This window comes from Protomyctophum parallelum (assembly GCF_964188405.1).
Source record: "Protomyctophum parallelum genome assembly, chromosome: 19".
Classification (NCBI taxonomy): Eukaryota; Metazoa; Chordata; class Actinopteri; order Myctophiformes; family Myctophidae; genus Protomyctophum; species Protomyctophum parallelum.
Window position 1 is genome coordinate 42,864,186 of NC_139717.1, and position 72,089 is coordinate 42,936,274.

A 72,089-nucleotide genomic window follows, 5' to 3' on the forward strand; every position below is an offset into this window, starting at 1 on the left:
TGTGTGTGTGTGTGTGTGTGTGTGTGTGTGTGTGCGTGTGCGCGCATGTGTGTGCGTGTTTCACAAAGCGCTGGGTTAAATGCAAATGCTCCGTCTTCACTTTTCTGCCCTCACTTTTATCTTCAATATGTAATTTGCTCAGCCAATCAAATCATCGCTATGGGGTGATCAGCCAATCACAAGCCAATGTTTGTGTTTACACAACCTGGAAAGCTGGGCATAGGAGGCACTAACGCCCCTCAAAAAGCTGATCTACAAGCTCACACAGTGCTTTCTGAGCTTGTAGACCGGCTATTTCCAAATAGAGCTCTCTCTCTCTCTCTCTCTCTCTCTCGCTCTCTCTCTTCCTCTCTTGGAACCCCCCCACCCCTTTCCCCCTATACTGTATGTTTCTTTTCCCTTTTTACTAGCCCTGGAACATGACTGCCATGATGATTATCATGACAGTCATGCAGAAACTTTGCCCTGTTTTTTGCGCTCGCTGCATTTACAAGATTTCCGTATATATAAACATTCAGATTTCAAATATAAAGTACTCCCAAAGTGTCCCACGGGTGTTAGTTAGTAGCAGCGCCAGCGATTAGAATTGCTGCGTCCCGCGTTGTTTAATAAAAAGCATTTTTGTCCGAGCTCCCCGGCTACTTTTTTCAAACGGGGTTCGTTTGGGAAATCCACAGTTGCACACCGGGAGCGCACTCGCCTATTAGTCTGTATTGGCAGGGCGGTCAGCGTACCTATATCGAACACACCGAGTGCCACCCTCCTCCCGACCGATAGGGGCGCGTAGTTGAAAGCCAATGGCAAAATAACACCTTGGATAAAAATGCTTTTTATTAAACAACGCGGGATGCAGAAATTCTAATCGCTGGAGCTGCTACTAAATAACACCCGTGGGACAAATTGTGAATACTTTATATTTTAAATCTGAATGTTTATATATACGGAAATCTTGTAAATGCAGCGAGTGCAAAAAACAGGGTGAAGTTTCTTCATGACTCTCGTATGAATACGAGAGTCATGAACCATGGCTACCTTTTTACCTCCTTTATGATGAATTCCTGTTCTTTTCTTTGACTATATAGCAGTGTCTATTTGTACGTCTCTAAATGTTTCGATGAATTGAACAAGGTGGACCCTCTTGTAAACAAGTGTAGGCCTAATGCTTTATTGGGTCGTCCACTCACAGTTAACAGTACAGTGCATTTTTATGAAACAAACACATTACAGATCGAAACTGGATAATTCAAGCTTTCCGCTTACAGCTGCAATGTTGTTGAGTTTGACGTTGTTTAATACAATAAGATAGGACTGTTCTGTTTGGATGAATGGGCTGTCTATGGGAAGTTGCACCCAAGGTTAATTAAAAGAGGTTAGGAAGCGAAGACCGTACGGTAGACTCCATGTTGCTCCCTGGAAGGACAGAAGACCGTACGGTGGACTCAATGTTGCTCCCTGGAAGGACAGAAGACCGTACGGTGGACTCCATGTTGCTCCTGGAAGGACAGAAGACCGTACGGTGGACTCCATGTTGCTCCCTGTAAGGACAGAAGACCGTACGGTCTTCATGTCTCTTTCCTTCCAGGGAGCAACATGGAGTCCACCGTACGGTCTTCATGTTTCTTTCCTTCCAGGGAGCAACATGGAGTCCACCGTACGGTCTTCGCTTCCTGTCCCCTTTTAATAGTCCTTGGTTGCACCTATAGATTGCACCTATAGTAGCACCTTGCTGGCAAGATGGCAGCCGTGATCAATGGGCTCCACTGTGGAGGACTGGGGAGGCCGCAGGGTCCTAGTACCTGACCGTGTGTGTGTGTGTGTGCACGTGTGTTTCACAAAGCGCTGGGTTAAATGCAAAATATTGTACTCGATCACCAAATGCTTTTTACCCAAAGTGACCCAAGCCTGAAGGGTCTATTGAGGTGAGGTGAGGTGAGGTGACCACCGCTCCGGTGGTGAGCTGACCACCGCTCCGGTGGTGAGGTGACCACCGCTCCGGTGGTGAGCTGACCACCGCTCCGGTGGTGAGCTGACCACCGCTCCGGTGGTGAGGTGACCACCGCTCCGGTGGTGAGGTGACCACCGCTCCGGTGGTGAGGTGACCACCGGAGCTGAAATAACGTTGAGCGTTGGTGAGTAAAAACAGAGAGAAGGGCGGGGAAGGTGGTTTGCTCTTCATCGCGGCTCGTGACGTCATGTTGTAGTTCGGTGGTCACCTCAGTGACGTCATGTTGTAGTTCGGTGGTCACCTCACCACCGAAAATCCATACTATGAATAAACGCTTTATTGTATTTGCCAGGTTTGTTCTTCTTTTTGATGGGCGCTAGCCCCTCCTATGCCCAGCCTCGTGTGGCTGATTATTGGCTGATCACTCCATAGCGATGATTTGATTGGCTGAGCAAGTACATATATAAATGTGAGGGCAGTAAAGCGATTGGCCGGAATTACATTTGTGACGATTTCATTGGCTGAGCACGGAATATGATGTATGATGAGAGCTGACACAAGTGTGATATTTCTTTTTCTTCCGCCAAAAATAGCAGTTCTGGCTTAACCGTGCAGTCAGTATTTACCTGGCAATATGGTAAAGGACTATGGCTGCCAATGCAATATGGTAGAGGACTATGGCTGCCAATGCTATATGGTAGAGGACTATGGCTGCCAATGCAATATGGTAGAGGAGGCTGCCAATGCAATATGGTAGAGGACTATGGCTGCCAATGCAATATGGTAGAGGACTATGGCTGCCAATGCTATATGGTAGAGGACTATGGCTGCCAATGCAATATGGTAGAGGAGGCTGCCAATGCAATATGGTAGAGGACTATGGCTGCCAATGCAATATGGTAGAGGACTATGGCTGCCAATGCAATATGGTAGAGGACTATGGCTGCCAATGCTAACTTTGAACTTTGAACAGGCATAGCTCACCGTTTGACCGTCGGCAATAAACGTTTTATACGCACATGTGACTCCTCAAGCCGAACAACTTTCATCTTCTGACTTTTTGCCTCTGGCCTTTAGATCTCTCACCAATTTGAATTATATGAAAAACATTTAAATCAAATCTACTCCCGGGTTTTTGGGGCATTTTGCTCAGAACTTTCTACACACAAACTTTGGACCAATATCTAAAACCCAGTAGGACTATAATTGAGCCTTTATGAGCCAATGAAAATTGCAGTTTTATGAAAATTCTTCTTCTGCCCTATGCATACATGCAGAGTCACATGTTTATGACATGTCATCGTATGGTATAGGGTAGTGGTGTCAAAAAATATCGATATGAATCGATAATCGATTTTAACATTAACGATGCGACTACATCGATGCACGTGTGTCTGGATCGGTCAAAATAGCGTCTGCATCGAACGTTGGTTCGATCCAAAAGCTGCGAATCGATATAATTCAACTAACTGCGGGAAAAACACAGATGTACAAGCCTAAAGCGCTGTGCATTGCGACGGGTAGATAACTTGTAGATCTGCTACTTCCAGCGCAGGACGGGCGCATGCTTATGATGACGCTCTATATGCATCAGCAGCCAGCGACAACAGACGAGCACTAGCAGCATAAACCACTCCTCGTCAGACGGAATACACACGCAGATACGAGTCACGACACAATTTTATTGCACATCTGTGCTTTGCCTTTCATCCACGCTTCTATAGCCTTTTAAATCTCATTTCCCATCCACGGGCACAAGCAAAGTGATAGCAGCTTCCACCCGATCTGGATGGTGGTGTTGTTTCTGACAAGGGTAGCAACTAGTTAGCATGGGAGCTAACATTAGTTTAACTCTGGTCCATATCGTTAGAAGGAGTTAGAAGGAGTCCTCCTTAATAACTCTATGGTCCATCCGTTCTAGCCTGGTTAATAAACCAGACTAATATCGCACGGACCGCGGGATATGGTCTCAAGCATTGAAAGTCACTGTACCAAAGCCCGCCCATATTGCATACCGTGTCCCGATTGGCCGCCCCATTTCTCTGGTGTAGGAAATGGGCGTACAATTGAGCCTCTCCAGACCGTAATCCGCCGGCAGGCAATTTATTTTTGCCAACGGCTGATTCGGTCTGGTTTATTAACCAGGCTACATCCGTTCCCCAACCCTCACACTCCATGCTGCGTTTACACGGGCAGACACAAAGACGAATGGGAATATCATTTGGAGCAGGCCGAGCAGCTACTGTACACGTCTGTTTGCATCAACATGTTGCTGGCTTCACATTGAATGATAGACTGTATCGTTGCGTCTGCCCGTGTTTAATGGTCAGGGTTTCACTGTCCACAGCAGGCAGACCTGTCAAAACAATGCACTTCCCAAAACTCAGAGATATGCCACCACCACCTATAATTTACAATTTAGGCATTTAGCAGACGCTCTTAATCCAGAGCGACTTACATTAAGCAAGAACAAAAGCATGGGAATACATCACATAAAAGCATTTATCATGTTTCATGATAAATGCTTTCATGATCAGGTCAAATAGGCCTATTGATATGCGATTGCATAATGTGATTAATTGAGATTAATTAATCACAAATCCTTTTTTTAATGAAGTCCCAACCCTATTCTTTATAGATCTAGCTTCAAATTAAAAATCTAAAAAAGGTTAAATGTGTCAGATCGCACCGTATCGTATCGAATCGCATCGAATCGAATTCGAATCGTTCTGTGTATAAATGTATCGTCTCTGAATCGCATCGTAGTCCATGCATATCGATACGTATCGAATCGTCTTGTAAAGGAGAGATGCACACCCCTAGTATAGGGTCATGTCAAATAGCGCTGAAACCAGTCTCACTCCAATTGGCCAATAGGATATTACTATCACATTGAGTCTCACTCCAATTCACCCTTTGTCAAGTCCCGCCCATGGCTGTGCCCCTCTTCGCACCCATTGGTTGCCGTTTCGTGGTTGGACATAAATCTTTCTCTCCGTCCACTGCATTGAAATAACATGTTTTTCAGTTGCTTCATATTGATATTCTGCGCACTCAATTCTTATTTTAGACTTGGCGTCAGTAAAAGGAACATCACGGTGGTGCAGCATGGTGACTGCCGGGCATATCATGTTTGTTTTTAGTTTTTTCCAAAAATGATGTTTTTACTAATGGGCTCTATGCAGCCAACACTTCTGCGTTCAGTTTGGGCCACCAGAACGCTTCCGTTCGGCAGCCACTCATTCACTGTGAACGTACGGTGGTGATTTTTTAGGAATAAAGTTCAGTACTTTATACAACACTATTTCATTTGATAATGTGATGGCATAGTTTTTCATAGTTTGTATTTGTGTTCCAGAACTGCGACGCCCTGACCCAGCTGTTGAATGAGATTACGCAACTAAAAAATGAGAAGGACAACCTGACGCAGGAGACCACCCGACTGACGGCTCATATTGACATCCTGATATGGGAGAAGGAGAGGACGCTTGACATCCTGATATGGGGGAAGGAGAGGACGCTGACACCATGCGAGACACCACCACCAGGTGAGAGATGTTGCAAAACATTTAGAATAAATATTCAATATTGTGTATTATTACTATTTCTATTTTATCTTTTATCAGGGATTTAGAGGTAGAAAATCATCATCAAGATCAGGGGTTTTCTACTGATTGTGAACCAGAGACCACCTCCCTGACTTAGAATCAACCTGGGGACCACTATTGTGTTGGGTGGGGATATGGGCTAAGATTAGTGCTTTTGTAAGTTAACACTTGCTATGCATCCCATGTGTATTAGTGTATACATCCCACTGTTTCTCAACCGTTGACTACTACTGGCAAAATGTCCTAATAATAATGACTCAACCAGACAATCTGGTGCACTTCCCCTTTCTTGAGATTCTAAAGGCCTATTCATAGTCTGGATTTTCGGTGGTAAGGTGACCACCGCTCCGGTGGTGAGCTGACCACCGGAGCTGAAATAACGTTGAGCGGTGGTGAGTAAAAACAGAGAGAAGGGCTGGAGCGGTGGCGGTGGTTTGCTCTTCACCGCGGCTCGTGACGTCATGTTGTAGTTCGGTGGTCACCCCACCACCGTAAAACCAGACTATGTATGAGCCTTAACTCCCTTTTTCTGTTGAATTTCTTGAACTCCAACTTGTCAGTAAATGACTACATGGATGGACTCATCATAGGTCACCAGGTCATTCAGTTCACGGTTTCTCAACTAGTGGAAAGAACATTTAAAACAAATCAACAAATCCTACATTACTAAATGCATGGTCAGGGACCACATGCAATACCTCCACAGACCACCAGTGGTCCACCCTGACAACCACTTCAATATAACATATAGGCCTATTTGGAAAAGGCTTTAGGCTAGGGGGTGTAATTCATGGAGTGAGTATTGTGAAACTTTTTCCAGTCATTTATGTCACATTTTTGTTTTATTGAAAAGATTACACAGTATATCAGTATCTATCCTGCAGTACAAAACAAACATAATTTTAGTTACTAAGAATTGTTACAATGATCGAATATTCTGCAGTAATCATTTCAAACAAAAATAATTGCCAGATTCAAAATGCATAAACCAAAACCCAAACCAATCCCACAGCCATCCTATAAAACCCAAACCAATCCCATAGCCATCCTATAAAACCCAAACCAATCCCACAGCCATCCTATAAAACCCAAACCAATCCCACAGCCATCCTATAAAACCCAAACCAATCCCACAGCCATCCTATAAAACCCAAACCAATCCCACAGCCATCCTATAAAACCCAAACCAATCCCACAGCCATCCTATAAAACCCAAACCAATCCCACAGCCATCCTATAAAACCCAAACCAATCCCACAGCCATCCTATAAAACCCAAACCAATCCCACAGCCATCCTATAAAACCCAAACCAATCCCACAGCCATCCTATGAAACCCAAACCAATCCCACAGCCATCCTATAGATCCACCTGGATCCATAATAGTTCTTATACACTTATAATAACTATTATAACTAATAACACTTCATAACCATTATTTAGATACTAGAGTTTACTAGAGCGCTGCCCGTTGGGCACTGGCCTACTTGGAACGATGCAAGTTAGAAAGGCATGCCCCACCCAGTTATTACTTGGAACGATGCAAGTTGGAAAGGCATGCCCCACCCAGTTATTACTTGGAACGATGCAAGTTAAAATATTAATCTATAATATATCTGTTTCGATTTGCCCATTTTGGGGGGGGTGGAACGTGTGTGCCGAATTTCAAGTCGGTGTGGCAAACGGTTCCCGAGTTACGTGGATTACAGTCATACGTACGCACACACAGAGACTTGGTGCATTCATTCATAGATAGATTATTATTACTTATTGTCTCCACCAGGCCGAAGGCATGTGGGGAGAGTATGTTTTGCACTCTGTCCGTCCGTGTGTCCGTGTGTCCGTCCGTCCGTCCGTCCGTCCGTGAGCAGCTAATCTCGGCCACCGTTAACCCGGTCGATGCCAAATTTTGCACACACACTCCCTGGATGCCAACGATGAACCTCTGCCCCAAACTTTCCAGAACGCCCTGTTATAGCGCCACCAGGAGGCCGCTTTGTGCAAAACAAGTTTTTGCACAGTACACCTACAGATTTTGTCCAAACATCACGGAAATTGGTACACAGTCTCTCTAGAGCCATTCAACGAAACCGGTCTTTCAGATTTCTCAGACTCCATCCTGATTGGTTAAGATTGGCTTCCAAAATTCACAGGAGTGCTCAGTTTCAACCAAAATGCTGCAAATCATGAACACATCGCGTGATTTCCGTGAAATTGTGCACCCACATTCCCACTAGGCCGAGGACGAAATGCCACATGAACAATTTCAACTCAGACTCAAGGTGGCGCTATAACTGGCCGAAAAGTGTTTTTACCTCTAACTGCACGGATCTGTGGATAACTTTGTATGCCAACTCCCTAGAGGCCAAGGAAAAACCTTTGCCTGGAATTTTTCACATCTGTTCTTTATAGCGCCACCAGGAGGCCGACATATGTAAAACACATTTTCTATTATTACTCCTTCAGATTTTATCCAAATTTCACGCAAATCGGTATACACTATCTCCATAGTCATGTGTTAATATTGTGGTTATTGTGTTATCACCAACACAGGGGCCCCCCAAGGCTGTGTCCTCAGTCCTTTCCTCTATACACTATACACAAATGACTGTACTAGCCCCTCACCCAGCAACATCACATATTTCAAATACTCTGATGATACTGCTATTCTCGGACTGCTCAATGACAATAACTCTATCACGGTCTATCAGAACACCATTTCTCATTTTACACAGTGGTGCACTGACAACTATTTAGTGTTGAATGTGGACAAAACAAAAGAACTGGTCATTGTAACAACCCACACTGGACTTAACCCACTTTTTATTAATGGTAAGACAATAGAACAGGTTGCCAGTTTCACATATCTTGGACTCACCCTGGACAATAGACTTAGGTTTGATCAACATATTACATCTATCCAGTCACGTTTTCAGCAAAGACTTCATGTAATCCGCAAGTTAAGATCATTATCTGTTGCTCCTCATCTTCTTTTATTATTGTACAAAAGCATTATCCAACCTATTCTGTTGTACTGTTCCGCATGTTTTTACAACATACTACCCATGCCTAACAGAAACAAACTTTTCAGTATTACCCGTATTGCTTCCAAGATTATCGGACTTCCCACACCAACACTTTCTGATATGAACAATAATGCCATCACACGGCTAGCACTCTCAATATCACGTGACACTGATCATCCCCTGTATCGCTTCTTTAACCTCATGCCATCAGGACAAAGATACAGAACCTTACCCTGGAAAAAGGTCCGTTTCAGTAGGAGTTTTGTCCCATCAGCCATCGCGGCATTAAACAAACTGCCCCGCCGATAGGAGGGTTTCTGTACACAGTGGGGAACTCATGTTTTTGTATTTTTGTCTTAGTGTAATGTTTTTCTGTACTATGTGCTGCTTTTGTTGTTGGTGTTTGAACAGACCTGTGAAGATGAATATCCTTCGGGACAATAAAGATTATTATTATTATTATTATGTTAAGTCTAGGCATGGATTTGGCGTGGTATAATAAATTCATTTTAATTGAAGGTTAGACAATCTTAAATTATGGTTAAGTTCAGGACTTCATTTTCTCTTATTTTACTTTTCTGATTTTCTTCTTTTCCCTTTTGTACATGTTGGTGATATTGTATTTTGGTGTTATTTGTTATGCTATGTTGATGAATTGAATACATACACAGGACCACAATGGAAACAAGTACCCAGGACCTTTTTGTGACAAATGTCTGACTGTACTGTACCTGGTGCTGTTTACATTCCTGTCTAAAGTATTCAGTCAATCAAAGCTGAAGCCCAATAATTGACGTTTGTCAATGTTTTTTTGTATTATCATCTCAACTCACCGATACTTTCTCTCCCCCCACTCTCTCTCTCTCTCTCTCTCTCTCTCTCTCTCTTCCACCTTCCAGGCACATTCGTGCGACGAGGTGACAACATGTGCGAGGTGATCTGCGAGGACACGTCCGACTGCGCCAACCCCATCATCCCCGACGGAGAGTGCTGCCCGATCTGCCCGGACGACGGTACGGACCTCACAGAGCTGTGACCTCATAGAGCTGTGACCTCATAGAGCTGTGACCTCATAGAGCTGTGCTTGGCTGCCACTACTCACTCGGTTTTGACCGGACAACTTTTCTGCTTTTCTGTTTTATTTTTTTTATCTATGACTGGTAAAGTCATAGAATAGATACATTAGCTAAAACTAGTTAGGTCAAAAACCACCATCCTTAATGGATCCAGACTATCGTAGGTGTATTTTTATCGAGTCTGACTTTTTACTTTCGATCAAATCGATAAAATACACCTAAGAAAGTCTCGATCCAAGGCTAGGTCAAAAACTGGTCTCTGGCTGATGTAATTTATTACAATTGTCTACGTGTTGGTCAATCTGCCGTGATCGCCATGACACCCAGCAGCTCCAGCTTCCCTCCTATCACAGCGCGACTGGCCAACCGTCCCTCTGGACCACGGGATCTAAACTCTACCTTCTACGACCACCTACGACCTTCTACGACCTTCTACGACCTTCTACGACCAGCCCCCGAGCGCCACCATTTCCCATCTTCCATCCTGATTGGCTAAGATTGGCTTCCAAAGCTCACACGATTCGTCCATTTAGAAAAAAGGCCACAAATCACAAACACAGTGTGCAATTTCAGTTAAATTATACACGCACATTTTCACTAGGCCGAGGACGACATGCCACAATTTTTTCCTCAAAATCAGCCTCACGGTGGCGCTATAACAGGCCAATTCCTGTTTTTAGCTATAACTGCATCGATCTGTATACAACTTATGTATGCACAAAAACATTGTACCTGCATCCCTCCAACACGAACCTCCGGCCCAAATCTTCCTCAACAGCCTGTTATAGCGCCACCATGAGGCCACAACCTGACCTGCCCTGGTGGAGACCTGTGCCGATTGGCACTTTGTCTAGTTTACTTTACTTCTGTGTGGGAAGTGAACGTGATATTGTTTATTTATTTATGTTGTTGGTGTCTTATAATCCTGTAAGGGATGGGTCTTAACGACAAGACACGAAAATAAAGATTCATTCATTCATTCATTCATTCATTCATTCATTCATACTTTATAAACATGCGTACATTCAGTGGTGGAAGAAGTACTCAGATGTTTTACTAAACCCATTTAGGACTGAGACCAGATTCTAATGTCTTCTAAATCAGAACAGTTTTCTGAAAAACCTGTTTCTATATCACTGGTTCTCAAAGTGTTTCATGTCAAGGACCCCCAGAAATGATATATAATTGGCCGCCGACCCCCGTCTGAAAATATGTTGTTCCAGGGACCCCCCAGAAACAGTTAAAGTTAAAAACGTTCGCTCTGAAAGAATATATAGGCCTATTCAATTATTTGCGCTCATAGCGCGGCACTCGGTGCCGCGTTATGAGCTTGTAGATCTGCTATTTTTTTTCAATAGCTAAAGTATAACATAATGCTTAAAACACCAAAAAGGGTTCCTGTCCTGAATGGGTTAAGTAAGAGTAACAATACCACAATATAAAAAGTTCTCTGTTACAATTAATTTAAACGCCTGTATTCAAAATGTTACTTGCACCAAAATACCAAAGTAAAAGTACTCAAACTTTCAAAGCATGTCAAACGTTTCAAAATAAATTAAGATCTACAAGCTCATCATGCTGGCTTGTAGATCTGATATATTCAAATAACATAATTTTAAAATAGGGCTTAATTGTTTAATACAAGTTTTGTATTAAGAGACAGAAGTAGCAAATATACATTATTGTACTTTGAGTAAACATGTGTTGTAGAAAACACCATTGATGTAATAGTCATAATTTTACCCTCCACTACATCTCTGAATACTATTATTTTATTACAACTATGTGTTAGAATTGATTATCAGTACAGTGAAAATCCATCAGTAAATCTTCTGTTTGATGTTTTTAGTCAAGTCGTGTCCAGATGGATGGAAGACGATGGTCGATGGAGACGGATGTTACTATAGAACTACTGAAGAGAAAACATGGCATGAAGGTAGAGAAGACTGTAAGAGTCACGGAGGTGACGGAGCTGATCTGGTGGTCATTGACAGTCCAGGAGAACAGGTTAGTGTGTGTGTGTGTGTGTGTGTGTGTGTGTGTGTGTGTGTGTGTGTGTGTGTGTGTGTGTGTGTGTGTGACTGTGAGTGTGTGTGTGACTGAGAGTGTGTGTGTGTGTGTGTGTGTGTGTGTGTGTGTGTGTGTGTGTGTGTGTGTGCGTGTGTGTGTGTGTGTGTGTGCGTGTGTCTACTTCCACTCCACCACATCTCAGAGGCAACATTTTTACTTTTACTCCACTACAATTATTTCTGAACTGTAGCTACTTTGTATGTTTTGATTATTATTACAAACATACAATTTACAATTTAGGCATTTATCAGACACTCTTACGCCAGAGGGTTTCTGAGCTGCCCTCAGCCCTCATATGAGACACAGACCCATCGATGATGTCACTGGTGGGTGGGTTTCTGAGCTGCCCTCAGCCCTCCTATGAGACACAGACATAGAAAAATAATTGTGCTATTTTTATCATGATTATTAGCGAGGTCCAATTATATGAAGATAGGTTGAAAAGTGGTGAAGTGGTCCTTTAACCTCAGCCATATACATAAGGACCATTTGAAAATAGCAGATCTACAAGCTCACAACACGCCCTGATGCGACGCATTGTGAGAATAGATCTACAAGCTCACAACGCGCCCTGATGCGACCCATTGTGAGAATAGATCTACAAGCTCACGTGTCGCGATGCGACGCATAGTGAGAATAGATCTACAAGCTCACAACACGTGTGATGCGACGCATTGTGAGAATAGATCTACAAGCTCACAACGCGTCCTGATGCGTCGCATTGTGAGAATAGATCTACAAGCTCACAATGCGTCTGATGCGACGCATTTTGAGAATAAATCTACAAGCCCACAACACGTCACAGAATAGATCTACAAGTTCACAACACGTCACAGAATAGATCTACAAGCTCACAACGCGCCCCGATGCGACGCGTTGTGAGAATAGATCTACAAGCATACACTGCAGTATTAGTGTGTGTGTGTGTGTGTGTGTGTCCGTGCATGCATCTTTGCGTGTGTGTGTGCATGTGTGCGTGTGTGCGTATGTGTGTGCGCGCGCGCGCACGTGTGTGTGTGCGTGCACATCCACATAGTTGTGATCTACTGTGATCTACTTCCATGATTAAAGTGAAGAAGTGAATGTATTGGATCAAATTAATGATGATTCAATCATGTACAAATGATCAGGAATTCATCAGAGGATTGAGTGAGGGTGACCTGGTTTGGATTGGTCTGGAAAGGATCCACGGCAAATGGACGTGGGTGGATGGAACACCACTGACACCACCGTGAGACATTTTACATGTTTTATATTGTAATTATATCAAAGTCACTGTAAGTAGTTCAATACATTGTGTTTATTGTGCAGGTACTGTATGTGAGTGACTGAGTGGATGTGGGTCAATACATTGTGTTTATTGTGCAGGGACCACTGGAGAAGTGGACTTCCATATAACGATGCATATACACAAGACTGGAACTGTGCATACTACGAACACGATACTGTCCCTGGAACATGGGCTCATGCCCAATGTTCAGACACTCAAACACTCACAAATGCACTCTGTGAAATCACTCTGTGAAATATGAGTGTGTTTTCAGTCCATTGATGAAACTGCAGCTCAGCGTTCCGCTGCCAGCGGTGGAAGAAGTACTCACATTTTATACTCAAGTAAAAAAAAAATACCACATTGTAAGAAAATAATCCAAAAAGTAAAGTCCGTGATTCAAAATGTTTTTGAACATAGTAGATCTACAAGCTCACAGCGCGTCCACGACACCATGCACTGTGAGCTTGTAGATCAGCTAGTGCAGAGGTTCTCTGTGTGTGTCTCTCTCTCTCTCTCTCTCTATCTCTCTATCTCTCTATCTCTCTCTCTCTCTCTCTCCCCCCTCCCCCTCTATCTCTCTCCCTCTCTCTCCCCCCCCTCTCTCTCTCTCTCCCCCCCCCTCTCTCCCCCCCTCTCTCTCTCTCTCTCTCTCTCTCTGTACTTGACATGAAAATGTTTGAGAACCACTGTTAGAGGATCTAGTATAGAACCCTGGGGGACCCCAGTCAACTATAAATGTGGTTCTCAACCTTTTCAGACCACGACCCCCCCCCCCCCCCCCTAAATAATCAGTATTAAACTGGGGACCCCCAAAATAATGGTATTGAACTGGGGACCCCCAAAGTAATGGTATTGAACTGGGGACCCCCAAAATAATGGTATTGAACTGGGGACCCCCAAAATAATGGTATTGAACTGGGGACCCCCAAAATAATGGTATTGAACTGGGGACCCCCAACATAATGGTATTGAACTGGGGACCCCCAACATAACCTGCCATCAAGGAGTGTTGTGCGGGAGGAGGAGGACGAAGGCTCTACATCCTCCCGGTGGGGGCTCCTCACTATTTTTGTTGATTTTGACAGCAAATTTTCATTTAGTTTTAATCATAGTCTTTTGAGTAAACGTGTATTAAGTTTGAGTCATATTTTGATCATCTGAAATGTTTTAGTCTTAGTCTAGTTTTAGTTGACTAAATAGTGTAAGATTTTAGTCGACTACAATGCATTTTGGCTTCGTAATGGCTGATTGTACACTTGGTTGCTGAAAACGCCTCACAGTGCGACACGTTGTGAAATTGTAGATCGGCAGAGCACAACCAAACATAAAATGCCTTGTCTTTTAGTTCTACTGGATCTCTTCTCCACATTTTCAATATATTTAGTCCTTGTTTTAGTCATGATAGCTTAGTTTTTATTTTGTTTGTATGTTATTTTTGTCAACGAACATTTTTCATCATATTTTTTGTCAACGAAATCACACACACACACACCCTCACACACACACACACACACACACACACACACACACACACACACACACACACACACACACACACACACACACACACACACACACACACACACACACACACACACACACACTTCATAAATGACTGTATTGTAATGATTCATTGATAACATACTGTATTGTAATGATTCATTCATAAATGACTGCATTGTAATGATTCATTCAAAATGACTGTATTGTAATGATTAATTGATAACGTACTGTATTGTAAGCCATATTTGTAATCACCTTAATGACCTTATACTGTATACTGAGCAGTGGAAGCATTTAATAAAACTTTAATTGGCAACAGTATTGTTCCAGTCTATTAATTAACAATTTTGCTGACCTGTGGGAAAATAATGTATGTGTACCAGATGATAACCTGATCATATTCTGATGATACTAATATTTAAGGTTTGGAGGAGGAGGCTGCAGTTAGCACTGGATTTGCTCACTATGATGTAAAGTTCTCCATTTATTGTCAATGGGAATTTAATGTTTGTGTAAGTCAAAAATCACACCTGTGTGAAGTGAGGGGCGCTAATATATTAAAGTCTAATTAACTGGTGTTGATTAGGTGATGTAATGGTGATGTAAAACAAAAGGTGCAAACACAAACATTAAACACCGTTAACAATAAAGAGACAATATGACGTAAATGACACATTATGGCGTAAATGTTCCCGTCATTGTCAATGCGTTTACAAAACAAACATTGAACTAAAGCCTAACATTGACAACAATTCCCTTAATGCTTTGGTGCACTGCTCCTCCTTGTAGATAGGGGGCAGGGCTGTCTTACTGAGACAACATGTAGTCCAGGAAGTAAGTGAGCCCAGTGTCCATGACATCATTGTCATTGTCATTAACATCAACGTTTTTGCAAAAAGGGTGAAGTGTCCCTTTAACTAGAATATAAGAGTGCTCAAAGCACTTTACAATGGTTCATTCATTCATACATTGGGAGGTGAAGGTTCATTCATTCATACATTGGGAGGTGAAGGTTCATTCATTCATACGTTGGGAGGTGAAGGTTCATTCATTCATACGTTGGGAGGTGAAGGTTCATTCATTCATACATCCATGCCCAAACGACCAGTACGTGTAAAGAGAGAGAGAGAGAGAGAGAGAGAGAAAGTCCCCGACTTGACGGCCCGATGACCCACTGCATGCACGTTACCCTAATTTTACGTGACGTGACGTCCTAACTATTACTCAGTATATTTTTTAACACCATATGGCTGGCATCTCCCTTAGAGATAGGGTGATAAGTTCAGTCACACCAGAGGAGTAGAGCCGCTGCTCCTTCGCCTGGAAAGGAGTCAGCTGAGGTGGTTCGGGCATCTGGTTAGGATGCCTCTCGGGCGCCTCCCTATATAGGGAGTTCCTCGATGCACGTCCCACTGGGAGGAGACCCCCGGGGGCAGACCAAGGAGCAGTTGGAGGAAATACATCGATTCACTGGCCTTGGAACGTCTCGGAATCCCCCAGGAGGAAGTCACTAATGTTGCTCTGGAGAGGGAAGTCTGGAGCACTCTGGTGGAGCTGTTGCCCCCGCGACCCGACAAAGTGGTTGAAGATGGATGGATGGATATATTTCACTGTGTAGTTCTTGAATTGAACGCATTGATAAAGGTCCCTGCTGCGTTTCCAATTGCTGTGGATAACAGCGTGCAGTGTGAAGGCAAACGCAGCAAATTTAAATGCAAAAATGATGCAACTTCTCCACCCATTCGCATCGACTCTATACCAAATTAGATTTGTGAATGCGACCTAAGACAGGATAACTGCCATGTGAAATAGTATAGAAAATAGTAAATAGTAAAAATGTACACAATCACATAGAACCAAACTCAATATACAAGAAGGCAGGGCCACTACAGGGCCTATAAGGTGCCTGGGACGTTTGTCAACCTAACAGACAATAGAATAGCTTGTGAGGTTGAACAATGCATGATTCAAATCAAAATACAATATAGAAATAGAAAACATGAGAGGGAGACCATTGGTAAAACTCAAAAGTGAACGTATGTCTCTATGATGGACGTATTTAAAAGTGTCTATTCTCTTATTCTAAACCTCAATTTTCAGTAGATAAATGGTTAACTGAGTACTAGACACCTATAGGGCTCCATTTTCGTCACCACTAAACCCCTTATCCCTAAACTTCTTTGCCTTTTCTTTGACTATTTTGAAAAACATTTTTGAATAGTTCAAATAGCCAATCTACATTGACAAGTTGTGAGCTTGTAAGACCGGCCATTTTAACTATTCAAAAATGTTTTGCAAAATAGTAAAAAAAAAAAGGCAACGAAGTTTAGGGATAAGGGGTTTAGCGGTGACGAAAATGGAGCCCATACTGTATTACGACACCTTTGCAAAAGCCCTCCTTTCTCACTCAAAATGTTCCGACAATTTGCTGACAATCCACTTTGCATGCATGTCTTATCTCTCGCTGGGAGGTTTTACAGCTTGTGTATTAGTTATGACATGAGTTGACATGAGGGCACTAGTGGGGCCTACTTAATATTTCACGTGAATTCTATATTTCACAGTTAGTTTTGTAAGTATATTGCAAGTTGCACTCTTTTATGCTATTGTCATATAGCTGCAGATTGCACAAACTGTATTGCATTGATGTATATGTGACCAGATTTGACTGAGAGCCTGCCATCGCGCAAACTAATTATTTTTTCTCCAAAATGAGTTAATAGCACAGGCAGACTCTTCACATACTAGAGCATGTCTGAAATAAGTCTCAGAGCTGAAATCGACATGTAAATATGAAATAAATGCTTAAGGGACAACTTTAGTTTTTTCAACCACGGTTCATGTTTTAGGTTGTTATTAGAGAAAGTAAAAGGTGAGGGATAATCTTTTTTCATTTGCTGCTTTCTTTCGTTTTAGGGATTTTAGCTGTTTTTGACAGGGGGCCGGGGGCATTCGAACATGGGGCTAAATATGTATTGTTTTACAAAATGTTATAGCGATTTATTATTTTATTATTTACTATAGTCCTACTAGACCCCAAGAAATTACATTTGGCCACAAAAGATCACAGGATCTACTGAATGTGTCAAACTGACATATTGAGCCTATGACACATGTATGGCTCACCCCCAGTAGGCCTCCTTCACATTCAGTAGATCCTGTGATCATTTGTGTGTGGGCAGATGTAATTTCTTTGGGTTTATTAGGACTATAGTAAATAATAAAAATAGAAATCGATAAAACATTTTGTATAAATAATACATATTTAGCCCCATGCTCGAATGCCCCCCGTCCCCCTGTCAAAAACAGCTAAAATCTCTAAAACTAAAGAAAGCAGCAAATGAAAAAAAAAAATTACACTCATCTTTTACATTATCTAATAATAACCTAAAACATGAACCTTGGTTGAAAAAAAACAAAAGTTGTAGCTAGGTGTAAATTCATGTAAAGTGAACCTTTCAAGGCTGTTTTCTCAACTCGCACATGCATGTTTTATTACTCCATAAGAGGCGTCTGGGAAAAACACAAGGCCCTGTGCTGCTAACATTAATTAGCTGTGCTGCTAACATTAATTAGCTGTGCTGCTAACATTAATTAGCAGCAGAGCAGCGCTCCTTCTCACTCTATAGTCTGCACACGCTCACTGACCAGCTATAGTTGATGCCTACTTTAAAACATAATATGACAAACTTTGGATTTATTTCTTCAAAACGAGCAGAAGCAACATAAGGTAAGTGATTCATTCACACATTCAGGGCGGGCAGTGGGACCACTGCGCTAAACATTGTGACAGACGTGTGGAGAGAGAGAGAGAGAGAGAGAGAGAGAGAGAGAGAGAGAGAGAGAGAGAGAGAGAGGCCATTCCCACAAATATTAAAGAATCGACATGAGTTCCTTTGAAGGGACAGAAGACCAAACTATTCAAGTGTTATAGAAGTTTTCAATTCCCCCCCCCCCCTTTTCCCCCCCTCACTGTATATGTTTCTTTTCCCTTTTTGCTTCCTTTATGATGAATTCCTGTTCTGTTCTTTAACTATATAGAAGTGTCTATTTGTACGTCTCTAAATGTTTTGATGAATTGAACATGGTGGACCCTGTTGTATACAAGTGCAATGCTTAATTGGGTCGTCCACTCACAGTTAACAGTCTTTGTATTGAGTTTGTGCTTGAAATGTACTGTAATTCTGCAAACTGTTAATAAATATTTCAATCAATCAATCAAAAGGGAGGGGCCTATGAAAGCGACTTTTCTAGTTATTATTATTATTACTATTAAAATGTATTTAATTTGTCAAAACACCAGTATTCATCCTCATTAAAACTTAATTAATCACTAATTATCCACAATTAGGGACTATTGAATACTGCATATGAATATTGTTCATTGTCATGATCCGCCACTGCTGTAAAACTAATTAGACAGAGATTTTCTTCACCCAGCTGAGTTCTGACTGCCACAGAGGAGCGCAAACTCAGCTCTTTTACAGTATCTATGTATGTAAACTGTGAAATATAATTCACATGACATGTTAACACGTCCCCACTAGTGCCTTCAGAGGAAAAACCCATGTCATAACTAACACGCAGGCTGTACATTTTGTACAAACTCCCAGCCAAGAGATAAGAAGCCATGCGTTCCTTCCAGTATAAAAGACCCTGCTGGATGCGTGCTATATAGAGTCAACCTGAAACCATGGCCTTCCTGTCGATCCTCTCCTGCCTTGCCTTTGTCGGCGCTGCCTATGGTGAGTACTGTACTGTACTGTACTGTAGTATACCTGTCCTGTAGCCTACCTGTCCTATGGTGAGTATACCTGTCCTGCGTGCATGTACAGTACATTTGCTTATAAAGTACTGTACTTTTAGGCCTGAGGACGATTCTACAAATGCCTTCTAAATCCTGACAGTTTTCTGGAGAAAGAAAACCCTGTTTCTATGCCATCGTCGTTCTCAAACAATGTCATGATGCCCCAAAAATATATGTAACTGGTAATCCTGGTCACTAAAATGCCTCCCCCTGGCCAGCCGGGGCGCCTGATGAATAACGTGTTCCTTCCACGCGCTACGTCCAACCAGGGAACCCCCCCCCCCTGTCAGGTGGAAAGGAGCAACTGGGACACTCATGAAGGACACGCATGAAGGAAGCATGAGTTCAAGTCCGTTGCTCTCCCCTTGTCCCCCATATATGGGGGACTAGGTTGGTGGAGGGTGTGTAGAGCCCAGGATCACATTAGGTGATTGACAAAGGGGTGAAAAATTGGTTACAAAATCGTGGGATAAAAAAATATATTAAAATATATATATATATGTAACTGGCCACCGACCCCCATCTGAAAATATGTTGTTCCAGGTAGCTGCGCTATGAGCTTGTATAGATCTGCTATTTATCAATAGCTAAAAGTTTAACATAACCCCTAAAACACCAAAAGGGGTTCCCTTACCACCCAGAAGGGGTTAAGTACAGTATCTGAGGTACTGTATGTGTGTGTGTGTGTGTGTCTCTCTTTCAGGCTGTGGCGTTCCTGCCGTCACTCCGGTGGTCACTGGATACTCCCGTATTGTCAACGGGGAGACGGTGGTGCCTCACTCCTGGCCCTGGCAGGTCTCCCTGCAGGTACAATAAATAGCTATACCTACCGCCATTTATTTTTTATTGATTGATTGTAAACTTTATTGAAAATTAATTCAAGAAGATACAGACACAAGAAGGCCGTTAGGCTTGTTTCCGCTGTGTCCCTTTAGGGGAAAGGGGACACAGGGAGTAACAAAACCAAACAGACAGAAACTAAATAGCGTTTGTATTTTGCCCTGCTGACCCTGTTCCTTTTGGGGAAGGAGGGACAGGAGACAAAGACATAACATGAAACAAAAACACCCAAAAAGGTACAAAAAAACACCCCAACCAATAACCAATAAAAACTTGATATTTGTTTTGTCCTATTTTTTTTTAACCTATTCTAATCTAAAAGGTCAGTATGGATTTAAAAATGTAGGTCATGTTATCAGCCAACCATCCTTTTAATGTGAATTTTAAGTTTTCGAGGGAACTGATCTTTACAACATCCCTGTCTCTGACTGTGTCCCTTCTGATGGACATGTCTGTGGGTCTATCTAGTGTGTGCTTCTATCTATGTGTCTATAATTTAATGGGCAATGCAAAATAAAAGAAAAAATATTTTTCTAAGTCTCAGTCTAAGGTAGCCTGGCTCCAGCCCCTAAATCGCTATAGCCACATTAAAAAATGATGTTCAGGCGATTTAGGGGAGTGAATGGAGTAATGGAGTGAAACGAAATGAAAATTGTGTCAGGCTAAGTCTAAGGAGTTTTACTTCCTTTTCTATACAGTGAGCGAGTCTTTTCCTGTCAAAGTTTCCCTTATGTTTTTGAGACCACCGCTACCGTAGTCAAGTTTGAAGAAAAAAAGGACGAAGAAAGGCGCAACAGTTTTCTCAGTGCTTCAATGCATTTATTCCCTCATCATCTTTTATTTTCTTTCTTTCTTTTCTACTGTGTGTGCGTGTGCGTGTGCATGTGCGTGTGCGAGTGTGTGTGTGTGTGTGTGTGTGTGTGTGTGTGTGTGTGTGTGTGTGTGTGTTCGTTCGTTCGTTCTGTACGTGGCACCGGCTGTGAATTCAGGATTACACCGGCTTCCACTTCTGTGGCGGATCCCTGATCAACGAGAACTGGGTTGTGACTGCTGCCCACTGCAATGTCAGGTACAGTACAGTACAGTACAGTACAGTACAGTACAGTACAGTACAGTACAGTACAGTACAGTACAGTACAGTACAGTACAGTACAGTACAGTACAGAAGGAAACAAAATGCTACACTGTTCACGTATAAAGCACTAATTGGTAAACTACATCACAAGATAAGCTTTTGTTACCAAACTACTACTAAATCGCGAGATACTGCCTTCAGGGTGTACAGTATGCTCCACATTTATAGAATAATTGTCAAAACAAATTGAAGTTGAAATGTCCTTGTTTCATTTACTACTTTTAAAAGACTCTTAACTGACCTCACACTAGAGAAAGGCATACAGTATCTATGAACCTGCTTTCTGTAATATTTTGTCATAAGGTTTTATTTGTGTGTATTTGCTTGTGTATTATATTTGTTGTACTGTGTGTCCATGTCATGTATGTAAAATCATTGCTGTAAATGTCTCAATCAGTCCAGCAGCTCCCTCTGACATTCATATTCTATTCATACAGAACACATGATGCAGGGGATCATTTACAAAAATGAGACCTCTAAGGGCTTTCACTTCTAGTGATAAATAATAGTTGTACATTTAGAAACGGTGTACATTGGTTACTATAACTATAATCTTGCTGATCTTGAGGCCTACAAAAATGGGGAAATAAATCTATCGACTAGTCAACTATAGTACCAACAAGGTCCACTAGTGGATATTTACTAGTCGACTAGTTGAATAGTCGACTACTAATTTAAGCACATGCTACTTCAGTCACATGTCACTTCAGTCATGCTATAGTGTTAAAGCCCATCGTTTCCTCTGCAACCTTTTCAGAACGACCCACCGCGTGCACCTGGGCGAGCATAGCAAGGTCTCCAAGCCTGACCACGCCCATATCCGGAATGTTGCAAAGGTACAGTATGATGTTCTGTTTCATAGGAGGGTCACATAAACATCATTTCCTTTACTGTACATTTATTATCAGGATACTCTGGCTTCAATATTTACACTCCTCTCCTTGACCTGCTCATAATACATTCTGTCATGTCCCTGCGGGCTACATATTGGAAAATACAGTTGAAGCCATGTGTAGCCCCCTCCGGTAGATAGATACGTCACAAGGCCTTCTTTGTTGTACAGACATTTATTGCGTATGCCAAATGCCAAAATGCCTTGTGACGTATACCGGAGGGGGCTACAGTGAGAACTCATTGGCCGCATCCACTTTGGGGGAATAAACGGGGGAACTCTTCTTAGTATCAGTACAATTGACTCTTTAACTGATATCATGAGCTGTACTCACAACAGCAGATCTACATGTGGGCAGCAGCCCACTTTAGCTGTTGCACGCTGAAGCTCTCTTCTCAGAATGAACTGGCTCTGCCCTGCTCTGCTAATTACCAGTGATCGAAACCACCCAGCTTGCTCATCAGCAGATCAGGCTTCAGCTGCTCAGAGGTTAAAGTGACCTTAGTCAATCAATCAAACATAAATCACCTCAATACACATTGAAAACAAAGTACCGGTAAAAACACATGAAATTGACATGAAACAAAAAACATTATGAACTTCTTAACTTATGTACTTATTTATAAATTAACTTTTAATTCTGAAGGCAGCTTTTAATCTTGATGACAGCTACACCATGACACAACGTTGACTTGCGTCGTTCCTCCGATCAGGTCTTCAAGCATCCCGACTACAACCAGTACAACATCAACAACGACATCCTCCTGATCAAGCTGGACGGCCCCGCCGAGATGGGCCGCGTCGTGTCGCCCGTGTGCGTGGCCGAGAGCGGCGACCACTTCCCCGGCGGGATGATGTGTGTGACCACTGGATGGGGCCTGACCCACCACACTGGTGAGTGACCACTGGATGGGGCCTGACCCACTGGATGGGGCCTGACCCACTGGATGGGGCCTGACCCACTGGATGGGGCCTGACCCACCACACTGGTGAGGGGAGGACGTTTCAGTGACCAGACTATTGTGTAGCGGCCAGTTCAATTACCTAGAATAGAATAGGATGTCCCAAAGTGGAAGGTGGAGCAAACTGGTGTCTCAACCATCAATGTCTTTATCGTGAGATTCGTGAAGTTATCGTGAAATATTCGATACTCTTGTTCGGTATATATAAGCTTCAGGGGTGATTGATTTCACCCTGATCAAATGCCTTCTTCTCATCAAGCATAACGAGAATACCATATGACAAATATGTATGTTCTGCTATAGCTCAAATTAAGCTCAAACCTAGCCTTTAACCCATTTAGACATAGAAACTGTTTTCTGAAAAACCCTATGTTTCTGTCAGTCGTTCTCAAACATTTTCATGTCAAGGACCCCCAAAATTATAGCCTATGTAATTGGCCGCCGACCCCCGTCTGAAAATATGTTGTTCCAGGCACCCCCCCCCCCCCCCTGAAGCAACGATTTGAGTTAAAATGTTCGCTCTGAAAGAATATATTCGAAATTTGCGCCACATTTTCACGATTTTTCAAAAATAGCAGTTCAGTCAGACAACTCAAGAAGGATGTAATATATATATTTATTGAATATAAGATGAGCAATACAATATATTTATTATGGTTTGGCGATGTATTGGATCTGCTTTTTAGGTACTCAGATCAAGCGCATCAGTCCCGACCATAGGGACTCCGAATCCCCCGTACCTAAACAGTAGATCCAAAACGACAGGTGGTAGCTGGAGTGGAGGTGGGAGCGCAGCAGGTTTGTATACAGCGGCACGCTGATACAGCAGCAGCAAGCAAGCAAGAAGGCAGAGGAAAGCAAACCTCTGGTTAAAGTAGCCGGTATGAAGATGGAGTGAGTGTGTGTGATTGGCTGAGTGAATCATGTGAATGAGAGCGTGATGCTGAGGCGGCCCAATTAACGGCCGGCAGCAACTGCACTGAGGTTCCCTGACTGAACTTGCCCTGCGCATCATGTCTACGACAGGCACAAATGCTCATATCTACAAGCTCATAGCTCGTAGCGCGGCACTTACGAGCTATGAGCTTGTAGATCTGCTGTTTTTCAATAGCTAAAGTATAATAAAGAATGGGTCTGACGTGTGTTTTCTCTCCAGCTCCCGACACCCCCGCCCTGCTCCAGCAGGCCGCCCTCCCTCTCCTCTCCAACAACGACTGCAAACGTTTCTGGGGAAACAGCATCACTGACCGGATGATCTGTGCCGGAGCCTCGGGGGCCTCGTCTTGCATGGTGAGTGACCGGGAGCGATTTTAGACATGAAACCATGGAGTCTGTGTGGAGTCTGCATGTTCTCCCCGTAGGGTAGGTACCCTCACCAAAAACATGCAGTAATCCTGGTCACTAAACTGCCTCCCCCAGCTGGCCAGCCGGGGCGCCTGATGGAGGGGAAAAGGAACTGGTTGGAACAACGTGTTCCTTCCACGCGCTACGTCCAACCAGGGAAACTCCCCCCTGTCAGGTGTAAAGGAGCAACTTGGACACTCAGGCATGAAGGAAGCATGAGTTCAAGTCCGTTGCTCCCCCCTTGTCCCCCATATATGGGGACTAGGTTGGTGGAGGGTGTGTAGAGCCCAGGATCACATTAGATGATTGACACAGGGGTGAAAAATGGGTTACAAGATTTGGGATAAAAAAAAATATATATAAAAAAAAAAAGAAACCATGGAGTCACCAAATTATGACTTGGTCTTGTCCATTTCTGTAAATTTTATTATTTACACACCATTAGCCTATAATGTTCCTATTTTGATCATGATGCCCACAAACTGAATGTCAAAGTCTCCATGTTTTCACCAGAATGTGTATTACAATGTTTTACTATGACACTATAGCAATATGGCGTGTGAAATTCTTTATTAGGAACAATCCCTTGAGATGAACCATCTCGTTTTCAAGGGGGTCCGCAATTCACAAAATACACTTCATACACTTTTTTACAAACTATTCAACCAGACAAAACAAAACAATTCCTAGATAAACAAGAAACAAACAACAACAAAACAAAAAAACAACAAAACAAAAACTGCAACAAAACAACATTTTGTCTGACAAAACGTAGACATAACACATGGATCATTGTCATCAGTGTCTGTGGCAAAGACTTGGTCTTGTCCATTTTCTTATTTACACACCATTTAGCCTATAATGTTCCTATTTTGATCATGATGCCCAAAAACTGAATGTCAAAGTCTCCATGTTTTCGTCATAATGTGTATTACAATGATTTACTATGACACTATAGCAATATGGCATTATTAGCAACTAGTAGGCCTACTAGTGGTTCCCACATGTTTTATTTGCAAAGACCCCCTTACTGTAACTCTGAGAACCTGTTATTCATTCATGTTTCTGGTAATATTATCTGGTATATATTAAATGTTATATTATGGGGGTCAGTAGCCTATGCATTTCAAACTGGGCATCCTTTTCAAATGGGGTCTTCCCCTGAAAATTAATTTTCAGGGGAAGACCTCGATCTCGCGCGTGCCGACTCGGCCCCCAGCCTGGTGTTACTCTAGTCAAAATATGGCCCTTGAGGAAAATTAATTGGGGAACCCTGATATATGTCCATGGCAAAAAAATAATAATAATAACAAAAACGGCCTGCTTGTTGTTTCAGGGTGACTCTGGTGGGCCTCTGGTCTGTGAGAAGGCCGGAGCCTGGACCCTGGTTGGTATCGTATCCTGGGGCAGTGGGCAGTGCAGTCCCTCCATGCCCGGTGTGTACGCCCGCGTCACCGAGCTGCGGGCCTGGATCGACCAGACCCTCGCTGCCAACTAGAACATGTCATCTATATACATATAGTTTACACGTACTAGTGCACAATCAATAAAACAACCAATTATTCAAACATGGTGCCTCAGTGTATTTGTCCAATTGTGCCATTAATGGAGTTGGAACAACAGATGTTGCAGGAGGCGGAGGAACACACCTTAACCACACCTTCACGCCATCCTCCGACCCTCCACGCCAATATACCCGAGCCAGTTTATATCAATTGGCAGAGGAAGTGTAGCGCCCAGGATCACATTAGATAATTGACACTGGGTGAAAAAAAACATGGGATAAAAACAATTATATATTGTATAAAAAAAAGCTATTTAAACTGATTGTTAGTGCATCAGTCAGTGCTACTATACCTAGGCCTCGGGACAGGTTTGAGGAGCAGAAACACAAAACAAACTAAATTAAATGAATAGTGTATGACATGTAGGGACACTAGGGTTCAAATTTCAGTGGCGTGCACAGATAGACACTAGGGGGTGCTAGAGCACCCCCTGCCCTTTTGGCAATTTTGCTCTAAAAAAAAAAAAAGTTTTATTTTTTTTCTTAATTTGTAGTGTGTGGACCATGCGGTGACATTGATCAAATCTTGATAAAAAAACGCTTCTACTATATTATTTAGGCCCCCACAATTCTAAAGCTATGTTTCTATGTCAGTGGTTCTTCGATAAAAAAAAAAAATAGCAGACCTACAAGCACCAAAATGGGTTCCCGCCCCAAAATGCGCTGCAAAAAGGTGCCCTTTTTTTCACTTGAGCACCTGCCCCTCTAAATGGCTGTGCACGCCACTGTCAACAATAGCATTTATGGTGGCTACCCATGTAATTATAACAGCAAACTGTCTTGGCTGTGGGGCTCTGTTGGCAGAGCTGCCATTACAGCAGTAAGGTAGATATGCCTGGAGCTAGTCGGGATAAACACTCATAATGGAGGAACGTAAATAAGTACACAGGAGGCAGCAATACCTTCAGCTCATAACCATGAAAATACGAGTGTTTTTATTAGTCATTATATACTCGTGAGTTGATAGGCATATCCGGTACTTCCGGTATAGTCCTTCAGTATAAAAGCATTGCATATACATACAATACAGATCATCTCAACACCCCCACTTGATCGTGAATTGGTAAACAAAAACAAAACAAAAACCTTTCGACTGTATGTTACTATCCAAACATGAATCTTTCAAACTTCTTCAATTGGAACAGTTTAGCTGGTTTTGTCATAACATCGGCAACCATTTGTTCAGTTGGACAATACTCGAGAATCATTTTACCATCATTAACAGTTGATCTTACAAAATGGTATTTGATGTCAATATGTTTTGACCTCTGTCTCTGTACATGTGCTGTTCCTGCCAAAGTGTATGCTGAACTGGAGCTAAACTCCAATTCCCCATAGAAAGAATGACAGAATCGTGATGTAAAGTTCCTTTACTGAGTGAACGCAAGCGTTGCGTGATTGTTTCGCGCCCGTGCTCGTTCCACACACACCCCCCCCCACGACTCACCAGACCTGGATTCAGTTTAGCTTTTTTTCCCTTTTTTTACGCTTGCGTTGTCACGACCCTCTCGAGCAGACCTGGAGGGAGACCTGTCGTTGATCCAGAGAGACCTGGGATACGGATCGCTGCAATGTGAAAGCACTGAATACAGTTGTAATGAAGTGTACTCGGATACGGATCGCTGCAATGTGAAAGCATTGAATACAGTTGTAATGAAGTGTACTCGGGTACGGATCGCTGCAATGTGAAAGCATTGAATACAGTTGTAATGAAGTGTACTCGGATACGGATCGCTGCAATGTGAAAGCATTGAATACAGTTGTAATGAAGTGTACTCGGGTACGGATCGCTGCAATGTGAAAGCATTGAATACAGTTGTAATGAAGTGTACTCGGATACGGATCGCTGCAATGTGAAAGCACTGAATACAGTTGTAATGAAGTGTACTCGGATACGGATCGCTGCAATGTGAAAGCATTGAATACAGTTGTAATGAAGTGTACTCGGATACGGATCGATGCAATGTGAAAGCACTGAATACAGTTGTAATGAAGTGTACTCGGATACGGATCGATGCAATGTGAAAGCATTGAATACAGTTGTAATGAAGTGTACTCGGATACGGATCGCTGCAACGTGAAAGCCGTCCGGCCTAAAAGGCCAATGACCAAGCAGTGGCAACCAGCCAATCGGTTTCGGGGGGATCAACGGGACTGAATGGGTGTGAATCTGCCCTCAAGTCTCGGGAACCTGAAATCTGAAAAAGAATCACCCAACTAAAAAAAAAAACATACTGTACGTACAGTAGATGGGCTCTGTCGGCGTGGAAACCCTGTGTTCCACATACTGTATGTACAGTAGATGGGCTCTGTCGGCGTGGAAACCCTGTGTTCCACATACTGTATGTACAGTAGATGGGCTCTGTCGGCGTGGAAACCCTGTGTTCCACATACTGTATGTACAGTAGATGGGCTCTGTCGGCGTGGAAACCCTGTGTTCCACATACTGTATGTACAGTAGATGGGCTCTGTCGGCGTGGAAACCCTGTGTTCCACATACTGTATGTACAGTAGATGGGCTCTGTCGGCGTGGAAACCCTGTGTTCCAAAACGCTCCAATCCTTTTCACCTCAAAAGGTGAAAAATAGCAACAACAAAATAAAAGTATCAGATGTTACAAGCACTGAACGCGCCGCGAGCTTGTAGATATTACAAGCACTGAACGCGCCGCGAGCTTGTAGATATTACAAGCACTGAACGCGCCGCGAGCTTGTAGATCTGCTACTTCTGACGCTTTTGTTGGGGGGGGGGGGAATAGAATAAAAAATAAAAGTTAGAATATGGAAATAAAGAGGTTTCCGACAGCAACTATACAGTACAATATAAGCTTTACAGCTTTGTGAAGAGACGCACACACATGCGCGCACACAGACGCACGCACACACACACACACACACACACACACACACACACACACACACACACACACACACACACACACACACAATGTTTTAACATACATTTTGACACATAAAACAATAATTCGTTTAACGGCCGATCAAGAGAGGGGATTAACAATCAAAATGGGTGATCAGAACCCCAAGAAGAGTCATGGTTGTGGGCAGCGTCTCAGAGAACATGCATCCCGTAACACTCACTGACCAAGAGGAACATTTTATCTCCATGGAAAACAATAACAAGGATCAAAACAAAACAATACTGTAGGCTTTGGGCTTATCCAGTACCCGTTATCGATAAGCTTTGGGCTTATCGAGTACCCGGTATCAATAAGCTTTGGGTTTATCGAGTTCTGTTCAGAATTTATTGTCTCTCGTCTTTCCACAAAACAATAGAAAATGCTCGATAAGAACCGTCTCAATAAGCCTGATCGATACGGTGCTCGTTATCAATAAAACATTAACAATTTACAATTTAGGCATTTATCAGACGCTCTTGATCCATTTATCAGACGCTCTTGATCCATTTATCAGACGCTCTTGATCCATTTATCAGACGCTCTTGATCCATTTATCAGACGCTCTTGATCCATTTAGCAGACGCTCTTGATCCATTTAGCAGACGCTCTTGATCCAGAGCGACTTACATTGAAGCAAAAACAAAAGTATGTCATACATCACATACGGTATATAAAAAGTAGTTATCATGAATCATGTATAAACTAAGAATGTAACAGTGGAGTATCTATGTCAACTATACATACTATACTATATTATATAATATACAACATACATGTGTACTATAAAGTGCTATGACTACATGGAATGCAATTCTAGTGCTGTCTACGTAACGAGCTACAAGTCTGCCTAAAATACTATCTAAGTCGACATAAAATGCTATCTAAGGGGCTAGGCTAGGGCAAGTGCTACGGGCCATGGTGGAGTCTGAAGAGGTGGGTCTTCAGACTACTCCATCCCTAGATAACAACATTATGTCCTAATAAGAAGTGTGATCTTTCTGCTGTTCATTATGGTAAATGAACAGGAGGGAGAGGAGCTATATGGTAAATGAACAGGAGGGGGAGGAGCTATATGGTAAATGAACAGGAGGGGGAGGAGCTATATGGTAAATGAACAGCAGGGGGCGGAGCTATATGGTAAATGAACAGGAGGGGGCGGAGCTATATGGTAAATGAACAGGAGGGGGCGGAGCTATATGGTAAATGAACAGGAGGGGGCGGAGCTATATGGTAAATGAACAGCAGGGGGCGGAGCTATATGGTAAATGAACAGGAGGGGGCGGAGCTATATGGTAAATGAACAGGAGGGGGCGGAGCTATATGGTAAATGAACAGGAGGGGGCGGAGCTATATGGTAAATGAACAGGAGGGGGCGGAGCTATATGGTAAATGAACAGGATGGGGCGGAGCTATATGGTAAATGAACAGCAGGGGGCGGAGCTATATGGTAAATGAACAGGAGGGGGCGGAGCTATATGGTAAATGAACAGGAGGGGGAGGAGCTATATGGCAAATGAACAGGAGGGGGCGGAGCTATGTGGTAAATGAACAGGAGGGGGCGGAGCTATATGGTAAATGAACAGGAGGGGGCGGAGCTATATGGTAAATGAACAGGAGGGGGCGGAGCTATATGGTAAATGAACAGCAGGGGCGGAGCTATATGGTAAATTAACAGCAGGGGGTGGAGCTATATGGTAAATTAACCTTAGGGGCGGGGCTATATGGTAACTGAACCGCAGGGGGCGGAGCTATATGGTAAATGAACAGCAGGGGGCGGGGCTATATGGTAGGTGTGTAACCTTCTGTGATTGGTCAGTTCTCAGGCCTGTACTTGCTGTTGATTGGTCAGTTCTCAGGCCTGTACCTGCTGTTGATTGGTCAGTTCTCAGGCCTGTACCTGCTGGCGTTGGTGTTGCTGCTATTGGGTCTGCTCCTCTTCGGCTCCGCCTACGTGGCCCAGGACCCGCGCGTCTACAGGAAGTTCCACAACGCAGGTAGACCCAGACCACAGCCCTGAGGTTCTCCTCCCCAGACCACAGCCCTGAGGTTCTCCTCTAGATGTTCAGGTAGCCCCAGACCACAGCCCTGAGGTTCTCCTCTAGATGTTCAGGTAGACCCAGACCACAGCCCTGAGGTTCTCCTCTAGATGTTCAGGTAGACCCAGACCACAGCCCTGAGGTTCTCCTCCCCAGACCACAGCCCTGAGGTTCTCCTCTAGATGTTCAGGTAGACCCAGACCACAGCCCTGAGGTTCTCCTATATATGTTCAGGTAGACCGAGACCACAGCCCTGAGGTTCTCCTCTAGATGTTCAGGTAGACCCAGACCACAGCCCTGAGGTTCTCCTATATATGTTCAGGTAGACCGAGACCACAGCCCTGAGGTTCTCCTCCCCAGACCACAGCCCTGAGGTTCTCCTCTAGATGTTCAGGTAGACCGAGACCACAGCCCTGAGGTTCTCCTCTAGATGTTCAGGTAGACCCAGACCACAGCCCTGAGGTTCTCCTCCCCAGACCTCAGCCCTGAGGTTCTCTTCTAGATGAACAGGTAGACCCCTGACCTCAGCCCTGAGGTTCTCCTCCCAGACATCATCATAAATACATTGGAGTGGATTGGAGTGATGCATTGTGGGTCTCAGTGGATTGGAGTGATGCATTGTGGGTCTCAGTGGATTGGAGTGATGCATTGTGGGTCTCAGTGGATTGGAGTGATGCATCAAAGAGATTCTATATAAAGAGGCGACACTCTCATTAAACCCCATAGAAACAACCAGCGCCCAGTGCCTCCGCCATATTGGTGTGATGATACAACTTCCGGTTGCTCTAAAAACATTAAAAAGGCATTTTCATTCTAACCCTAATATTATCCTTCTACAGGACTGGTCTGTGTTGAACAGCGAAAAAGTATTATAAATATGCATGCTACTTAATTATTTACTCATTATTTATCATATTTATGAATGGATCAAAGCTGAAATTACTTTAGTAACATATATTCATTCAGAATATATGTAGCCTATATGTGTGTGAACGTGCGTAGGCGTGGCCTATGCGTGTAAACGTGCGTCCAAATTTGAATTCAGCTTTTAGTGCAATGGAAAGGAAAAGATATAACTACAACCATTATAAAGCATTATCGTTTGATATAGCCTATACACAGAGGCGCAACACGGACCGAACGCTAGGGGGGGACAAATAGCGGCGCCGTTTTGCGGCGCCGCCGAAAAATCCGTCCCCCCCGTCCCCCCCACCACCCTAGGGGAGGGGGGGATGGGGGGGTCTAACCACAAAAACGTGGGGTTATGGTTAGGGTTTGGGGTCGTACTACAGAGAGGTTGTTCCAGTGACTCAATGTACATACAAAACTGCGTTTTGGCACAGTTATTATTATTATTATTATGAATTACCTGGCTGTGATTCCTCCTCCTCCTCCTCCACAAAAACGTGGGGTTATGGTTAGGGTTTGGGGTCCTACAGAGAGGTTGTTCCAGTGACTCAATGTACATACAAAACTGCGTTTTGGCACAGTTATTATTATTATTATGAAATACCTGGCTGTGATTCCTCCTCCTCCCCATTTATCTCAAAACGTAAAAGTTTAACCACATTATCAGCAGCGCCTCGAACAGGTCAAAACTCACTGACCATCTGATCTGTAAGTTAGCCTATCCTATATATAAAATGTACAACACCTGGGAAGTTTTCAGGAGAGGATGTTTTAACATCAACATATATAGTTAGTGTTAAACCCATGCAACTCGGGAGGAAAGAAAAACCTGCAGCGCCTTACCTGCATGTTGACAGTTTAATAGCGGCGTGACCGGCGTCGATCTCCTCCTTTCCCCAAATCCCCCAAAATAATAATATAATTCCCAAAGTGGGGTCCGGGGACCCCCAGAGGTACAACTACATGATAGTTTGTGGCATGTCATGTGGACGCTCTCAGTTTTTTAAATTAACATTGATTATCAATTGGAGTGAAGTCCCTTCCCACCGCTAGACATGGCATTACAATAGGGTCCGTCCGAGCTGTATAAAACTATAAATCTTCTCTTATGGGGGTCCTTCTCTTCTCTTCAAATGGGGGGGGGGTCCGCAGGCTAATACGTGTCCATTTGGGGGTCCTTGACATGAAAAGGATAAAGTAAATCCATTCATCTATACTGATCGTCTGACCGAAGTGGTGCGTGACACCAAAAGTGGTGTCCTATTGAATCCTGTTCCTGTATTATTAGAATCATTACAGAGTGCAAAGCACATTGGGTCACTGATGGCGGTGTAACAACTCCCAAACTTCCGACAACAGTAGAACGGGCCAAACCATTTTGGGATTTAAACAGGGGTGGATCAAATATATGCTTCAAAATATATCGCGTTTATGAACGCAGGATTTCAAAAGTATTACTCCTAAGATAACTTTGGAGCCAGGGGGGATACAGGGGGGGACCCCCCCAGCCAGGGGGGACCCCCTAACTCATCTGGGGGGGACCAATGTGACGCTGGCAGGGGACGAAACCCCTCCGTCCCCTACCCTATTGCGCCCCTGCCTATACATGAAACCTTTCTCCCCAGACAGTCAGAACATCAAGTCATCTTTATTCATGTGGCACATTTATAAACAACAGGTAACCCATAACCCCAAAGTGCTTTCCAATGGGTCATGACCAAAATGATAGTGTATAGGCTATATATTGTTTTGCAGTCCGTCTATGATAATATGTAACAGCAAATAAGCAATGGTGATTTTCACTGTGTAGCATTATTTGGGTGATCAAGCCAGGCCAGCCTAAACGGCTATAAGTGATCATGTGCCGGAAGACTTTACTCAATTATTTTTGATTCATTTAGAGCAGACAGCAGAGCATATATAGTTATATGAGCAGAGCCATAACTATATGATCCAGTTATCACTGGATAAGTAGCGTTCTGACTAGTTTTTGGAATTACCACTAGGTGGCGGGAGCGACAAGGTGCCACCATCTTGGTGTGATGACGTCATCCACACCATCTAGTGGTGATTCCAAGTATTTGAGGAGTGTCGCCTCTTTATATAGAATCTCTTTGGATGCATTGTGTGTCTTAGTGGATTGGAGTGATGCATTGTGGGTCTCGGTGGATTGGAGTGATGCATTGTGGGTCTCAGTGGATTGGAGTGATGCATTGTGGGTCTCAGTGGAGGTTAAGGTTAGGGTTAAGGTTAGGGTTAGGTTTAAGTATAGTTTTATTGAGGTTAAGGTTATGGTTAAGGTTAGGGTTAGGTTTAAGTATAGTTTTATTGAGGTTAAGGTTAAGGTTAGGGTTAGGTTTAGTTTTATTGAGGTTAAAGTTAGGTTTAGGGTTAGGTTTAAGTATAGTTGTATTGAGGTTAAGGTTAGGTTTAGGGTTAGGTTTAAGTATAGTTTTATTGAGGTTAAGGTTAGGTTTAGGGTTAGGTTTAAGTATAGTTTTATTGAGGTTCAGGTTAAGGTTAGGTTTAAGTATAGTTTTATTGAGGTTAAGGTTAGGGTTAGGGTTAGGTTTAGGCTGTCAATCACAGCGACTGGCCAATCACAACGCGTCGACTGCACAACCCGTGTAGGTTTTGGTATGTCGCGGCCGAGCCTGCTCCTTGTATGGGTAGCAGGATGTCTATATATGGTGTTTGTTCCACGGTCAGGTCCAATCGTCTCCAACGAACAGCCCAAATACGTTGCCCACTGCTCCACTGAGGTCATATCTTTCTCTTTTTATCATATTGTTTTTTTTCTTCTTCTTCTTCTTTTTGCACTGTCAGGCTACATGGTAGCCTATAGGTGGCGCTATGGACAGCGGTTCAGGCCATATTTAATTCATTATTCATTCATCATGGCTGCCAGTTCCCACCTGATGTCATGTGGGAGTTCAGACTGTTCCAGATCGTATTGAATAACCGCTAGCTTGCATAACGTTTTCAGACTAGGACTCAAGTCTAAGATAAACAGGTGATCCCTGTGTCTTCCCAAGAGGATGACATGATCTCCCACAATGCAACAGCGGTATCCGGTCACCCTTAAGGGGCCGTTTCCCTTGGGCTTAACCTCCTTCCAGGTGAAAGTCTCTGGGTTGTATTTCCACAGAGCATTGAAGTGAGAGGGGTCCTCTACCCTGTCGTAACCACCAAATATGTACAGCTCTCCATTGTAGGTAAAGGCTGACTGACTGTAGAATCCTTTTGGAAGAGGCTGTGCAGAAGTTGTGTCCATCCAGTGGTTGGTCTCTGTGTCAAACACTCTGATGGTGTTGTCGTTCTGACCCCACCAGCCTCCAAACACAAACATCTTTGTCCCGATGATGGTAGCAGAATGATCTGATGTAGCAGGAGGTGGCGTTCCTCTGGGGTTAATTACAGACCAGACCATCGTGGTGGTGTCCAACTTGTACATGTCATTAGTGCATCCAGTCCTGGTCCGTCCTCCATGGATAAACATGACCTTACCCGAGACACAGGCTGAGTGGTCGGACCTCCTCTCTGGAACGGTCCCAGAAACCCTGGGTTTGGACCACGTGTGGGCGTCGACATCGAACGTATAAAGCTCGTTGCAGGGACCTGCTTTAGTCCACCCTCCCCAGATGTAGGCGATATCTCCTACCAGGACAGCTGTGTGGCCACAACGCCAGGAGGGAACCTCTAGGGGGTGCTGTCCTCTTCCAGGGGTCACTGCAGGAGGCAACGTCCTCAGAGTCACTGTGTTGAAGACGTACACATCGATGGGGTCCTCTAGAGCTCCAGTTCCTCCAAATGAGAACACCTGGTGGCGACCCACGGTCAATGCACCCTGAAAACATCCTGGTGTTCCTCTCAGATTCACCGTCCACTGCATCGCTGGACACACCTGATCTGACAGACCTGCAACTCACTGGATATCAACTGATCTGACAGACCTGCAGCTCACTGGACACACCTGATCTGACAGACCTGCAACTCACTGGATATCAACTGATCTGACAGACCTGCAGCTCACTGGATATCAACTGTAAATCTGTAACGTAAAGAGTTCTGAAGAGACGTTTCTGTTCTGCTGTCCTTCAAGAATGTGTGTCTGTTATAGAGCTCTAATAGAATGTGTGTCTGTTATAGAGCTCTAATAGAATGTGTGTCTGTGTTGCTCCAGGTTGTCCAGCTGTGTGTCTCTGCTCCACTTTCTCTTATACTGTGACTCTGTGTTGCTCCAGGTTGTCCTGCTGTGTGTCTCTGCTCCACCTTCTCTTATACTGTGTCTCTGCCGCTGATGTCACAGTCTGTGACTCGGCCATGACCATATATAGCCATGACTCTCCGCCGCAGCCACGCCCAAATATGGAGTGTGCCGTCATTAACCCGACGGTGTCAGCGTGACGTCAGGTCACGTCACACTAACATTCAGTCAGGTTCCATACATGGAGCTCTAAGTCCGATCGCCGTTGATCCATATATGGAGTTTTGTGGGTCAAAGATTATGTCCTAATATGGAGTCTGTGAGGTTGTTCACTCTGACCTGCTGAGCAACTTGTCCCGTCTTTTGAATTTTATGCTGTGCGGTTACTGTGCGATCTTTCTGCTTGCTGTATAAACCAGACCGGTGCTGTAGAGCACAGAGTCACTAGACCTGCTGTAGAGCACAGAGTCACTAGACCTGCTGTAGAGCACAGAGTCACTAGACCTGCTGTAGAGCACAGAGTCACTAGACCTGCTGTAGAGCACAGAGTCACTAGACCTGCTGTAGAGCACAGAGTCACTAGACCTGCTGTAGAGCACAGAGTCACTAGACCTGCTGTAGAGCACAGAGTCACTAGACCTGCTGTAGAGCACAGAGTCACTAGACCTGCTGTAGAGCACAGAGTCACTAGACCTGCTGTAGAGCACAGAGTCACTAGACCTGTGCTGTAGAGCACAGAGTCACTAGACCTGCTGTAGAGCACAGAGTCACTAGACCTGCTGAAGAGCACAGAGTCACTAGACCTGCTGTAGAGCACAGAGTCACTAGACCTGCTGTAGAGCACAGAGTCACTAGACCTGCTGTAGAGCACAGAGTCACTAGACCTGCTGTAGAGCACAGAGTCGGTAACGATGGAAGGTGGAGATCCATGCCCCACCCGGCCATGCCACACCCGTTCCACCCATCTGTCTGTGTCCCTTTTATGCCCATATATGGAGATTTCTGTGTCTCTCTGTGTCCCTTTACTCCTCCTATATATGGACAGTGTCAGGCATGCCCAAATATGGAGTGTTGTGATTTCAGAACAGGCCAGCTCCTATATAATATGGAGCCTGGGCAGGGGCCCGGTCCAGAGGCCTTTTGTGGCGGTTCTGGACAACCGTGGGTCCGACCGCCTGCAGGTATAGATACTATAGACCTGTACGGGTCCATTTGGTTACACTAGAGCTGTACGGGTCCATTTGGTTACACTAGACCTGTACGCCTGTCGGCCGCCGGTCTACTGGAGAACGATGCAACTGGAGAACGATGCAACTTGGGAACCTAATAATACCCGTTTTAACTGTCTGTCTGTCTGTCTGTCTGTCTGTGTCCCACATGGAGATCTCTGTATCTGTCTGTCTGTCTTTCTGTCTGTGTCCCACGTGGAGATCTCTGTTGTATCCGCCCGTGTCTGAAGAGTGCAAACTGTGAAAAGTGGAGTGCTTAACACATAGTGTGCTGGGGTATGCTGTGAGCTCAGGCTTGGTGGTGCTGAGCGATTAACATTGGACGAAGGAACTTTTTCGGGGCCCACAGCGAAATGTTCTCTTATAGCGAGAATCACACCGCATACATCAAAAGAAAGCCTAACTTGTCCACTTCAATTTAAAATAAATCATGATTTTACCATCTTTCATTCTGGAGATATTGACCTTTTTCTAACACCTGATTTTGCCTGCACTCTGCTCGCTTGAAAAAACAGCAGAGATATGGAAGGTTGAAGTTGACAGACATTGACAGACAGATGACACACAAATAATATCATATACATACTACACACTGAATGAAAGCCCTGAATGTCTACTTTTAGGAGGAAAACAAATACACGTTGATCCCATGTACAGTTTGTCAGTAATTGGCTATTGAATGCAGCTTGCGCCCACCAGAGAGAACTTTAGATAAGGCATGGACCTGAACAACTATTATTCACAAAATAAGGCCTATAGCGACATGTACATACTACATACCGTATGAAACAGAAGACTCTCTGCTTTCATAAGAAAAAAACTAATACTGTAATAGTAATAGTATGTACATGTCGCTATAGGCCTTATTTTGTGAATAATAGTTGTTCAGGTCCATGCCTTCTATAAAGTTCTCTCTGAAAAAGAGAATTTTAGAGAAGGCCTACATGAACGCAATAAACCAATTGAAATGATTCCCTCAAATAAATCTTATCTATATGCGATTGGTTTATCGATTCATTCATACAATGCAGCTACCGACACACACACACACACAAACACACACACGACGACCACAGAGCGGGCTTCTCCTCCCCTCTTCTCGGGGAAAGTTTTGGGGAAAAACACGGAACACGACCTGTTTTCACCACTTCGACAACTTGTTTCTCATATAAACTTTCATTTCTATCGATAAATATGCTATGGTCTCTACATTGCAGCTACCGACAGACAGACACACACACACACACACACACACACACACGAGAGCGGGCTTCTCCTCCCCTTTTCTCGGGGAAAGTTTGGGGGGAAACTCCGACACCGGTTGGAACTATATTGTTTAATTGTTTGTCTATCTATCTATCTACCTATATCTGCTAATTTATCAACCGTGTGTGTGTGCACTGTTTAGTCCACAATCAGCATCAGCGACTGATAGCGTTCTAGACTGGTCAGTAGTCCGCATCAATAGCTTTGATGAGAACCGGGGCGGGGTGAATGCAGGATCAATTCTCCCCAGAAACCGTGACAATCCACTGGGAACACGGAACACAACCTGTTTTCACCGCTTCGACAACTTGTTTCTCATATAAACTTTCCTTTCTATCGATAAATATGCTATGGTCTTGCCAAATATCCATTCATATTTCATATAGGCTACAGCCCATATTTAAAAAGTTTAATTTTTTATTCGGAGAATCGCAGTGGACAGCTTTTGCAGAGACTTTTCCTTTTGTGAAATTATCTCAACTCCGCCTCCTCAAACCACGCTGACGCTGTGCTCTGATTGGCTACACGCAGCTTTTAAAAGCTTCAGCTTTTAAAAGCTGCTTGAAAGTTAAGTTAAGCCCCGTTCCCACCGCCCAAGCTAGCTTCTGCTTTGGCTTCGTGGTCCCATGTTATCTCTATGCAGAGCAGCTTTTGAGCTTTGAAGCTTGGAATGAACAGCTTTTTTTTTTTTGCTTTGCTTTCATTCTCACCAAAACTCAACTTGAAAGCTGGAGCTGAACGCTGGAGCTTTTTAAAGCTGCGTGTAGCCAATCAGAGCACAGCGTGGTTTGAGGGGGCGGAGTTGAGATCACAAAAACATTTGCCTCTCCGAAAGCTGTGCGATGGAAATCTCCGAATAAATAAATAGACTTTTTAAATATGGGCTTTATATGAAATATGAAAGGATATTTGGCAAGACCATAGCCGATTTTATCGATAGAAATTAAAGTTTATATGAGAAACAAGTTGTCGAAGCGGTGAAAACAGGTTGTGTTCCGTGTTCCCACTGGATTGATACTTTTTCTGGGGAGAATAGATCCTGCATTCACCCCCCCGCCCCGGTTCTCATCGAAGCCATTGATGCGGACTACTGCCCAGTCCAGAACGGCGCTGTCCGTCGCTGAATGTGGACTAAACAGTGCACACACACGGTTGATAAATTAGCAGATATAGATAGATAGATAGAAAAACAATTAAACAATATAGTTCCAACCGGTGTCGGAGTTTCCCCCCAAACACTCCCCGAGAAGAGGGGAGGTTCTCCTCCCCTCTTCTCGGGGAGAAGAGGGGCACGACGACCGGCTCTCAGCCGGTCGTCGTGTGTGTGTGTGTGTGTGTGTGTGTGTGTGTGTGTGTGTGTGTGTGATATTGAGCGCCCGACACGGGGACACGTGTGTGTGTGTGTGTGTGTGCGTGCGTGCGTGCGTGCGTGCGTGCGTGCGTGCGTGCGTGCGTGCGTGCGTGCGTGCGCGCGCGCGCGCGCGCGCGCGCGAGCGAGAGAGATCAATAATTGATATTATATCAGTTGTATGATATTGATATGCATGCGGACAATGGGACATCCCTGATCCGACCTGTCATGTGCCGGTCGTCATGTGTGTGTGTGTGTGTGTGTGTGTGTGTGTGTGTGTGTCGGTAGCTATGTTGATTGTTGAAACATGGGCACCGTGAATCATACCTTTATTTATGCAATATGTTGCCCGTGTTTTGTGATTGGTTTGCTGCGTTCTGAATCGATAAACAAATGGCATATAGATAAGATTTATTTGAGGGAATCATTTCAATTGGTTTATTGCGTTCATGTAGGCCTATCGAAGAACCTCATAGCAAAAGTTGAAAGACAGTAGATAGCCTATGTTTATAGATAGATAAAACACAATCCCCCCCCCGTGTGTGTGTGTGTGTGTGTGTGTGTGTGTGTGTGTGTGTGTGTGTGTGTGTGTGTGTGTGTGTGTGTGTGTGTGTGTGTGATATTGAGCGCCCGACATGGGGACATGTGTGTGTGTGTGTGTGTGTGTGTGTGTGTGTGTGTGCGCGAGAGAGATCAATATATTAATATATTAATCAATTTAGATATTGATTATTTATTAAGTAATTAAAGTATGCCTAGCCTACTAGTTGGCACAATGTTTTCCCCGGGGTGGTGGAGGAGCAGACCAGAGGAGGGTCAGTGACAGACAGACAGGGCCACGGGGGCTCCCTTCCCCGGACTTGAGACTTGGGACTGAATGTCCGGAAATCACACGTAAACATAAGCTGTTTTAATTGCTTTTACGACGTGCTGGATATATACAATTGTATTTCTACGGTATGCTCTTGCTAAATCAACATTAACATTACATACAGAGCCGCTATTTAAAAAAATGCCCGGAGAGTTTCGCTCGTGGAGGAGGAGGAGAGCGGAGTGGGGGGTTTCCCCAACCCCCAAGACGAGCACTTCAGCTGGGGTAAAAGAGGGAGGAACGAGATCCGGTCCGACGGGTCCGTAGTCTCGTTCGGTTATTTACAAACAAGTTTACCAAGATTATATTATTTATTCATCCATACGTAGGTTATGATGTAACTAAATATATAATTATTTCTCCTCTACAGTCGCTATTTTACATTTTAGACTTTCAAATGCGCATCTGCTCAAACTGCCCGTTTTCTTTCTCATCTTGAGTCCAGGCAGCTTGAGTGACAGGTACCTTGTACACGCCCACTTTCTCAAAAAAAAGCAGCTTCGAAATGAGTTCAGCTTTGCTTTTATTTCCAGCTTTGGCCGGTCGGAATGGGGCTTTATAAGAAGAAAAAAAAACGCAAAAAAAAAAAAGCTGTTCATTCCCAGCTTCAAAACGCAAAAGCTGCTCTGCATAGAGATAACATGGGACCACGAAGCTAAAGCAGAAGCTAGCTTCTGCAATGTGAATGGGGCTTTAGACTTTAATATATTAGCGCCCCTCACTTCACATGGGTGTGATATTTTTGTCTATATAAGCTCATGTGTAGAATCTTGTGTGCATTTCGTACATTTCGGCCAATAGCAAATAGCCGATCTACCAGCTCACAATACGTCGTGATGCAACTCATTGTGAGCTTATAAATCGGTGTATTTGTACACATTCCATACATGGGCCATTCTGCAATATGAGTAGCCTACTTTTACTTTTAGTACTTCAAGTACATTTTGATGCCAATACGGTTGTACTTTTACTCGAGCACACTTTGAATACGGGACTTCTACCTGTAACGGAGTACGTCTACATTGCAGTATTTATACTTTTACTTAACCCATTTAGACCAGGGGCCTGTTTCATGAAACTTGGATTAACTAATCCAGGATTTAGGCCAAAACCAGGCTTTTTAAATTCTGTTCTGTACAGCCTGGTTTATTCCGTTCCACTAAAGCCAAGCGAGGCTCAGAATGGGCGGATTTAGCAAGCCAGGATCATAAAGCCTGGCTGATTTACTGATCCTTCTTCTTCGTGGGGTATTATGGCAGTTTGCATCCTTAATAGTTGCATTACTGCCCCCTTCTGTATATCTCAGTATCTTTACTAATCTATTCAAGATTTACTGATACAAGGACTTAAGCTTCTAAAATAAATACTGCTGCTGTAATTAAAGAGAGAACATACTCTCAATAGTGGAAAGACTGAATGATTAACTACCCCAAAAATATAGTTTACATTTTACCACTACTATTAACTTAAAACAGAATTCTTAATATTGTAAGCATAATGATATTGTTGCATTGTGATATTTGGCCTGCATAACTCCTTGCTCTGAGGGAGCTACCTTTGGGGAAGGGGGTTGTTGTCCAGACAGGGGCCAGACTGGTGAACTGTGGGTCATGGGTTCAATAGTGGGTGAAACGTTACAATGGTAATATGTTGTAAAACAATGAGTAATGGTAATATTTAGTGGTTTTCACTTTTATAAAATATATATATATATATTTATAATATAATATAATTATTATTCTTAACCGTGCACTTGCACGACAGCAAACCTATTCTGGGGAACATTCACCAAAAGCAGCTGATCTACAAGCTCAAAAGCTGTCATGATGTTGTGCAGCCTATATATTTTGGTTCTTTGATTTTATATAGTGCTTAAATTAGTCCTTTAATGCAGACCGATACAAATAAGGCAACATAAACCCATAATAATTGAATAAGCGTGGAAACCGTCATTGGTTTGTGATCAGTTTGACTGCTTAATGAACAGTAAAGACATCAGGATTAGGTCCAAAGCATTAGTTTATATGGTAACGAACATATCTCAACCTCAACCTCAACATATCCAGGTTAACTGGTTAAATTAATCTGGCAAGATTAACCAGCTTTCATGAAACCGGTGATCCAGGATATATTAAACCAGGATATCTGTTAAGTCCCGGTTTAATCTCTAATCCAAGTTTGGTGGAACGGGCCCCCGACTGACACTAGATTCTACAAATGTCTTCTGAATTCTTAACGTTTTCAGAAACCTATGTTTTTATGTCAGTGGTTCTCAACCCTTTTTCATGTCAAGAACCCCCAGAATTATCTGTATTTGGCCGCGGGCCCCCATCTGGAAATATGTTGTTCCATTTTCGGAACTCGGGCTCGTTCCTGCAGCATCGCAGGCGTGCATTAATGACGTTAAACCACCCCCTCTCGTGTAATATTGCTTCATTATTTAATCGGTTTTCACCAGCAAAGAAATTAAATAAATTAAAGGGTGTAAAAATTCATCATAGAGTTCAATATTTATCAAACGTTTCTAGTACCTCTAGCCTAGAACAAAAGCAAATATGATGTCAAATCTAAGTAAAAGTAAAAAAAATTATCTAAATTTAATTTCATTCAGTTGTGAAAACAGACACTTGGAAAAGAGTATAGGCTATTTATTGATTGATTGAATACTTTATTAACAGGCTTTGGGCAAAGCCCCTATAGGGCCCTATAGGCTTGTTTCCATTGTGGTTCCTCTGTAAAATATCGGAATCAGTCAGAATCAGTATCGGCAGATATATGACCCTGCAGATAATCAGAGGTGGGCTAGCGGTCATAATGTCATAATCGTGCCACCCCTACGATAAAGTAGTGGTACCGCCATTGTTGTTTTTGTCGACTAAAACTAAGACAAAAAAATGTATTCGCAACCTTATTCTTCCGGTCATGACCCACAGCTTCCGAAACGTATAAAAGGTTCTACAAAATGTTTTCTAAATCCTGACAGTAATCTGAAAAACCCTATGTTTCAAACATTTTCACGTCAAGGACCCCCAAGATTATATGTAATTGGCCGCCGTAGTTGCAGGTCCCCCCCCCCCAGAAGCAAAGATTTGAGTTAAAAACGTTCACTCTGAAAGAATATATATTCAAAGATTTGCGCCACATTTTCACTTTGAAAAACAAAATAGCAGACCTACAAGCTCGTAGCGCGGCACTTATGAGCTTGTAGATCTGCTATTTGTCAATGGCTAAAGTATAATATAATGCTTAAAAGACCAAACGGGGTTCCCGCCCCAAGATGGGTTAATGTCTGAAACATCCGACGGTATAATTAAACAGAGTTACAATAGAGAAATAATCTACCAAAGACAACAACTTTTTGTGCCATGTGTATATAGGTTTTACATACAAAAGATACTTAAGAAACTAAATTGTGGTGGTCATGTTGATAGTGTCAGATTATGTGATTCCACGACTTTAGTATCTACCACTTGTCATTGTCATCCTGGAATAGAATGATCATTCGATTGTATGTTATATCATGTGTCAACTCAAATGGGGAAAATGTGAATTTATTACTATTACAACTAACCACTTCTTCCCTGTATGATTCCTCCTCATTATCCTCAGATGTGCATTTTGACCCAAGCATTTGCCACCAACAGGAACTAAAGGGTCCCCATCCCCTGTATGAGTCCTCATTCATCTATGAGCTTTTCCCCTGTATGAGTCCTCATGTGTAGTTTTAGAACGTCACTCCGAGCAAAGCCTTTACCACACACGTTACAAGTACAGGGCTTTTCCCCTGTATGAGTCATCATGTGTAGTTTTAGAACGTCACTCCGAGCAAAGCCTTTACCACACACGTTACAAGTACAGGGCTTTTCCCCTGTATGAGTCCTCATGTGTGTTTTTAGATGAACACTCTGAGCAAAGCCTTTACCACACACGTTACAAGTACAGGGCTTTTCCCCTGTATGAGTCCTCATGTGTGTTTTTAGATGTTCATTCCGAGCAAAGCCTTTACCACACACGTTACAAGTAAAGGGCTTTTCACCTGTATGAGTCATCATGTGTGTTTTAAGTTCACCACTATGTGTACAGCCTTTACCACAGACGTTACAAGTGAAGGGCTTTTCCCCTGTATGCGTCCTCATGTGTGTTTTTAGAGTAACAATCCGAGCAAAGCCTTTACCACACACGTTACAAGTACAGGGCTTTTCCCCTGTATGAGTCCTCATGTGTGTTTTAAGTTCACCACTATGTGTACAGCCTTTACCACACACGTTACAAGTGAAGGGCTTTTCCCCTGTATGAGTCCTCATGTGTGTTTTAAGTGCACTACTATGTGTACAGCCTTTACGACAGACGTTACAAGTAAAGGGCTTTTCCCCTGTATGAGTCCTCATGTGTGTTTTTAGATGAACACTCTGAGCAAAGCCTTTACCACACACGTTACAAGTAAAGGGCTTTTCACCTGTATGAGTCCTCATGTGTGTTTTAAGTTCACCACTATGTGTACAGCCTTTACCACACACGTTACAAGTGAAGGGCTTTTCCCCTGTATGAGTCCTCATGTGTGTTTTAAGTTCACCACTCTGTGTACAGACTTTACGACAGACGTTACAAGTAAAGGGCTTTTCCCCTGTATGAGTCCTCATGTGTGTTTTTAGATGAACACTCTGAGCAAAGCCTTTACCACACACGTTACAAGTAAAGGGCTTTTCCCCTGTATGAGTCTTCATGTGTGATTTTAGATGATCACTCTGAGCAAAGCCTTTACCACAAACTGTACAAGTGAAGGGCTTTTCCCCTGTATGAGTCCTCATGTGTGTTTTAAGTGCGCTACTATGTGTACAGCCTTTACGACAGACGTTACAAGTAAAGGGCTTTTCCCCTGTATGAGTCCTCATGTGTGTTTTTAGATGAACACTCTGAGCAAAGCCTTTACCACACACGTTACAAGTAAAGGGCTTTTCACCTGTATGAGTCCTCATGTGTGTTTTTAGAGTAACAATCCGAGCAAAACCATTACCACAGACGTTACAAGTAAAGGGCTTTTCCCCTGTATGAGTCCTCATGTGTGTTTTAAGTTCACTACTCTGTGTACAGCCTTTACCACACACGTTACAAGTAAAGGGCTTTTCACCTGTATGAGTCCTCATGTGTGATTTTAGATGACCACTGTGAGTAAAGCCTTTACCACAGACGTTACAAGTGAAGGGCTTTTCCCCTGTATGAGTCCTTGTGTGCATCGTCATATTTGCCTTATGATTAAAACATTTGCCACACTCTGTACAACTAAAGTGTTTTTTCCCTGTGTGGCTCCTCATGGAGTGAGTTTGTTTTGATGATTTCAGGTTCTTGGACAGCTTGCTGCTCAAAGACAATCTTTGTCCTTCCACATTCGTCTTGTGTGATTTCAGTGTGTTTAAAGTTGACTGACCTTCACTGGGCTCCTGCCACTCATCACTGTCTTCAGTGTCAGATTCAGAACAGTGTGAAGAGAGGAGCTGGTCATCACTAGTTGGTTGTGATGTTCCAGAGTCCTCTAGATCAGCTTGTGTTTTCATGAGTTGAGTTGAGGTGCCGGCTACAGGCTCTGTCTCTCTGTTTTCATCATCATGAACATCTTCACTTTTCACTGCTAGTAATGTCAATGTTGACCCATCAGCCTCCACTGGTCTTTGAAGTATCTCCCCTTGTTCCTCTTTAATCTGTGGTGGTTGTGGTTCCTCCTGGACCAGACTGGAGCTCCTCTCCTGTTGTTCAGTAAAAACCTCCTCTTTACACACAGGGAGGTGCGGGACGGCTAGAAAAAAGACACAAAGAGAGAAAAACATTTCATGTTTGAACTTTGCATTTTCCCCACGCAGTGTTTCCCGTTTTATAGCTTTGGTAGTGTTGGAAAGTTTTCTTTTCCATTTCTAAATCAAAAACAGTTTTCAGGGCTTGAAATTACATTTTTGAGCCACAAAGAAATTGTACATTAGACATGTACTTGTCTTGCATCTTTTGTTTGTATTTATATATATTATTTAGATTTACAAATACGTAGCAAGTGTTCAACAGAAGGTTATTACAAAAGAACAATTATTTTGAAAGTGAAATGTTTTGTTTTTACACTAGATGGTGCTCTTGCCAACCTATGGTCGCACACCAGATCGTTGGTAATGAGACGTTCGTTGGGCATCCGTTAAAGAAAATATGTTTGAATACATCCAACTGAAGATTGCATGGTAATCGTGCGCAAAGTGGAATAATAATGCCATTTTTATTAGGAAGAAAACTCAGACTCAATCCGTGGATCCGGATCTTCAAATAGTAAAATCAACGGGAAGTAAACATTTTTATTAAAATAATTAAACGGTACGAGTTTTGGTGATGCTCTATATTGTCTGAATCATCTTTGTTTGTGTTTGGTTAAGGTGTTCATTTATCTCGGGGTCTTGTTCACGAGTGAGGGGAGGACGGAGAAGGAGATCAGCCAGAGAAACGGAGCGGCAGGGGCGGAATTGCAGTCGCTGTACCGCACTGTTGTGACGAAAAGAGAGTTGAGCCAGAAGGCAAAGCTTTCTGTCTACCGAGCAATCTTCGCTCATTCTCTCACCTATGGTCATGAAGTGTTCCTACTCTCACCTATGGTCATGAAGTGTGGGTCATGACCGAAAGAATAAGGTCACGAATACAAGCGGCCAAAATTAGTTTTCTTCAACGGGTGGCTGGCATCTCCCTTAGAGATAGGGTGAGAAGTTCAGTCACACGAGAGAGACTCGAGTATAGTCGCTGCTTATTTGCTGCTTATTCGCAGCTTAGGTGGTTCGGGCATCTAGTTAGGATGCCTCTCGGGCGTCTCCCTAGGGAGGTCCTCGAGGCACGTCCCACTGGGAGGAGACCCCAGGGCAGACCAAGACCAGACCCTTGGAACGTCTCGGTATCCCCCAGGAGGAAGTCACTAATGTTGCTCTGGAGAGGGAAGTCTGGAACACTCTGGTGGAGCTGTTGCCCCCGCAACCCGACTACGGATAAGAATATGTTATGTAAGTAAGTAAACAAAACAGCACATACCTATACGGTACAACTTAACTACAGGTTGCATCTTCACATCAAACTGTACACGTCTCAGGTCCACCTCTGGCTGTTCCTCTGACACCGTTGAATGTCTTTTGGAGGCCATCTCTATAGATACAGGAGACCTCTCCCTGTGGTGCTCTGTGGAAATCACCAGTAGAAACAATTCAGTAAGGGTGTGTGTGTGTGAGAGAGACTGAGATATATATATATATATATATATATATATATATATATATATATATATATATATATATATAGAGAGAGAGAGAGAGAGAGAGAGAGACACACACACACACACACACACATACATATCTCCATGCTAAACCCCTTATTCCTAAACTACTTTGTCTTTTTTAACTACCTAAAACGTTTTTTTTTAATAGTTAAAATAGCCAATCTACATCGACACGTTGTGAGCTTGTAGATTGGCTATTGTATAGGGGTGTGCATCTCTATTGTATAGGGGTGTGCATCTGTCCCTTACAAGACGATTCGATACGTATCGATACGCATGGGCTACGATGCGATTCAGAGACGATGCATTTAGACACAGAACGAAACACATTAAACCTTTTTTTCATTTTTTATTTGAAGCCATCTGTAAAGTAGCATTGCTGACCATCAAATAGATATGTCATAAGACTATTAAGATTGGGAACAACAAAATATGGATGACAAATGTATCAAGATTCATTTAGTATCACATCATCGTGTTTATTCCATACTGAAAATAGACAACTCACCGACATGTATACAAGAAATACTTACTTACTGTACTACAAAACATACTGACATGGAATGGAAGTCTGTCCCACACAGTACACACCCATGTCTAAGACCTTCACTTTGGCAGGTACTAGAAACATGAAAAGAGACACAAGACATATGTTTGTGTTTCTACTGGCTTCAGTACAGTCTGAGTCCAATTTACATTACAATTCCGCTTGGCAGTTAGGCAGTTGCTTAGTCAGATGAAATATGAAAAAGATCACAACAATAGCCATCTTCTGGCTTCAGTACAGTCTAGTCTACAGTGCAATCAATCCATGTACTTTGCAAATCTCCTTCTGTTATGGAGAAATATGAAAAACATGAACATTTTAAATTAGCCATATTCAGGCTTCAAATCAGTACAGTCTAGTATACAGTGCAATAAATCCCTGTACTTTGCAAAGCTCCAGCTGTTATATTTAGTCAATAGAATAACACAATTTCAAAGAAATCCACCTTCTAACTCCAATGTCATAACATAACAGTACAGTAAGTGCAACATTTTAGTGCAAACAGTATATAATAAAGTCAAAATACCACATTCTTTGTTTGTATGGGGCTGACAAATAAATAACTAACTACCATACAAATAACATTTTTAAAGTAGCTTTGATTACCTGACACAATCTAATATGAGTGCACTGTCTGGCATTAGCTCCTCTTACTATGAAAACTGTGCTGTAACATGTCACGTCTGTGTGTGTGCGCTAGGCATGTGGAAAATAATCGATACGTATCGATTCATCGATTATGACGTGCGCGATGCGAGTGAATCGGTTCATTCACTGTGCATCGGTAAAATTGACAGGTGAAATCTCGATGCATCGTTCGCGGAGTGCTTGCATCGGTAAAATCCGTGGTTGCACCGTTTTTTCATGGTAAATTTCACCCTATCCTGTGTTTCCGAGGCGCATTGAACGCACCATCAGAAAAGGAAGAAAAAAAAGGTCTCTCGCAGCCATAGCTCGCAGCGCACACACAGGGCACGTTCGGAAATAGCGCACTGAGCCCACTGTGCAATGCAAACTAATAGGAGAGTGTGCTCCGGTGTGGTATTTCCGAACGCGCCCACAGTCAGTGAACAGAAGCTCAGACTATAAAGAGCACCCGCGACTAACAGAAGTGAGCCCCACGCATTAAACAAGAAGCACCACCTTTACTCTTTAGCTTTATAAAATAGCTGTCCGAGTAGCTTTGTCCGTCGATCAGTTGACTTTTCACTGTAGCGCTGCGTGCTGGACTGCTCGTAATTAATCTGATCCACACTCCACAGCTGTGCTTGCTGATTATCCGACGCAAATCTGCGTCGCGATCCTCATCAATTTGTAATTAAAGAAAGCTTCTGCAGTCTGCACACACGTGTAAAACAACAACAACAACAACGCCACAGCAGGGTGTAGTAGTACTGCTTGCGTTTAAAGTTGTTTACAACTTTCCACTGTCCAGCTTTCCTCTGCTGTTCTCTGGGATAGAAGCCTTATTTATATTCTGCAGCAAGACGGTGTCGCACGCCTAAAATTGCAGATCCACAAGCTCACAGCGGGTGTGGATGAGACGCGTTGTGAGCTTGTACATCTGCTATGTATTTATAATGTTAATAATACATGCAGGCCAGGGTCTTCAATGTTTTTCAGGTCAAGCCAACGACCACTTAGCTGAGAGTGAGAGATCAAGTGGGGACCCCCACTATACATAGGCAATTATATTATAAAACTGTTGCATATTAAACTAGACATAGATTTGTTTGACAGCACTACAAGTGTGACCTGTAATTTTTGTTTTGTTTATTTGTTTCTTTTCTATTTATATGTTGGTAACATTAATTGATGAACGATAGGCTATTACATTTTAATCTCTTGAACCCTCTATACTCAAAACCTCAAATTGACCTTTGAGTTATAATAATTATACTATAGCCTATGATTATTAGTAATCTAACAATTCCACAATAACCAGCAGAGAGCAGACCCTTTGTTTACTTACATAATTCTATAAGTTGGGTTGTTTGAGATGCAGAGCTATAATACTAACCTACAGTAAAACAATAAATTGCTTTGAATTTAAATGTAATGCTTTTTTACATGTTTTGGGAAATTCATAGAGCTTTAATATAAATCCTTTCTATTGTGATGAATCGCCATCAAATCGCATCGTATCGGTAGAGGGGTGAATCGCATCGTATCGCATTGATTTGAACTAAATGGTTATCGCATCGCATCGGGAAGAGGGAGAATCGTATCGCATCGTATCGACAGGGGATTCCATGTATCTCTAATGTATCGTATCGCTGGCAGTGCATCGAGATGCGTATCGAATCGTGAGATGAGACGAGATTCACATGCCTAGTGTGCGCGTGTGCGTGAGTGAGACTGTGTGTAGGCTTCTTTAAGACATTTGCTTGTCAAGATTCTTCGTAAGGAAAATCAATTGATCGATGTGATCGTGTGCGAGTACACTGCGTTGAGCAGAAACGATGTCTCCTGCAGTGCTGAAAACTCTTTCTGATGCCACACTGGTGGCTGGTATACAGAGGTATTTCTACTACTGGTGGCTGGTATACAGAGGTATTTCTACTACTGGTGGCTGGTATACAGAGGTATTTCTGGTATAAAGAGGTATTTCTTTGCAAGAGAAGACATCAGTGGTAGGTCCACCTGCCGGGCATGCCCTGCCATGCCCTGCCAGACTTTCTGGGTCTTCATCCAGGGGCAAAGGATCCCGCTGTCTGTACCTTTAAGAATCAAGAGGGTTTGTCATTCACTCCTGCAGGTTCAAGCCATAAGCAAGGCAATATTACTGACCATCAATAATATATACACAGGATAATAATAGAGTTAATATTCGATTGACATTACATAAAAACGAAATAAGATAAAGTAATCCTACTAAATAAGATTAAGGTTAATTGAATTACCTTGTGACTTCCTCGATAGCTTTCTCCCTTGAAGATCTTGCTGTTGTTCTAACTTGGAAGATTTCTCCGAACAGCTGATTCAGAGCCCCACGTTTCTTCTTTTTGGGAGGACGGTCATCATCTGAAATAGAAAATAAATAATACGTACCGTCACCGTGTATTCATTGTTTTGTATTTCACCACTCGAGTGCTTTTCTTTCACCTTACTACTGTATTATGCAATATCTCAATCTGCTCACAGTGAATAAAAACACACCTTTTGGCTCATCCTGGATCTGGGGACTAAGGATGCCGATGTCTGGATCTGCAGGAGCAGGAGCGGGGGGTCGTGGGGTCCAAGCATCTGTTATAGGCACTCGCTCTGCATTTGCCAATGCTTGTTCAACTTCTTTCTTGACTTGTACAACACTGGCACACGTGTATCTGTGAAATGGCCTCTACTTGGTATGTGGTACCTCGGCTCCAATGTATGCATCATGAAACGAAAGCCATCATTCTCAACCACACTATGCAGGCGCAAGTCCTTTGCAATAAAATGGGCATTCGATTCCGTGATTGCCTTTGCCCTTGGCGAGTTGTGGGGAAGTTCTGACTGGAAAAACGGTGTAATAGCCGTGTCTTCTTTTGTGTTGTGTTGTTGTGGGCGCGTCGACGTCTAGTGACTGCTCGGTAATGGCATGCTTCCTCTGCAGATGCGTCTTCAGATTAGTTGTGGCCAGTGGTGGAAAATAACGAAGTACAATTACTTCGTTACTGTACTTAAGTACACGTTTTGAGAATTTGTACTTTTATTTACTATTTTTATTTTGCTGTACTTTTACTTTTACTTCGTTACATTTACAAGTAAAAAATCATACTTTTAATCCGCTACATTAAAATTGGACACCTTTCGTTACTCGCTACACATTTCCGCGCAAAATATGAGAAATATGCGGGGCTCGCTTGATCGCCTCACTCATTCGTTCACATCAAGGGGCTGCTTCAAAACGCCACTGAGAAACTTCCACTGACATGAATAGCGGAGGGGCGGAGCTTCGCGCCAGTTCAGTCTCTATCCTTTTAATACTCTATGGTTCACATTCACGCAGAAGCATGTTGGTGCGGTCCGGCAAACACAAACAAACACAAACATGCCATTGATAATGAATGGTCAGTTTCTAGTGTTTATCCTAACACAAACATTAAATGCCATTGATAATGAATGGTCAGTTTCTAGTGTTTATCCCAACACAAACATTAAATGCCATTGATAATGAATGGTCAGTTTCTAGTGTTTATCCCAACACAAACATTAAATGCCATTGATAATGAATGGTCAGTTTCTAGTGTTTATCCCAACACAAACATTAAATGCCATTGATAATGAATGGTCAGTTTCTAGTGTTTATCCTAACACAAACATTAAATGCCATTGATAATGGATGGTCAGTTTCTAGTGTTTATCCCAACACAAACATTAAATGCCATTGATAATGAATGGACAGTTTCTAGTGTTTATCCCAACACAAACATTAAATGCCATTGGCCAGTTTCAAGACGAGTGTTGAAATAAAGCCACTGTTGGACTTCATTTCTTTGTAGGCATTTTGAAAAGCATGTTGTACCTTTTACTTGTACTTTGTACTTGTACTTTGTAATTTTTACTTTTATACTTAAGTACATTTTACACCGGGTACTTTTTGTACTTAAGTACATTTAATTTGAGGTACTTTTGTACTTTTACTTAAGTAACTTTCTCAATGGGTACTTTGTACTTTTACTTAAGTAATTTTCAAGTAGAGAATCAGTACTTCTACTTAAGTAAAATATTTTTGTACTTTTTCCACCACTGGTTGTGGCGCTTTTGTAACGGCTGTTCGACAAAGCTTACAAATTGCCTTCGTTTTGTCTAGTTTTCCTCTCCTCTTATGAAATCCCAAACTTTTCCAAACAAAGGATTTAAGACGGGACCCACCACTATAAATAGTCTCTCCTGTATGCTATTGCAGTTGTTTTCTTTCATGTTGTGTACGGCTGTATGCTATTGCAGTTGTTTTCTTTCATGTTGTGTACGGCTGTATGCTATTGCAGTTGTTTTCTTTCATGTTGTGTACCGCTGTATTCTATTGCAGTTGCTCATGCGGTGTCGCTTCTGTGTTCTGTCGCATAGTTGCGTGCTAGCGTCATAAGCACGTGCCGCTTTCCTGCGCAGGAAGTAGCAGATCTACAAGTTGTCTACCCTTCGCAATGCACAGTGTTGTGGGCTTGTACATCTGTGTTTTTCCCGCAGTTACTGCAGTTGAATCGATATATAACTTTAGGATCGAACCAACGTCCGATACAGACGCTATATGGACCGATCCAGACATACGTGCGATGTAGTCGCATCGTTAATGTTAAAATCGATTATCGATCCATATCGATATTTTTTGACACCACTACTATTTTAACTATTACAAAATGTTTTTCAAAATAGTAAAACAAAAAACACAAAGTAGTTAATTAGGGATAAGGGGTTTAGCATGGATGAGAATAGAGCACTCCATGTGTTAAAATAACACCCTTTAGTTGAACCTTCCTGGACAGATGACTTAATCCTTTTGTGCAGTGGTGCACGTACCATGTCTCGTTCAATAAATGGTTACACATGCACGTAATATTGTGCTTTGACAATGTAAAATATATTTTATCAAGCACTTGTTTGACAGAGACAGACTGACAGACAGACATATTATGATGGACACACATACATCACCTGGTTCAAAATATAAGATCTGTAAAAACGTGCGCGCGCACACAGATACAAAAAACACGTTGGCTGCACTGTTTAAAAGGAATGGCTTTAGGGTGAATCACAGACATACATCAGACGTTATTTCTAGCCAGGGAACTAAACTTAGTGTTTAGTTATCGAAATGGGGACGATTTCATACCTTAGCAATTATGCCAAATATATATATGTGTGTGTGTGTGTGTGTGTGTGTGTGTGTGTGTGTGTGTGTGTGTGTGTGTGTGTGTGTGTGTGTGTGTGTGTGTGTGTGTGTGTGTGTGTGTGTGTGTGTGCGTGCATGCGTGTCTGTCTGTGGGAGGCACATAAGCTGTGCTTGAATGGCCCTTTAGTCTTGTTAGAATAATACTAATAAAAATATCATTGTGTTTTACCTGAGAGAGTATTGCACCACATCTTCCTACTAGTAATGTTAAAGTTGACTCACCAGTCTCCTCTTCCTCTTTAATCTGTGGAGGTTGTGGTTCCTCCTGGACCAGACTGGATCTCCTCTCCTGATGTTCCTCTTTAATCTGTGGATGTTGTGGTTCCTCCTGGACCAGACTGGATCTCCTCTCCTCATATTCAGATGAAACCTCTTTACACACAGACAGGAGGAGGGGAGAGAAGGTAGCATCAGCAGAGCAACTCAAAGATGACATTTATTTTCCTATTTGTTTTGTCAGGATAACCCTCGTTTCGAAAAATAAGTGTCTCGATTCACTTCACAACGCTTCGCAGAGCAAGGCGTTGCGAGTGTAAAATCTGCCCCAAAATCTTCTTTTGTGTTGTGTTGTTGTGGGCGCGTCGCCATCTAGTGACTGCTCGGTAATGCCATGCTTCCTCTGCAGATGCGTCTTCAGATTAGTTGTGGCGCCTTTGTATGGAACGGCTGTTCGACAAAGCTTACAAATTGCCTTCGTTTTGTCTAGTTTTCCTCTCCTCTTATGAAATCCCAAACTTTTCCAAACAAAGGATTTAAGACGGGACCCACCACTATAAATAGTCTCTCCTGTATGCTATTGCAGTTGTTTTCTTTCATGTTGTGTACGGCTGTATGCTATTGCAGTTGTTTACTTTCATGTTGTGTACGGCTGTATGCTATTGCAGTTGTTTTCTTTCATGTTGTGTACCACTGTATTCTATTGCAGTTGCTCATGCGGTGTCGCTTCTGTGTTCTGTCGCATAGTTGCGTGCTAGCGTCATAAGCACGCGCCGCTTTCCTGCGCAGGAAGTAGCAGATCTACAAGTTGTCTACCTGTCGTGTGGGCGGCAACAGTGTTGTGGGCTTGTACATCTGTGTTTTTCCCGCAGTTACTGCAGTTGAATCGATATATAACTTTAGGATCGAACCAACGTCCGATACAGACGCTATATGGACCGATCCAGACATACGTGCATCGATGTAGTCGCATCGTTAATGTTAAAATCGATTATCGATCCATATCGATATTTTTTGACACCACTACTATTTTAACTATTACAAAATGTTTTTCAAAATAGTAAAACAAAAACCACAAAGTAGTTAATTAGGGATAAGGGGTTTAGCATGGATGAGAATAGAGCACTCCATGTGTTAAAATAACACCCTTTAGTTGAACCTTCCTGGACAGATGACTTAATCCTTTTGTGCAGTGGTGCACGTACCATGTCTCGTGCAATAAATGGTTACACATGCACGTAATATTGTGCTTCGACAATGTAAAATATATTTTATCAAGCACTTGTTTGACAGAGACAGACTGACAGACAGACATATTATGATGGACACACATACATCACCTGGTTCAAAATATAAGATCTGTAAAAACGTGCGCGCGCACACAGATACAAAAAACACGTTGGCTGCACTGTTTAAAAGGAATGGCTTTAGGGTGAATCACAGACATACATCAGACGTTATTTCTAGCCAGGGAACTAAACTTAGTGTTTAGTTATCGAAATGGGGACGATTTCATACCTTAGCAATTATGCCAAATATATGTATATGTGTGTGTGTGTGTGTGTGTGTGTGTGTGTGTGTGTGTGTGTGTGTGTGTGTGTGTGTGTGTGTGTGTGTGTGTGTGTGTGTGTGTGTGTGTGTGTGTGTGTCTGTCTGTGGGAGGCACATAAGCTGTGCTTGAATGGCCCTTTAGTCTTGTTAGAATAATACTAATAAAAATATCATTGTGTTTTACCTGAGAGAGTATTGCACCACATCTTCCTACTAGTAATATTAAAGTTGACTCACCAGTCTCCTCTTCCTCTTTAATCTGTGGAGGTTGTGGTTCCTCCTGGACCAGACTGGATCTCCTCTCCTGATGTTCCTCTTTAATCTGTGGAGGTTGTGGTTCCTCCAGGACCAGACTGGATCTCCTCTCCTGATGTTCCTCTTTAATCTGTGGAGGTTGTGGTTCCTCCTGGACCAGACTGGATCTCCTCTCCTGATGTTCCTCTTTAATCTGTGGATGTTGTGGTTCCTCCTGGACCAGACTGGATCTCCTCTCCTCATATTCAGATGAAACCTCTTTACACACAGACAGGAGGAGGGGAGAGAAGGTAGCATCAGCAGAGCAACTCAAAGATGACATTTATTCTCCTATTTGTTTTGTCAGGATAACCCTCGTTTCGAAAGATAAGTGTCTCGATTCACTTCACAACGCTTCGCAGAGCAAGGCAATAGATTGTTGGTTTTGTAGTAGGCCTACACTCACGTCGCCACGGCATTTATAAAGTGATCGCAAGCAGCTGATCCTTCCTTAATTTTGTTGCCTTGCTGTCATGTCCACGCACACATGCACGCACGCAATTTCTTAACGTGCGAGTTACAATTTAACGAGGTCGCACAGGTGCGACTTGCTGGAAGGAAAAGACATCCCGCAGTGCTTGCCCGTTCCATTGATAAAAACATTGGACGTTGGCCTGACGCCCAGTGTTCAAAGAACGATCGTTCACGAAAACCCACCAATAAGCCCTTCAGACTTGGATGGTCAGAGCGGCGCGATTACATACAAAGTCAATGCAAAGACGAGAATTGCGCAAACGGGCGCGGCGCGACTTGCCGCGGTACAAGCTGGACGAACCGAGGCGAATATATATTCAGGTCTGAGTGCAGTTTATCCGACACAAATTAACTAATCTTTCTCAGCTGTACAATTTCACTGGAGCGCGCAGGGCACATATCTAACTGCATGATGATCAGTCATGAAATCTACAGACAGCCGACTCCCGACACAAACACTGAATGAGGAGGTAAACTTGTTGTTTGATTAAACATATAATGTGCCACGAAAAATAGCTTCCAACGGTTATTTTTGCATCGAGGAGGTAGCCTTATATGTGTCCATACATGATGATCGGCCAACAAAATACATTAATCTCCCTCCCAGTGAGTGAAGAGCACCGTGCTGAAAATAGCTGATCTACAAGCTCACAACGCGTCGCATCCGCGACACGTTGTGAGCTTGTAGATCAGCTATTTTCAGCACACGGAGATAGAGCATTCAGAAACTTTTGCCTTCACAATAAAAGCATGCAGCTTTCACAAGTTGGCCCATGAAGACAAGGAAAAGGATTAAGAATTTGGTGGCATTTCACATTGCAAAAGATTTTTTCCAAAATGTAAAAATATTATAATAAGGAATTGATTTGGATAATGGTAATTGTACAAATTGTCACTTTATTAATCCCAAAGGTTTGGACTGCATTTAATTTTCAACACAAAACCTTAAAATGACTTTCTGTGTGTGGAATATAAATATTGCCTTTATTGACTTTGTGTTGGGTTGAAACCATCTACAGTGTTTTGAAGTATAACCAGGTAGGTTGCTGTTTTTTACACAGTGACCTTTGTAGGGGGTTTTATGATTCAAACCTTTAATGTTGGAAACCACTACATAAATAAATGGCGCCCTATGTGGGGGCATGATGAGATCATGTATTAATACCACGCTATACAAAGAAACAAATGGTGCTATACCTAATTTGTGGTGGCGCTACCAAATGAAAAGGTAGGTGGCACCAGTGCTACCTGTGAAAAAGTTAGTCTGGAGCCCTGCCTACACTTGTCTTTTAGAATGTAATACGCCCTTATGAAACACGCTCTTCTACATCCTGACAGTTTTCTGAAAAAGCTGTTTCTATGTCAGTCGAAAATAGCAGATCTACAAGCTCGCCACTCGGTGGCGTGCTACGAGTTTGTAGATCTGCTATTTTCCAATAGCTAAAGCTTAACATAATGCCAAAAGGGGTTCCCGCCCAAAATGGGTTAAGCACAAACTACTACATTATAATCATGTTATATTGTTTTTAATTATTGCGTGATATTAATTGCTTGTAAAGTTGGAAATCTATATTTTTTTCTTTTTTTACATGCATATACATACAGTTTTATTTTAACATTTTAGGAGTGAATACATATGCTTAGATGCCTGTGACAGCATGTCAGCAGTTCAGACAATGCTGCTCCGCTTGTGTACGACAGAAAAACAGGTGAGGACAAAGCGTACGACAGCTCCCGATCCAACATGATTTTTGTCCTGGCACACGTTCAAGTTAAAGGTTTTGCGGAAATGGTAAATGCCTGAGAGAGTATTGCACCACATCTTCCTACGTAGTAATGTCAAAGTTGACTCACCAGTCTCCTCTTCCTGTTCCTCTTTAATCTGTGGAGGTTGTGGTTCCTCCTGGACCAGACTGGATCTCCTCTCCTGATGTTGTGGAGGTTGTGGTTCCTCCTGGACCAGACTGGATCTCCTCTCCTGATGTTGTGGAGGTTGTGGTTCCTCCTGGACCAGACTGGATCTCCTCTCCTAATATTCAGATGAAACCTCTTTACACACAGACAGGAGGAGGGGAGAGAAGGTAGCATCAGCAGAGCAACTCAAAGTGAATTTATTCTCCTATTCGTTTAAAAAATGTCTTGAGTCTCTTCACAACGCCTCGCAGAGCAAGGTGTTGCGAGTAGAGCCCGACATCAGTCTCACCGATGTATCTGTCATTTTTTGCACTGATGCCGACATTATTTCACCGATGCGTTTATCATTAATGTAACCTACACATGTCTTTTAGAATGTAATACGCCCTTATGAAAAGCGCTCTTTCGGTTTAATATTAATTTCTTACAGCTGCGGAGAATGGATTTTAAAAGGCTCTGCGCGCCGTGCCTGTGACTCTGGAGCCTAGGCTGCAGCAGAAAACCCTGCCCTGCAAGTGACTGTCATAAATGGAAGTCCAGCTGTTACATGCATGTGATCATGTGAAACTAGAGGACAATATCTCACTCCACGTCTTTGGAATTATTTATTGGGCGAGTACAAACGGAGCACGGAGCACATTTATGCCGCCCATGTCTCCTTGCTGACTGGGAGCGGAGGCATCCGATCTATGGCTGTGTATACACTATACAGGAATATATGTAATTTATGTATGATCACAGACATTCTAGGGCTAGTACAACTACTAGGAGATATAGTTCCATCAGCTAGCTTAATGATACTTGTAGCTAAGCTGGTGTTGTTCAGAATCTACTAACCTGCAGTGTGTAGATCAATGTCCATATCAAAATTAATGTCCAGCAGTTTGTTTCGTGTCTCCAGCAGAGTTTGTAGTGTCTCCATCTCTCTCTGGAAGAGGTTGACCATGAACTCTCCCACCGCGCTGAGGCGCTCCAACACAAACACTCTGACGCTAAGCTCCACACTACAAACATCAGCAGCGCCACGCTGCTGTTTGTCCACAACAAACAATATCTCCTCTCCCACCGCCGCTAGCTGTTCATTTATCTTCAGCCGTACAGACTCCATTTGACGCTTTTCACCTCCTTTAGGAGACATTTCCACCAAGCTTTCTGTTCCTAATATAGAATCGCCGTAATGGAAAACTAGACGCGGTCACGTGACGTGATGGCATCACGTGATGCAAACAAGCACTTCAGGGTCAAAGGTCTTCCACGCATGCGCAACAAAATAATCCAGGCACTGTTGCCTTAATGTCTTTCGCCCTCTGGTGGTGGAGGTGTGTAACTGTCACAGATAGATAGATTAGATAGATAGATAGATAGATAGATAGATAGATATATAGATAGATAGATAGATAGATAGATAGATAGATAGATAGATAGATAGATAGATAGATAGATAGATAGATAGATAGATAGATAGATAGATAGATAGATAGATAGACATAGCCTTAATTCCCTTCTACCATATTGTGTCTAAGCATGGTGACATAGCCTTCCCTTCTACCATGTTGTGTCTAAGCATGGTGACATAGCCTTCCCTTGTACCATATTGAATTCGGCTACGGACCCCCTGTTTAACGGCTCTGGGACCCCAGTGTATATTGTAGGCCTACAATCAATGTCAATTTAACTCTGATAGTGTAAAAATGGACCCATCCATTTAAGGTTCCATGAGTTACAGAGCAAGGACCTCAAGGACCCATGGGGACCCCCCTGCTGGACCCCCCGGCCGGCACACGTACTGCTCTGGTTTTGTTCACATGCTGCACCCGTTTCGGATGTTATCACCCGATAATCAGGAAAATGTTAGTAATCAACAACATTACCTACCATCAACATGCACTCATTCTGCATGGGCACTCTGCCCTCTAGTGGTCAGTGGACATAAGGACCCATTACAAAGCTTTAATGTCAGATTGAATCAGAATTTATTTAGGTTTTTATGCCAGGTTGATGCATGCACACACAATTTCAAACTTCCACAATATGCTTCAAAAATAGTGAAAATGCCAAACAATTTGCCTCTGTATTGAGAAATGAGTATACAAAGGCCTAGTCATGAATGCATAAATATTTCACATCAATGTGAAATAGTAGCGTATAGGCCTACAGACTATTGCAATAATAATGCGTGGTTGTACATTTGGACCATTCCACAAGTCCCTTTTCGATTGACATTTTAATATAGAAATAAATAAATAATTAATAATAAAATAATAATTAAAGCAAAATGTTAATTTTGTGTCGCTGCTAAATGATTAAAAAAAAGTCTGTTTATTTCTTCTTCTCTTTTAATTGTTTGAAAATCTTTTGAACTAATGTTTAAAAATTAGATATTTACTCGCGGCTATAAATTAGAATTGGATGTGTAGAATAATTTTGTCGTCAAATGGGTCTGCGAGTCTGCGACCCGCAAATGGGTCCCGACTCCCGAGCCATTGTTTGGGAAACGGTGCACTACAGTGTAGTGACTAGTGACTAACACTACACTATACAGAACCCAAATACTCTTCTCCAGTACCTACTATACTTTATCACAGTCAAATATTACTTCCCTGCATGTGAAAGTTGTAATTTATAGCGAGTTAAGTAGCTACTGAGCACTTAAAAACAAAAAGTATATTCAAAAGTGCATGCATGTTTAAAAAACAAAATTACTATTACTAAAAATACTTAAGTATTAGAAAGTAAAAAAAAACTATTGTGAAAACTGCATATGTAGCCTACAGTCTAACTCATGTTTAGTGTGGGCTCGCCACAGCGAGCACACAATAGTTATTGCCAGTCTATATTTATTCCGCCGCTTCTTCTTCTTCTTTATTCCGCCGTTTTTTTGGCACCTAACTACTTCCGCATACTTTATACTAGAAATTTAGTTCAAACTTCAAACTGTTCAGCTCTTTGCAGTTATTTATGCTTGTTATTTTTTTTTACAAAGTTTTATACTTTTTATACTTTTTAACTTTTTAACTTTTTTTTACATTCTTTATAGTGAGAGTCGATGGAAGAAAGGTCCCATTTTTCACAGTTAATTTTTTTGAGCTCTTATTACTCCGTCATACTTTCACTTTGAAACTTCATTCAAACTTTATAATGTTCATCCATCTTTGAACTTTCATTGGTGAAAAAGTTGTTCTGAAAAAGTTTATACTTTTTAAGATATTTAACTTTATTTATAGTTTTTTCCTCCCATTGACAATGTATGGGATTTATCTCTAAATCAACCTCACTTTTGCAGCCTCATTACTCTGGCATACTTTGTCGTAGAAACGTGATTTAAACTTTAGAAAGCTCACACGACTCTGGACTTTTTCGTGGTTCAAACCGTATTCGAATACGTTAAACGTTTTTCGCAGGCCGTTTCGCCTAATTAGTGCCAACTTAGAGTGCGGGGCTTCTTAGACTAGAGTGCGGAGAACAGAAAATCTTTCCTTGAAAATTTACCAAACAAATTGTCGTCCCGGCCAAAATATTCATTTTACACGCATGTTCTTTGGTCATTTTGTAGCCACACATGTCCTCTTTCACACAATGTGACCACCAAAGCACAGAGACATACAGAATGTGAACTACGGCCTTTTAAGTGACACAAATACAGTCAAGCTGCTCATTGACCTCCATTGTAAAATTCTTAAGAGGAAATTATCGCGATGACAATTCTTAACTCGCTCTTATAACCACATTTTCGATCGTACCAACACCACAATCGCACATGGTGTAGGCCTACCTCAATATCTCAGGCCACTCACAGCGAAAAAAATATTTGCATTCGACTTTTACTTTTTGCGATAGAGCAATTTGTTCAGGCATAGTTTCCCCCCATTCAGGACCATTGTAAAATAGCAGACCTTCAAGTTGCGCGCCACTCCCAGTCATAGTGCTGGTATTCTTTTACACTTCCACAGCTGAGACATATAAGGGCTTAATTACAGGGCTGAAATTAAAGTTACAAGATCTCAATGAGTTGCTCTGCGATACCTTGTGGGCTTGTAGGTCTGCTATTTGTGCAATTGGATGGCCTTTACACAGCTCTCGCAAGAGCACGCACGCACGCACGCACGCACGCACACACACACACACCCTGTCATCCTATTGGCTGGCCTTTACACAGCTCTCGCAAGCGCACGCACGCACACACACACACGCACACACGTTTATAAAAAAAATACTTTCATAAAATTATATATATATTTTTTTTAATTAAAAAAAAAGAATTCTTTTTTAAAAAATTTAAAGAAAAACTTTTAAAAACACTTCATACTTTTTTTTAACTTTTACTTCAGCTTTAATGCATTTTCTACTTTTGTTTACAATATGCTACAGTCCCGAAATTTTGATTATGGATTTAGACCACCAATGGTAACACCATTACTCCGGTCCCCGAGTTTCAAACTTGACACGGCAATAACTTTATACAAAGCATTTTACGCGAGGCCGCGAGCCCACGCAGTTTCTACAGGAACTGCTTTCTAGTTAGGTGATGTAATGGCATTAACAATAAAGGGACAATATGACGTAATGAGGTACATTATGATGTAAAATTTCCCTTCATTGTCAATGGCGTCCAAACAAACATTGGACTAAAGACAAACATTAAACCTGTGTACCCTCAAAAGTATACAGGCTATATTTACATGTATTAACATATGTATATCAATTATTTTAAGCATATAAAGCCTTCCAGGATCCTGGTGAATCATGATCATAAAACCTTTGATTCTGTGAATAAATTAAAATGAAAAACGCTAAACAAAGAGCATTTATTTTATTAGTATACCGTATCATATAATTAAATATGCAATCTTGTGGTTTGTTTTCTCACAGAATCAGAGGTGTTATAGTCATGACTCACCAGGATCCTGGATGGATTGATTCTAGGCTTAGAATAATTTATATATATTTGCATTAGTAAATCTCTATGGGAGAGTTTTCAGCTCTAGAGCTGTTCCATAGCTGCTTCCCACTGTATTACACTGTACCATGGCTCCCCCTAGTGACCGTTTATGGTACGTGCACCGTGCACGCTCCAGGCTCCAGCAGGGCTAGTGCGCATGCGCACAACCCTTAGATATAGGCACCGTCTTTTTGGCAAATCTAGAACTTCCTGTTTGGGAGATAGCAAGAATAAAAGTGTTAATTAAATATTAGTATTATTATTACATTACAGTTATGTAAAGACGATGTTAGAACGCATTCATGATATCTGTATTTTTTAAATTGCTTATACTAGGCTTATACTGTGTGGCATCACCTATTTAATAGTGTTTATAGAGACATGCAGACGCTAAAGCAAAAGAGGGCGCTGTTAACCTTATTTGCAGATGGATTCATATTATTATATTATTGAGCTTTTAGATGATAGATTGTGTGTTGCATAGCAACACGTTGTGAGCTTGTAGATCTGTCTTATTATATAAATTAAAATAAATCTAAACAATTGGAGAATGTCGTTTTTTTTTCTTAAACCAGTGGTCCGGGGACCACCAGTGGTCCTTGAGCGAGTTCCTGGTGGTCCTCAGCTAACTGATGGAGAGTTGGTAACCATATGGACCGTTATAGATCTTACTTAAATTAGCCTACAATTAATCTAAACAATTCGAGAATGTAGATTTTTCTTCTTAAACCAGTGGTCCGGGGACCACCAATGGTCCTTGAGGGAGTTCCTGGTGGCCCCTCAGCTAAATTATGGAGAGTTAGTAACCAAGGTAGAACCTTATATATGTTATAGATGCATTACTTAAATTACAATAAGTCTAACAATTGGAGGATATAATTCTATTCTTCCATCAACACCTGTTAATACAGCATGGAATTGTGGAAAAAATCTTATCCAACAACAAAATATTCTTAGTCTTACAAATAGCCTATAGGCAGAGGTGGGGACTTGGACTCGAGACTCGAGACTCGACTTGGACTCGAGTCCCGATTTTGATGACTTTAGACTTGCTTGATCAAATCAAAAATAGACTTGGACTTGCTTGGGACTTGAATGCCAAAGACTTGAGACTTGACTTGACTTGAACGCCAAGGACTTGAGACTTGACTTGACTTGAGCCCTCTTGACTTGAACATTTTCAAGTCACTTAATATCTTACAGCATCTGATTATCTTTTTTATGACATGTAAAATAGTTTGGTATTTGTATATAAAGGGATGCCGCGGATCGGATATCGGGGCGATATCAGCCAAAAAACGTGATCGGGATCGGATCGGACTACAGCGAAAATGACCGATCCATTCCAAGCACTGCAAGCACTCCACTCCAGTCCATTCTAGTACTCCACTCCTCCAGGACTTTATTCCTCCAGCAGTGTGCGCTACAGAGGCATTGGCAGCCCCACTGCCCCAGTCACACTTCACAGTGGCAGTCTTGCACAGTGCAGGCTGCTAGGCTAGCCACTAGCCATTACTGCGCGCTGCTACTCAGTGTGGAGAAAGCCGCATTGACAGCCGCTCCCGCATGGGAGTATTATTATTATAAAACAAAAAAGACCCAACAGCCGAGTGCAAAAATGGATTCGCCACCGTGGCAACAACAGCAGCAAAGTTTCAGCCTTAGCTCAATGCAAGCTAATCTTTAGCATTGATTAGCGTCAACATCTTAGACGAGAGAGACGGAACAGCGCAACAAGCTGACAGCTGAGCATGACGACATGCTCATATTCTTAAAATGATATATCCCCACAGTCCCCAACAGTTGGTTGACAAATATGACCGCTGTTTGTCAATACTTATGTGACAGACCATGCTATGATGCTAATAACTGCTTAAGTGCTAACCAATGCTTAAATAAACAGACGTCACTATTTCCATTGTCACGGACAGACAGTGTGCTGTGTAGCTGTAGGACAGTATGCACGGTTTGGGGATCAGGGGGTCCCCACTCCCAGCCAAATGATAGGTTCCATTTGTACACTCTAAATTGACATTGATTTTACAAAATAATAATTTGGGGTCACAGAGATACAAATTGCTGGGTCCTTAAAATTTTGTGCATAATGTGCATAATAATAATAGTATGGATAAAAAAGGCATAGAATACAATAAAATAAATTTGTCACTAGAACACTTCCACATTTGAAGTATAGGCTCAAGTTAAAAATAAATGGGTCAGTTATTCTCAACCTATACTCATGTGGAACTTGTTTGTTGACTATTATTCTGGGGAGGTGTTGTTCTCTGTTTTGAGTAATAATATTATCACTTGATCAATCCTGATTCAACATTCCAGACTATAAAATCTGTAATAAAAGGTAAAGATAAAAAAAGTCTGACAGATTTGGGAAAGCATAGAGCGACTTAAATATGTGCTGGATCGGATTGGATCGATATCGGATCGGTATCAGTTATCGGATCGGTTTTGATGATTTTATGATTTTATGATCGGTATCGGATCGGGAGTGGAAAAAGTGGATCGAGGCATTATGTAACATTCCTCTTCTACCCTGGATTTGAACACCTTTTCAGTGCAAGTAATGACATTTTACCATTGTAATAATAATAGCCTGCTTGCTCAGGGGAAACATTTAATTTGTGTCTCGGTGAGACATGACCTTTGACATGATCTAAATGGCTCAATAGATGCTCATGATTTATGTAAATCTTTACATATCATTAATTAGTATTATGTCTTGGTGGGACTTGTTTGGGACTCGAAACAAAAGGTAAGGACTTGGTTGGGACTTGAAACAAAATGCTTAGGACTTGTTTGGGACTCGAAACAAAAGGTAAGGACTTGGTTGGGACTTGAAACAAAATGCTTAGGACTTGGTTGGGACTCGAAACTAAAAGTTCAGGACTTGGACTTGCTTGGGACTTGAATGCCAAAGACTTGAGACTTGACTTGACTTGAGAGCAAAGACTTGAGACTCGACTTGGACTTGCAACATAGGGACTTCCTCCCACCTCTGCCTATAGGCCTATAACAAATGGTCGTCCGTGGCTTTCATAAATTGAACAGGGACACAAATCCCTGCTATGTTTCGACTAGTGTGACATACGCACGCGTCCGGGGAGACCCCCTCTACAACACCACACCCTCCGCTAAGCAGCAGCCAGCAGGGGTATAAAAAAAGAAATTGGCACGCCATACAGTGAGGTCAGAAGTAAAAATAATATCCCATTTCCAGACTAAAGTGGACACCTCTGCTGCTTAGCGGAGGATGTGGTGGTGTAGAGGAGGTCTCCCCGGACGCGTGCATATGTCACACTAGTCGAAACATAGCAGGGATTTTTGTCCAGCGTCCATGCACTCCAGTGAATAGCATTTATCCATTTTAGATAACTTTTAGACGTTATTGAATTACTTATTTTTACACAGAAACATAATGTGTCTTATATCATCGTTTAAATGCATTATAGTTTTAATGTGCAAATCTTTTTTTTTTCAATTCTAGAGTGTAGTTTACTCTTATTTTGAAGAGGTCGTCCACCGGAAGTCTTATATTTGCTAGTTTAGATTTGCCAATAACAGTGCCCGCAGCCCCGCACATTGCGCACAAGCCAACTAGCTGTTTCAGTGTAGTTTGAAAACACTTAAATAATAAAAGTAAAACGTTTTTTAAACAGTTTAATAATAACAGTAAAACGTTTGAAAACAGTATCGTCGTTAAGCAGCTCAACCCTGAAACACAGCAGGTAAGATGAACTGATTCACCTTGTTTTTACTACATTTATCTTTTATATTATTGACTCATCTTTTACACGACGAGTATTTCTCTCATAATGCTTTTACACGACGAGTATTTCTCTCATATATGCTTGTTTGTTATAAATTATTCCAAAGAAGCAGTATTAATACTAGCAGCAGTAATAATATTGTAACTTGTTTGTTATAAACGAGCAGTAATACTAATTTGCTCCTCCAAAGGGAGCTAGCTCTCTTGGCGGTTTGTTGCCTGCCTGCTCTGCTGAGTTGGAGATGAGATGAGAGAGGGAGAGGTTTTAGATTGATTGAACATTGTATTCACAGTATGTCGAATGGACCAAAATGCACAGGTCAATAATACAAAAACTGCTTAGCCTATTTGAGGACGAAACCATGAAAAGCACTAAAGACTTGTTTACACCAGGGTCTTCCATTTTGAATTCATCAGAGCATTTAAAGACGTACAGAAAAAGGAAAAAAACTAAAAAAGGAAATCATAATATATACAGTTAAATAAAGTTAAAAAAAGGAAAGGTTTCAAATTGCTTCCGCCTGTAGGTGCTCTTTAGAGCGGTTTTGACCTATTGTGCTGTGGTGCACACCATTGAAATGTAACCCGGCCTAACCCTAACACACACCATTGAAATGTAACCCTGACCCTAACACACACCATTGAAATGTAACCCTAACACACACCTTTTAAATGTAACCCTAAAACACCATTGAAATGTAACGCTAACCATAACACACACACACACACACACACACACACACACACACACACACACACACACACACACACACACTTGAAGCAAAGTGTTTCCAAATAGATTAATTGGTACTTTTCCTGTTGACGCTCTCTTTCACTCTCACTGAGGTTTTAGGGAACGGCAAAAGAGGGTGTTCATAACAAAATCACACCTGTGTGAATTAGGGATGTACCGATGAGACAATTTGGCCGATACCAATATCCGATAAAATAAATTGCTATTATGGCCGATAACCGATATAACGGTGAAATTATCTCATTCTGGATTAAAACAATATAATAATTTTGACCATTCTGAAAAAAGCAATGCCTCTTTATTCTTAAACTAGGGATGCACCATTATTGAAATGTTGGCTCATATCCCAACATAAACAGCTTGTACGTAGTATTTGTTTTAAAACTATCGACTCATTCGAAAGCTTCCACCGGAAAACACTGATACGATTTGCAGCCTTCAGCATCACACAAGGCTTTTTCAGGCTTTTTCTTCATTTATTTTTCAACATAATTATAGTAAAATTAAATATCTGCTAACCAAGTGGACCCTTATGGGTCTATTTGGTTCCATTTTAAGAGATGAATTATTGTTAAACATCTGCATTACTTAACACTTATACCGCCATTGCCGAAGTCCTTTGTCAATTGAACCCTAATTTTGATACTAACGCTTACCGCCATTGCCGAAGACCTTTGTCAATTGCGCTTTTATAGTGCATTTGATCGGCCGAGCCATAATGCTACTTACGTTAGCCGGTTAGCTAGCAATGTTGTTAGCACAGCACTGGATCGTTCATCTTAGATTGTCGTCGCCATAATAATCCATTCTATCCGTTTCTTTCACCTTGATATTAAAACAAAACTTGTAACTTGTATTGCACTCCTGTTACGACCCCTTGTCTACGGTATAGGCGAGTAAATCTATGAAAAAAAAGCACCTTACCCCAAAAAAATTGTAACAAAAGGTTTTTCAACAGTTTTTTGTAGTATTAGGTGTCCCTAATAACATACTAAAAGTTTACCAAAGTTTGACCACCCGAAAGGTGTTATTTTCAAGATGGCATAAAAACCATTAAAATAGCCTAACTCCTTCATTATTCATCCTAGATAAGTACTTTTTGTGTCTAAACCTATGTTTTTGGGGTCTAGGAGTCCATTGAACTTGTCCAAATTGCAGAGATACAATTAGATAATTGTGAAATCCAATATTGTGTTTGTGACTCTGTTAAAACCCTCTAAAATAGTCACCAGTTTCAAGTTAACTAAACTAAATATTTAATAAATGTCTGAATATTTATATATTTTTTGGAATAAGGTTTCAAGATATCCTCAAAACACAACAAAACTAATAGTCACAATTTTCAGTAATTCAGAAGGTTTTGGCAGAGAATATTGTCAGTTGATAGATAATAGCCTACATGATTGCAATATTGAAACGTTTTGGATAGCTCGGTGGATAAAATTTGGCTCAAACTACTGTAAATAATTCATCATTATACACCCCACCCAAAACTAATTTCTTGCATTATAGAGCGTCACAGTCCCGCCCCCTTTCATGACGACGCCAGGCCCAGGAAATAATTCCCAATGCATTTTTCCCATAGACATTTCGAAACGTATTTATTTAAAGACCTTATAAGCGTCGTATAAAGCCAACTCTTGTCGTGACAAATCATGACAACAAACACAATATTTTGGACTAAACAAATAATTACAAAGAAGAAAAACAACAAGTGTTGTAACCTGCCGTTTTTTACTACTTTCTAATTCTTTGTTTGGCCCAAACCATTGTGTTTATTGTAGTGCTGTCAGGCGATAATTTTTTTTAATCGCGATTAATCGCATAGTTAATTGCGCAATTAATCGCAATTAATCGCAAAAACGTTTTTGCTTTAAATTAAATGATGAACTGAAAGAAAACGGTGTATTGTAGAGATGCTCCGATCAGGTTTTTTGGGGCCGATCACCGATCACTGGAAGCAGTAACTGCCGATACCGATCAGAGTGTTGTGAAATCACACACCTTGCAAACTGTGAGTTTGGTGTCTTGTCTGACACAGTAAACCAGGGATACTCAAATAGCTGAACATGTGGGCCACATTATGAAAATGGCAAAATGACGTGAATGAAGTGCAATGTGCATTATTTTATGGCTTGCCCATTTTCTCTCTTTTGAATAATTCTGTGCAATTGTTACATTCAACACAAACAACTGTTTCCATAAAACAAACTAACATGGGCATCTTCTCTTTAACCCATTCTGACCTGAGATCAGATTCATACGAGGTTTCCACGGGACACACACTGGGTCTGATTAACCCATTCTGACCTGAGATCAGATTTAAAAAAATGTCAGTCGTTCTTCGATTTTTCAAAAAATAGCAGACCTACAAGCTCGTATCGCGCCACTCGGTGGCGCGATATGAGCTTGTAGATCTGCTATTTTTAAATAGCTAAAGCACGACATGATGCTGACACCAAAATGGGTGCCCGGTCAGAATGGGTTAAGCAGAATCAGGAATAGGCCTATTTAATTTATATAAAAGGAGAAGAGAGAGCAATGTGTTTGTGGCTCAAACTTTGTCTAATATTGTTTTAGAGCAGTGGTTCTCAAACATTTTCATGCCAAGAGCAAAGGACCCCCAATATTTTTTCAATCTACAAAAATAATCCCAAAATCGCTTATAAACAGATGTGGCAACACTGGCCAGAAACGACCAGTGTTGCTTCTTTTTGGCTTATTTTGTATAGACCTAGGTTGCTTGTTTCTGCCATAGAGTTATACTGGCAACACCTCTGGCTTCTAGCTTCTAGCAGCTAGCTGGTCTGGATAAGTGCTGCTCGTCGACTCGTCTCTGTGTGTGTCGGTCCCAGCTCTGTGACTGGGAGATGGGACTGTGGATAGTCTGGATAGAACTTTCTGTTACAGTTAAATCCATTTAAAAGTACCACACAACTGAAAAGTATCGCGACTGTGACCGCAAATTAGAAACGTGTGGCTATAACGAGGCATGTAGCTGTTTACAATGCGATGTAACATTAACAGCGGGGGTTTTGCTTTTGGTCTGGATGGATGAATTGCACAGGTTTCTTTTTGGACTGGAACGTACGACACGAGCAAAACTTTTGTGAAATGTAAATGGAAGGCTGCCTGTTACTCCACTTATAACATCCTAACAAGGGGTCTGGGAAGGGAGTGCATTGCAGGAACCAATATTCCTCAACATCCCGCCTGCCAATCGCTGTGAATTTTTTTGTTGCGTTAATGCGATAAAAAAATTAGTGCCGTTAATGTGTTGCGTTAACGCATTAATAACGCGTTAACTTTGACAGCATTTGTTTATTGTCATGATTTGTCACAAGAGTTGGCTTTGTCTGCAGCGTAACCGTCTTTAAATAAATACTTTTTGAAAAGTCTATGAGGAAAATGAACGGTGATTTATTTTCCGGGTCTCTCGAGGGGGCGGGACTGCGACGCTCTATTTACTCTTAGTGCAGAGTAGTCAGAACCTAAGTCTCTACCGGGTGCAGAGGGGCGTATGATAGGTGGGGTTGGGTGAGAAGGTAAAGGGGGGTCCGGTCTAGAGTTTAGTGGGCCTAGGGTTACAATTTACAATTTACAATTTAGGCATTTAGCAGACG

The 72,089-nt window shown here is 42.2% G+C and overlaps 2 protein-coding genes across 2 annotated transcripts; one reads left to right on the forward strand and one right to left on the reverse strand.

Moving 5' to 3' along the window:
* Positions 1–19,193: 19,193 nt before the first annotated feature.
* Positions 19,194–25,978, forward strand: LOC310876989 (chymotrypsin A-like; the record flags this gene model as incomplete). Its single annotated transcript, XM_083790636.1, has 7 exons — positions 19,194–19,245; positions 20,011–20,114; positions 21,137–21,216; positions 22,040–22,118; positions 22,888–23,068; positions 24,293–24,426; positions 25,817–25,978. 7 exons carry the CDS (start codon positions 19,194–19,196, stop codon positions 25,976–25,978), a joined length of 792 nt encoding a protein of 263 aa, XP_083646762.1.
* A 5,081-nt stretch (positions 25,979–31,059) lies between these two features.
* Positions 31,060–35,798, reverse strand: LOC310876990 (kelch domain-containing protein 3-like; the record flags this gene model as incomplete). The annotated part of the gene is made up of 4 exons (XM_083790637.1): positions 31,060–31,217; positions 31,332–31,423; positions 34,846–35,284; positions 35,414–35,798. 4 exons carry the CDS (start codon positions 35,796–35,798, stop codon positions 31,060–31,062), a joined length of 1,074 nt encoding a protein of 357 aa, XP_083646763.1.
* Positions 35,799–72,089: the final 36,291 nt, after the last annotated feature.